General features: G+C 35.5%; 8 protein-coding genes and 1 pseudogene across 8 annotated transcripts in view; 2 read left to right on the top strand and 7 right to left on the bottom strand.

Moving 5' to 3' along the window:
- Positions 1–3,831, bottom strand: part of LOC112036405 (protein IMPAIRED IN BABA-INDUCED STERILITY 1) — a gene marked incomplete at its 3' end in the record, with an annotated part of 6,279 nt that extends 2,448 nt beyond the window's left edge. The window contains exons 1-4 of the mRNA XM_024069205.2: positions 3,032–3,831; positions 2,438–2,722; positions 1,767–2,084; positions 117–344 (exon numbers count right to left, since the gene is read on the bottom strand). Coding sequence (XP_023924973.2) covers positions 117–344; positions 1,767–2,084; positions 2,438–2,722; positions 3,032–3,442 — 1,242 coding nt within the window. The remainder of the gene's footprint in view (positions 1–116; positions 345–1,766; positions 2,085–2,437; positions 2,723–3,031) is intronic.
- Positions 3,832–15,672: 11,841 nt separating this feature from the next.
- On the bottom strand, positions 15,673–25,450 carry LOC111985780 (uncharacterized). Its single transcript, XM_024017429.2, has 3 exons — positions 25,031–25,450; positions 24,145–24,267; positions 15,673–16,048 (listed from the first exon to the last, which is right to left on the bottom strand). Exons 1-3 carry the CDS (start codon positions 25,281–25,283, stop codon positions 15,879–15,881), a joined length of 546 nt encoding a protein of 181 aa, XP_023873197.1. The 5' UTR covers positions 25,284–25,450; the 3' UTR covers positions 15,673–15,878.
- Positions 25,451–29,081: 3,631 nt separating this feature from the next.
- LOC136064404 (eukaryotic translation initiation factor 5A-2-like) lies at positions 29,082–31,391 on the bottom strand. The gene is made up of 5 exons (XM_065766095.1): positions 31,147–31,391; positions 30,196–30,318; positions 30,046–30,102; positions 29,870–29,944; positions 29,082–29,386 (listed from the first exon to the last, which is right to left on the bottom strand). The coding sequence occupies exons 1-5, from the start codon at positions 31,270–31,272 to the stop codon at positions 29,285–29,287; spliced, it is 483 nt and encodes a 160-aa protein (XP_065622167.1). The 5' UTR covers positions 31,273–31,391; the 3' UTR covers positions 29,082–29,284.
- Positions 31,392–35,368: 3,977 nt separating this feature from the next.
- Positions 35,369–38,388, bottom strand: LOC111985778 (uncharacterized protein At5g01610). Its single transcript, XM_024017427.2, has 3 exons — positions 37,916–38,388; positions 36,262–36,316; positions 35,369–36,003 (listed from the first exon to the last, which is right to left on the bottom strand). The coding sequence occupies exons 1-3, from the start codon at positions 38,000–38,002 to the stop codon at positions 35,624–35,626; spliced, it is 522 nt and encodes a 173-aa protein (XP_023873195.1). The 5' UTR covers positions 38,003–38,388; the 3' UTR covers positions 35,369–35,623.
- A 3,067-nt stretch (positions 38,389–41,455) lies between these two features.
- Positions 41,456–47,292, top strand: LOC111985777 (lipoyl synthase 2, mitochondrial). The gene is made up of 4 exons (XM_024017425.2): positions 41,456–41,974; positions 42,679–42,890; positions 45,307–45,686; positions 46,757–47,292. Exons 1-4 carry the CDS (start codon positions 41,571–41,573, stop codon positions 46,874–46,876), a joined length of 1,116 nt encoding a protein of 371 aa, XP_023873193.1. The 5' UTR covers positions 41,456–41,570; the 3' UTR covers positions 46,877–47,292.
- A 9,562-nt stretch (positions 47,293–56,854) lies between these two features.
- LOC111985766 (uncharacterized) lies at positions 56,855–57,667 on the bottom strand. Its single transcript, XM_024017411.1, has one exon. It carries the CDS (start codon positions 57,665–57,667, stop codon positions 56,855–56,857), a length of 813 nt encoding a protein of 270 aa, XP_023873179.1.
- A 69-nt stretch (positions 57,668–57,736) lies between these two features.
- On the bottom strand, positions 57,737–58,264 carry LOC111985765 (uncharacterized). The gene has a single exon (XM_024017410.1). The coding sequence runs from the start codon at positions 58,262–58,264 to the stop codon at positions 57,737–57,739; it is 528 nt and encodes a 175-aa protein (XP_023873178.1).
- An 847-nt stretch (positions 58,265–59,111) lies between these two features.
- On the bottom strand, positions 59,112–59,735 carry LOC111985764 (uncharacterized protein At4g02000). The gene has a single exon (XM_024017409.1). The coding sequence runs from the start codon at positions 59,733–59,735 to the stop codon at positions 59,112–59,114; it is 624 nt and encodes a 207-aa protein (XP_023873177.1).
- A 2,999-nt stretch (positions 59,736–62,734) lies between these two features.
- LOC111985756 (protein WEAK CHLOROPLAST MOVEMENT UNDER BLUE LIGHT 1-like) lies at positions 62,735–70,872 on the top strand (annotated as a pseudogene).
- The last annotated feature ends 603 nt before the right edge of the window (positions 70,873–71,475 follow it).

Below are 71,475 nucleotides of genomic sequence, written 5' to 3'. Positions count from 1 at the left end.
GGATTTAATAGTGTAACCTCACTTCCATGCATACCAAATAAATCTAGGCAGTCTTTTCAACCATCATATCAAATAATTAAAATGAGACAAATAATCATATTACATCGCACAACTACCTCAGATGCAAGAGCAGAGGAGGCTGTCCCTCGCTTGTATGGTTCTACGGAAAGAAGGGTTTCTAGCAGGCTTATGGTGGTTTTTGGTAAATCTTTAAAGGTCTCCCGTAGACAACTATCATAAGGTTGCTGTGGTTTGAATAGAGTTGCATGAGGAAGTTTGGTTCTTTTCCAGTATTCATCAGGTGGGGATCCACAGAGCTTGAAAATTTTGTGTAATTGTTCAACCTGTAAAAGTAAAGCATAGCTATAAGAACATGAGTAGGAAACTTTAAAGTAAATATGTGAACAGCCATCACTCATATAACTTCATTTATACATAATAGCATACTTTTATCAGTCTATATACATCTTTACATACAGCTCCTACACTTTACTTGCTCCATATGGACACATTGGGAACAGCCATATCGAATCATCCCAAATGTGCATGTTTATACCTCAACTATAATTCAAAGCAAACAATTAAAACTTCAAAAAAGGAAATTTCTGTAACTCACTACGTTAAATTATGTTAATTACAGATATAGCTGCCTAAGTGGTGAAAGTTGTAACGTTCATTGGATAAAAATGTTACCAAAACAAAAGGATTTATTATTATTATAAATCGAATAACTACCTACAATAACTTTCTTTAATGATAGAACTTACCCTTTTTCTATTAGGAAACATACCCATGTCTATAGTCAATTATTGGAGACCACTTGGGAGAAAAGGGATTAAAATGTCAATTTGAATGTCTCTGCCGATTTTTGGTTTCAGGCAGTGTTAAATGGCTTCTTACAATTTCAAAGTAGGTAGGAAAAAATGTGACTAATTTTATTCAAAAGTCTAAAAAGAAAGGTCTATTCTGCATGAAAAGTGATGGTAATGCAGTGAAAATAGCATACACAGAGGTGAATACAGATATTTGAGGGTCTCACCTAGGATAACAGACCATATATATTGCTGGGAGAAGATCCTATTGACCAACTGCATTCTCAAGTACCAACAGGAAACAAGAAAATAGCTTGCTAGTGCTGACCAAAGGGGACATGCCTGGTAGCATTCTCAAAAGGAATCTTCTAGTTAAGCTTCAGTAATAAGAGTGTCTTCACAAGCGCTAAAGTATGTCTAACTTCCATGTCATAAAGCACATTCATGGTTTCACCCATAAAGATCTTAAAGAGGCAGGAAGTACAAGATTATAGGGATCAGTTAAAAAGAATGACTTTGAAGGTTAAACAAAGTGCTTGAAAACATTGAAGTATGTCTCACTTTCGTGACATAAACAAAGGGCATTATTTTCAAAACTTTTAGCCAATTTATTTATTTTACTTCTTTTATTTGTTGCAATCAAAAGAGATGCTTGAAAGCACCATTTCCGGTAATATTTCTAACCATTGGAAGACTTTAACCTTGAAGTTGTCTCTAGCCCATCCACACCCTCAGATTGGTTTTACTCTCCCTTGTTTAAATTTTGCCCAGTTTGTGATTGCCATTTCTTGGAGATAAAAATTATCCCAATTCTGATTCAACTAACATAAGTCATTTCAACTGAACCTATACTTTTCCTAATGGTATCCTTATGTTATTGCAATACTCATAAATATTAAGACTCAGATTTGAAAAAAAAAAATGCAAAATGAGTTACTTTATTAAGCTGATTACCTCTGTTCTCCCTTGAAGGATAGGTTTTCCAAGTAATAGTTCTGCAAATACACAGCCAACACTCCAGAGATCCACAGATGCTCCATAATCAGTCGATCCCAGCAGAAGTTCAGGAGGACGGTACCATAAAGTGACAACCCGACTTGTCAGGGGTTGCCTATGCCCAGAACTAGAGAAATTTGCAAGTCCAAAATCAGCCACCTTCAGAATTCCTTCATTATTTACCAAAAGATTTGATCCTTTAATGTCCCGATGCATTACACCCCTTGAGTGACAGTGATCAAGCCCAGATAGCAACTGCTTCATGTAGCATTTAATCTACACAAGAAAATCAACCTCATTTTATTCAGTATACAAGTAAATATAATGATAACACACTATGGGAATATTTGGACACCAAATGAATGGTAAATTATTCCATTTATTTGTTCTTATAACATTTTTCTTATTCTGATTTAGTGAAGGGCTAAATTGAGTTTACTTGTTTTTTTAGCATCATAACAAATTCAGTTCACAATTTAAGCGAATGAGCTTCATTAACATATTCAAATTTATTTAAGGTATTTCTGGTGAATGCTTGATGCAATGTTATATATGTCAGAACTCACAAGCATTCAGTACCGCATGCATTAAATCTTCACATTCAAGAGTTTAAGGCAATCAGGGCAAACCTGTGACTCACTGAACTTGATGTCAGGGCAAGATAAGAGCCCAGTAATATCATGTTCCATGTACTCGAACACAAGGTATATGCTACACGATAATCTGGAAGTAATTAAGCCCTCAAGTTTTACAATGTTTGGATGGTCAAGCCTGCGTAGAATCAAAATTTCTCGTGCCATGAACCTAACACTCTCGGGCTCAAAGTTGTCAAACCGCACCTTCTTCAGAGCAACTATCCTCCCAGTTTCCAGGTCGCGTGCTCGGAACACGCTGCTGTATGTACCCTGTCCGATCTACTCAAGCAGTTGAAAACAAATCAACCAGTCATAATCAAAAACACACAAAATAGCAAGCAGTAAAACAATTCAAATGAAACAGCACCAATCATAGACACCCCAATAAACCCAACATACCCTTCTTCAAAAAAATGACTTCTTTCACAGCATAGATAACATAAGTAACACATTAAAATCATTAGAATCAAAACCCCATTTCAGAAAACTTGGAAAAGTTTTGGCTTATTGTATAAGTTACTCACCATGCATGTCACTTATTTTAAATTTCAAACAAGTAAAATCAAGCTATAAGCTTTTATTGTATACCTTTTCTAATTTTTCATAGGCATCAGGTCGGAGAGGAACCCAGCCGTGAATGGCTTCGCCGGCGACGGCGCTGAGCCAAGCCGGCCACCCAGCTGCCACGTGTTCACCCTCCACATACTTTTGCAAGTTCCCCAATCTAAAGCTCAAGGAGGACTCGTTCCCATTCGAACTCGTTCTGCCTGACTCACCCAACTCGCTCCCACTCTGCCCCAACCCCACCACAACCGACTCACCACCACCATTCTTGAAACTGTTACCACTACTCTTATGACCGGACTTCTTCTTCTTCGCTCCATTGCTCTCTCCCGACCCGACCCGAATCCGACCAGAATTCCCCGCCCCGAAAGCGCCCGAGTGGTCTAAAGCAGCTGGCGTCACGGAAACCGCCTGCTTGGAGCTCACGCAACCCATCTTCCGCGGCTGCCCCCCACACCCACTACAACCACCACAACCACCACCACGGCGACCCAGATAGCATCCCGGGTCGACCCGTCAAATTCTTGAAGTTCAGAAAAAACCCATCTCCGGAAGAAGAAGAAGAAGAAGAAGAATTTGGAAGTGGAAGTGAAGCAAAATGAGGCTTTTTATTTATTTATATATATATATACAGACACTCACTGAGGCATTATTATAGAAAAACATAACCCAAGATTGTAAAAGCTTGTTTTAAGTTTTTGTCTCTCTCTGTGTATTGTGAAAGTTTCTTTGTTCAGTTTGTGCGAGAATTGCGGAAGATAGTGGATAGAGGATTTTAATGCGGCTTTCACACAACAGAATTTTTGCGTAATCAACGGAGGATTATCAACAAGTCTTCTGTTTTTGTTTTTTTATATATCAAAAACAAAAAAGTGTTTTCTTTTTATATAAAAAATAATAATAATAATGGGAAATCTTAGTCTTAAGATAAATGGTACAGTAGATTTTGAAATTGTGTTTTGTTTTTATTAGACTTTTTAGCATGGTATGTATTTTTGCTTTCAAATTAAACTACTTTGTTGTTGTTGTTGCTGTATTTCAATGTTGGGTCGTAGTCTGTAGTCTGTACTTTGAATGCATGAAGTGGCGGAAATGCATGGGAATTTGAGGAAATGGGATTGGCAAATTTGGTTGCGCGTGAGGCGCGTGGGTTTATAAAAGTATTATTAATTTGTGTGACCAATAAAGAGGGTTGTGTTTTGGTTGGGTGGTTGTTGACTAAACCAAGTCTTTGTCTTTCTGTTTTTTTGAAGAAAAAAAAAACAGAGAATAAAAAATTTTGAAACTTTGTTTACATTACGTGGGATTAGGGATTTGTGGAAAGCAACAAGGGAAGGAGAGACTAGAGAGACCCAAATCAATTCTCAGAATGTGAAAGCAACAGCAAAAGAAAACTCAAAATGACTCACTTTTTTCTTCTTCTCCAGACTGTGTTTGGCTTTACTAGCTCCCCATTTCTGACACTTTCCTTTGCTTCATGACTCTTATGGCCCCCGCCATGCATTGAGTTTGATAGGGTCCATTGAAATAATGGAGGGAAAACTGCAAAAGAATCTCTATGCTAATTTCTAAACTTGGTCTTTAAGGACTTTTTCAATCCTTGTGTTGCTGGTGATAATAGACCACAGTGCCAACTATAGCCCATTTAAACAGAAATATCGGGGTGTTTGGGACGTGTTTTTAAACAATAATTTTTAATTTTTAAATAAAATTATACTTATTTAAATAATATTATACGTATTTAATATATATATTTAAAAATTAAAAATTATTATTTAAAATTATGTGTGAAAATATATATAGATAAAAGAAAAGCCTGTTTGATAAAGTGTTTAAATGTATGTACCAAACACTATCTTTCTTTTTCTGGGGTGATGTTGTTGATGCCCATAATTTTTTTTCTTTCTTTCTTAAAAGGAACACTTTTGGATGTTGGGAATTTATTTTGAGTAGAGCTTGCATGTTGATGATGGGAGTAAGTACCCTTTGTCCAGGTAATTGAAGGTGTGGACCTTTGATGTCCCTGATGACTTTTTGTTGCCAACAGTTGTATTTTTTAGTATTTTACTTCATCAGAAAAAATAGTAGATTAAAATCTATAGATGTACTTAAGTGTAATCATATTTTTTTTGGTAATCGGGATTTAATTAAACAGAACTAAAAAATACAAAATTTAGGGTAACAAAAGAGAGAAAGGAGATGCGTACACAGAATACAACTATCACTACTGGGAGATATCTCTTTTGCCAAAATATTCACGCATTAATTTCTTTCACGGTAAATGTGGTGGATGTGAGCTTCCTCAAAATACTGGAGGAAGGGCCTGCAATAAAAAATCAGAGTATCACAAGAGTGAGATGAATAAGATAAGGCATCATGATTTTGCGTCAAGCTCAATGTAGAGTATTCTGATATTCAGATTCTTTACAAGCACATGACCATCAAAGAAACCTCAAAGCTTAGCAGCCACGGAATGTAATCATTTTTTTTTTTTTTGGTTTAATTGGATCTAGTTAATGAGACAGACTCATTATTATGTGAGAAGAGAGAGTACGCAATCAGGTTGAGTTTTTTTATTGTAACCGATCATCTTTTTTAAGTGCAATCACACATTTGTTAATTAAAAAATATTTATTTATTTGTTTTTGTTGTTTTTCAATTGGGCAAGATTTAAGTATAGTACTTAGGTATTATTCTTTAAATTCTTTTATTAAGATTCTGTCATATAAATTTTTTTTTCATAAAAATAAAATATATTTTCTAATTAAATAGTTATGTGACAGAATTTTGAACAATAAAGTTTTGTCTGTCTTGTCCGTCTCTATATACGAGAGCCTTGATTGACACTGTTAACAAAAACCTCCCCTTTTTTTTTTAGTTTTTTTTATTATTACTGCATCAAAGAGGAAATACGAAGACATTTACCAACATAGCCATCCTAGCTAGTAACCTATCAATAGATTGGCACCTTCTAACAAAAACTTTATTTATTTATTTATTTTTAACAACAAAAAAGAAATATGAAGGCATTTACCGATATTATCAACCTAGCTAGCGGCCTAGCAATGGATTGACACCTGTTAACAAAAACTTTATTTATTTATTTATTTTAACATCAAAGTGGAAATATAAATGATTTTTTTAATACAATTTTAATGTATGACGTCTGATTTTTATAATATTTTTTATCATCAGGTCAAAATATTAATCGATTTTTAGTGTAAAAGAGAATTGAACCACAAATCTTTTATTTAACTATTAGAGACTACTAGTTTTTTTTTTTAGAATCATCAAAGGCTACTAGTTGAATTAACTGAAACCCACATAAAATTATTTATCTATATTGCTATCCTAGCTAACAACTTAATAATATCCTAGTACCTGTTAACAAAAACCTTATTTATTTATTTATTTTTAACGTCAAAGAGGAAATATGAAGACATTTATGGACATTGCCATCCTACTATCCTAGCTAGCAGCCTAGCAATATGATATAGACAGTGGTCATATGATATGATATGATGTATCAGAATAAATAATACAATCACCAAAGTTGTATGTACAAAGTTACCCGAAAGACAACTGATTGCAAGCACATAACCTTTTGGACAAATTAATAGGACACAAAACTGAAAAGTTATTATTATTGTTGTTGTTACAAATAATGGGATTTGAGCTATATCGGAATAATTGTGGGCCAAAATTGTTGCAAATTACAATCATATCAAACCACCTACATGAGGTACAGAAATGAATGCAAAGTTGGACTAATTACAAATAGTCTGAAATTGGTTTTGTTTATTGACCTTTAAGTTTAGTTTATCGACCTTAAGACAAGATCAAGTTTGAATTATCCTTAACCAATAATAAGTGGAAAGAACATGGCAAAGTGGATGCGTTTTTGGCAGAGTCCAACCTTCTATGAGAGATTACTTTAGTCCTTTTTTTATTTTTATTTTTGAGGCACAAAGAAAACATTAATTGAACTTTTAATTCATGCCCATTGCAACTTTGCAACCAAGGACATCATTTTTTAGTTTTTTATTAAAACTATTTTTCTTAGAGAAAACATACCCAATCCCCAAGGAATCAAGAGAGGTCATCTTCCTTCCCGTCAGATGTTTTTTTAGAGAGTTTTAGCTTATGAGGTCTGCTCTTAATGATAGCTCTTTATCATCATATTAAGAAATCAATCAGTTTTTAATATAAATGGAGATTGAATTTTAGATCTCTTATTCAAGTATTCAACCATCAGAAATTTTACCAATTGAGTTAACTGAACTTACACAGTCAAATCTCTTGAAAATAAAGGATGAGACTAAATCAAAATCTTTAAATAAAAAAAACAGAGGTCCTACATGCAAACTCCTGAGCCATAGAATTGGCTTCTCTACGGCTCTACCAAAAGGATTTACTGTTGCCATAAAACAACAGATTTTGTTCTTTTTATGTTTTATTTTTTATTTTTTGAGAAGTAGAGAGTATTCGATAGAATTAATAACGTTTAAAGCATCTGCTGCCAAAATAAGTTTGGTGAACCCCTTTTCTTGCAATTATTTCCATTGCAAAAAGTGACACACCTTGGCATCAACAATTACTTTATTGTTAAATCCTAGTAAGGGAGTAATAAACCTTGAATCGTGGGATTCTTAATGTTGAATATTTATTACTCCCTTACTAGCATTTAACAATATAGCAATCCAATCTTCTCAAAAAAAAAAAAAAGTGTGAAAACTTTGAGCTGGGAATCTAAGAAGCCATACGAACTGAACTAATTAAGATTATTTGAGCTAGCAAGAATGAGATGAAGAGGTGGGTTATTGTTCCCAGATCAACATTGTAGATTGAGCATTTTACATCTTCAATTAGGAAGAATTTGAGCCGCTTGTGTATTTTTGATTTCCATACCTTATTTCAAGGATTTAGTGCCCGTTGGCATTGCAATAGGAAGTAGAGTATTACCCATAAACAAAGTTTTCAGACTCGGACTGTTCATTAAACTGTAAAAGAGAGAGGTTCAAGTTTTTGAGGTCGAATCGTAATGACATCATAATTAATTTAATAATTAATTAAAGCCTAAATATAGATATTAAATTTATAAAACTAGCAAAATTGACTAATATATCTATATATGTGAGGGAAATTTAATGATTTTCAAGCATATATTTAATAATTAAATAATAAAGTTAATAAAATAAAATAACAACCATGAAAACATTAAAATTTATGATTAATTTTTGAAATAAAGTTGAATATCTTTGAAGGATTTTAATTATAATTTTTTTTATTCCTTGTAAGAGATGGATAATTTAATTAAGTAGAATAAAATTGTATTAAGTTGTTTTTTTTTAAAAAAAATAATTGCTAGGGGGTTGGACCGCGCAGTTCTTTCATCGGTTCGTGCGGTCCAACTCCAGTTTTAGGGGTTCACAAAATTAACTAAAAATACAGTTCTTTAGGCTTAAAAAATCAGTTTTTATCTCGGTTCCCGGTTTTCACGATCTGACCTCCCAGTCCGGTCCGGTTCTGAAAACTATACCCATAAAAGCTTAGGAATTATAGACACTTCATTTAAGTTGTTATATCTGTGTTATATTTGTATTATATTAGTATCATATCGGTTGTTTTATATTATAATTTTTCAAAAAATGCTTGTGTTATCATGCCGTACGGCCCATACCTGTACCCGTGTCCATGTTCGTACTTCCTAAAATAAAACTTTTGCAATATAGAGTCTTAATTGGAAAGTTCTTTAGCATTTTGAATGTTTGGCAAATTTAAATATGAATAATGCTTTCAAATATTTTGATTAACATGAAAATATCTAGAAAAAAGCTGTCTAGTACAATTTTGGCAATTTCACTGAAAAGCTTTGAGGAGTCGTTGGAATTTTGAGCTATAGCGTTAAAATTTTTAAGTAAGTTGTTCCAACTTTTAATAAAAATAATGAATTGACGTAATTAGATTTTGAGATAAGAGAGCACTAATAATAATTGGTTATTAATTGAATTAATTAGATTTTGAAAATAAAAATACAATGAGTCCTTAGTTCAAACCTTGCCTCTGACAAGTTTTGTAACCTATAAAAGAAAATGAAAATACTAAACATTTTTATTATGTTACATCAACACCAAACTACCACTAAAGAACTACAAAAAAGTTTTTTGGGAATTTTTATTTATTTATAAATTTGATGGTTACAAGTTACAAGTTACAATAACGGGAGAGGGGAGATTCAATTTCTTTTTTTGATATAGGGAGATTCAATTTCTAATTATCTTGAGAAGGGAGAGCACGAAATGTTACTAAACTACAAAACTTTTGGATAAATTTTATGGGACTTAAATGGTCTTAAAATCTCTTTTGATTCTTGCTATCAAACATCATTTTTTCTTGTTTTCAAAAATCACTTCTCTTGTCACAAACTACTTTACAATATTTTTATAAATTATTGATATGATAAATTCTTACTAGTTCTCACTTGGACCTACGATTAGCATTATCTTTTTTTATTTACTAATAACTACCTACCATATTAGCAGTTTGTGAAAATATTTGTAAAATAGTTTATAGTTTGATTTTAACATTTTTCGGGTGCATAACGTGGCCGGGACATTGGTGAGTCCAAAAAGTATAACCAAATTAATCAAACGTCTTAATCTTTCACAACAATACTTTCACATAATTAAATTCCTGCAAAACCTAGCATGTGAATGAAGAGTGAAGATAGAAGAGAGCTTCTACAAGTCAGTTCTGATAGTGCATGGCACAATGGCTTCTAAGGTTTTGAACCAATCCGAAATAATTAAGAAAAAAGGTGAGCAAGAACCATTATAGAAAGTAAAAAGAAAAAGAAAAAGGGCAAAGAAGATTCAAAGTATCAAGCTTGTTCCCATGAAGTGGGGTTGGTGAGGGAATTTTAGGTTTCTTGGGTATTGGGGTTAAGGCTTTGATAGTGTGGTCCTCTCCCAACTAAACTGAAAGGCTTTAGACAAGAGATATAGCAATTGTAAAAGCAAATATGCAAACATAACCAAAGATCCAAATGTGCATATACTAACAAATCTTATAAATGTCAATTTCACTATTATAACTCCTTTTTGATAGTTGTTGCACTTTTGGGTGGATTTGGTACAACATAATAAACTTCCTTTTAGCAATGTCCATGTGAAGCGTGCTACTACAACTGTTACTAATCTCAAGCCATAATTGCTGCCACCCACGATCTTACATGATCTCTTTTTCATGGTTCAAAAGCATTCAATTGCACTCATGCACAATGAAAAACCAGGAAATAAAATAAAACACAAAAATTAAAAACACCCTTTTGTTGCACATATTAGTGTCATGAAGCATCTTTGATCAATAAAAACATCAAAATTCTGGCGAATCAAGATGTTGATCTTGTTAAATTTATTGGGTTGTGAATTAATACTTTCTTAATTAAAGTTGTCTTTTGGTCGATGACAAGGATCTTGAAGGCAAGCATAGTGGGTACTAGTGGACCATAAAACTAACAAAAACATTTAAGATTCAATGAAAAGAGAAAAAAGAAAAAAAAAATTCAAGGTTTATATCAAACGTAGGATGATCTATTTGGTAAATAAAATCATGAATTTAAGCAGGCAAAGAGAGAGGCCTAAAATATATATACATATATTTTCAAAGATGTTTGACAATCTTGGCATAAGATGTGTTCCACAAGGTGCACCAAAAGGCTTCACTTAGCAATGGGTTTTCATTTCATAAATTAATACTTCAATCTAAATCTTTAAATAGAAGAAGACATTAGTAAATATAAGTGTACACAGTGTGTTGTAATATCATTAGGTCAAAGTCAAGACTTGTTCCGAAATCCAATTTCACCAAAACCACAGTACCAAATTAACCCATCAGCAATTAAGAAAGTACCATGGTTTTTTTATTAGGTACTGCTAGAGAGAAGAAAAAGAAGGTGGGGCAGGTCAAAGGTAGGTCTAGGTTTAACTATCCAATCATTGTCCAACAATAATAATCCTTACAATTTGGTGATCACTATTAAGTTTTGTTTAATTTCTATGCTCAGTCGGTAAAAGCATTGATATACCTTTCATGACCATAGTTGGGACTAACTGTACATAATAAATTCTAGCTGAAACCATACCAAACTTATGCACTGCATGTGCCTGCAAACCCAGAACAAAGAAAAATTCTTTCATGAACTACTATTTCCTTATGGTGATTGTTGCAGCACATGCATGCATAAGTTTTATATAGTTTTCACTTAGCTGCTAATGCAGAAATATGATTGAAATATTGGGTAACTGATGCACTATAACTTGATATTGAGTAGTTATATTGGTTTAGGTGCATATGCATAGAGATTCTTCAATACCCAACACTATTATTACTCTTTTTTCTGCTCATAGTGCTTATAAAAATGATTTGCCACCCTCTCCACCAAGAAAAAAGAGAGATTTTCAACCTATCCTTGTCCCCTTACAGTGCTTACAGCCCTGTGGCTATGGTCAACGTACTTAATGGAACATAATTTTGACTTCTGAATAGAATTATGTTTGCCAGCTTTGGGTTATAATTACTACTAAAATATCTTTTAAAAAAGATAACTTGAGGATAGGACAACATCATTATAAAATAGAATTTAAAAAATTAATAATGGGACAGATGATATATGAATATATATATATATATATACACCATAATTCGAGATATAAGTTTTATATAGTTTTCACTTAGCTGCTAATGCAGAAATATGATTGAAATATTGGGTAACTGATGCACTATAACTTGATATTGAGTAGTTATATTGGTTTAGGTGCATATGCATAGAGATTCTTCAATACCCAACACTATTATTACTCTTTTTTCTGCTCATAGTGCTTATAAAAATGATTTGCCACCCTCTCCACCAAGAAAAAAGAGAGATTTTCAACCTATCCTTGTCCCCTTACAGTGCTTACAGCCCTGTGGCTATGGTCAACGTACTTAATGGAACATAATTTTGACTTCTGAATAGAATTATGTTTGCCAGCTTTGGGTTATAATTACTACTAAAATATCTTTTAAAAAAGATAACTTGAGGATAGGACAACATCATTATAAAATAGAATTTAAAAAATTAATAATGGGACAGATGATATATGAATATATATATATATATATATACACCATAATTCGAGATGTATTTGTAAATCAATTAATAGATGTATAACAAAAAAGTGATACAAGTTTGTGTTAATTTTCAGGTTTATCCCATATTGAAAGATTACAAAAGCGTTTATAAAGTAACACAAACACCAACAAAAATAAAGTAATTTGAGAGAATCTATGAACATGTAAAAGTTGTTTTTTACATTAGAAATAACTAATTTGTGTGATAAAGATTAGATAGTGATATTTTATTTTATTAAAATAAGTAAAGATGCATTAGATCATAATATGTGGAAGTTATTTTTCAATGCAGAACTAATTGATTTTAAAATATAGTTCATATGCATTAGATCATAGATCATTGAAGTTATTTTATGATACATATATAACTCGATCGAGATCAAATGGTGATTTTTTTTTAATCAAAATAAGTTAAGATGCACTCGATAATAGACCGTGGAATTATTTTCTAATACATAAATAATCGAGATGAATTCGATCATAAACTATGTAAGTTATTTTATGATACAAAAATAACTGATGTGTGTGATCAAGATCAAATGGAGATGTTTTATTTAATTATTTTATTAAAATAAGTTGGGATGCATTGCATCATTTCTTATGGAAATTATTCTCTGATATAGAAATGATCGTTTATTAAAAGGCTACTGGTTATTATGAAAAATCACACTGTTTAATTAGAAAGGGTGTCAATTCAAATGAGTTATATCTCTTCATTGTCTATAAATTAAGGGTCTGAACCATAGTCAAATACACAATTTCGTTAGAGTTTCTCTTAGATGGAGACTTCATTTTTGTTGTTTGTAGTTGGTGTTTTTGTTGTATCTTAGAGGTGAATTGTTGTTTACTCTTTCTAGTGGGGCGGCAATTATCATCTTAAAAATGTTTTTCTATGCGACTCAAACTCACATTAATTTTCTAATCCTTCTCAATTTCCTCAACCCAAAAATTGTATATCAAACTTAATAAATATCTTATTAGATAAAGACAAATATTACTTTTCTATGACTGATCAATTGTCATCTAGTTAAGTAAATAAATAAATAAATAAATAAAAACTCGATAAATCGAATTAAAAATTTAGCTCATGAAATTTTAAAGAACCAAAGTAATCAAGTATCCAGTATTAATTCTTCTCCCAAAAAAAAAAAAAAAAACCAACAACAACAACAGCAACTAATCCTTGGACATTTATTTTAGGACGTTCTTTGTGATTTTAGCGCTAGAATTCAAAGGTGTATTACATGCTAAACTGTCAACAAATGTTTTTATAGTAATATATCAATAATTCGTAATTGGAAAAAATGCAAAACTGATCATCTAATTTTCAGTCTTTTTTCATTTTAGTCCTTTAACTTTCAGTTTTGTCATTTCAATCCCCTACCTTTCAATTGTTGTCAATTTGGTATTTTGTTAAATTCCAGTTATGTCCTACTGTTAATTAAGCCAAAACGACGTCGTTTTGACTCTTTTTTTTATAAATAAATTTCAGAATTTAAAGAAAATTAATAAAAAAAAAAAAATCGGTCGTTGCTTGGGTACCCTAGTAGTGATCTTCTATGGCGAATGCAGGTACCTTCTTACACTAGCTCTCCTTTCTCCTTCTATATCGATTAATATAGCTTTCTCTACATAAAAGGTATTGATTTTTTTTTTCCCTGTCATACAGTCACAAACTTTCCCCTGTTCACAAGTTCCTACAGGAACACGATTCAGTCAGCATCGGTTTTCATTGATCGATATGATTTAAGGTAGTCATGTGCGTATGTGTGTGGTAGTTCGTTGCGTGGGTTTTGATTTCAGGTAAGGGCCTAAATGTTTTTTTTTTTTTTTTTTTCCAAAATTTATTAAAATAACTGGAGTTTAACGGAGTGCTAAATTGACAAAAATTGAAAGTTAGAGGGCTGAAATGACAAAACTGAAAGTTAGAGGACTTTAATAAAAAAAGACTGAAAGATAGAGAGTCAGTTTTCAATTTTTGCCTTCTTAATTTGTAAATACATAAATTTAAAAAGAAAAATACAATAAGGATTAATAATAAACCATCTAAGTTCTTGGTAATATTAGTTAGATTTAATAAGTTTAGAAAAATATTTGGTTCTAACTATTAATAGAAAGATGACACGTACCGTGCTATGTGTAATGCACATAATTCACTTTTTTTTTTTTTTTGAAGATACTCACTTGATTAGTTGAGTTAAGTGAATCATGATCATTACACATAATAAATATAAATGTCATATTTCTATTGATGGTTGGGAGCTCAAAACTCCGAACATTTTCAAAGCCAAACTCTTATTCGTAAGTTTATATTTAACAAACCACATTAGTTTAGCTTAATGTATTGAAGTGATAACATTAATTTGAATTAAATAAAAAATGAATTAGATTTAAGAATTATCCTTTGAATAAAAGGAAATCAATTAAAGTTTTATCTATAATGAGAGTAAAAAATATTTGGAGAAAAGAAAGAGAACAATTAGGGAAGAAACTTACATATTTTTACTATGATTTGATATGGAAGAATGATCACATAAAAGATGCCACCCACACCCCTAAATGCAATGTGAAAGTTTGAAAGACTATATATTAAACTGTGTAATAAAGTATAAGGGTCTACCTTATTTATAGATAGACAATGTATGTTGTATAAGTAACCTACAATTATGGGCCTAAGCCTATTGAGCTTATATTCTAATATTATTCTAAGTTTCTAACATGAAATTTGCAAAAATGAAGTGTAAAAGAAAAAAAATAAATTGTCTCACTCTCACTTTAGTCTTTTAAGCAGAGTGTAAAAGGAAGCATGTAGATTTCTTTTTTGGTAGTCACGAAAGAATTGAATCACTGATAAAGTCTGAAACACTGAATTTGTATATTCCCTTTTATCTTTATTGCCCCCAACGAGTTTCGAGCCCAAACACACCCCATGGGTGGAGTCAAGCTCAAATGTGCCAATTAACGAAGGGGTCGTTAGTAAAAAAAGGGTTGATTACTATTTGGTATATTTGAAAACTCAAGTCACAAATTATGAATTAATAACAAGCTAATATTTATACACACTTTTTTATTTTTTGGGATCAAGAAACTAGGACAAGTGTGAGTGCACCTTTTAAAGAGCTTAACCTGCCAAAAAAAAAAAAAAAAATGTTCTTATCTAATCTTATCTTCATGTTTGGTGTTAAACTCAAGTCATGTAAGTTTTAATATTAATTAAATTAAATTCACTTTTGAAGAATTCTCATCAATAAATCAAGGATAATCCTATATAATATATATATATTTTTTATTATCATCATATTCTATACAAAATTATGTACTATGTTACTGTATTGTCACTTTTCATTGCTTTTATCTTTATTAATTTAGTTTATACATTACCAAATTATCTTTAACAAGTATCCCTTATCTCTTTATTACTAAAAGCCAACCCTCTGTCTTAACATTCTCATTCATCTATTTTAACATTCTCATTTTATGGACTTCAAATTCAAGAATAATATTATAGAAGATACCCCATTGAGCAGGGATCTATTTGAAAATGTTTAGAAAATGGCCAAGATGGTACAAATGTTCCAATTTCAATTGACACAATGCCAACAAAATGTCTCTCAAATGTCAACATGATTGGTATAGTTGTGAACGTGAAACCCAGCAGATAACCCCTTTGACGTCTTTATCAGAGTACTATCACCAGATTTTATGTCGTTTGCTGTAATGATTCATCATTATAGGGCAATTTACAGGCAGCCAAGTGGTCCTTTGACTTGTATTGGCCAAGCATTTCGGCAACAGTTCTACAACGGCATTGGTTTCCAGGGCGGATCACATCCCCATAAACAGCCATTTCAATTATATCTAGCTCCTTATCTGCAAGTTGGAAAAATTTGTGATTATTGAATGAAAACACGACCTACTGATACATAAGAAACAAAAGAAAATGATAAGAAAACAATGTACACTCAGTAGGTAAGAAAGCAGTCATTCCACTAAAAATAATTTTGTTTAAGCTGATAATTGCCATTTTTTGGTAAGAGAAAGGGGAGATTGAAATTATCAATGCACCTGATATACTGCACCTTCCTTTCATATAAAGGTAGACCCATTTTTCATTGAATGCAAGCTTTTCACCAACGAAGGAATCTGAGGTTCAGCCCCACCTTAGGCAATGAGAGCCCTAAGCCCACTATGGGTTGGGGAACTCACGGTCATTTCAAAAACTTCAAAATGTGGTGAAGTGTTTTTCATCCCCAAGCCTATGTTCCTCATGGAAACAAGAATTGATATATGAGGTGAATCGGACTAGGTTTACATCAAGCTTGCTTGGTGAAGCCTGACTGCCTAAAGGCTATGGAGGTGGCCTGCCTTTGGAGTGGGGCTCCAAAGTGAATGTGGAAGTGCAGAGTTACTCGAGACATCATGTTGATGCACAGGTACAAGTGATGATGACCCAGGTGGTTGACAAGGTTCTATGGTCATCCCAGAGGTGAAGAAGAATTGTGAAAGTTGGGATCTCCTTCGCTCATTGCATCACCAAGTTGATATGCAGTGGCTCTACGCTTGAGACAAATTGATGGAAGTAATTTGGGGTGGGTGGCAGATGGCAAGTTTCATGACAGCTCTAGGTGATTGTTTACTTAAAGACAGTTTCTGGGGCTCAATTCATCTGTAATAGTCAATGCAGTGGTACAGAACTAGTGAGAAAGCACTTGGACCAGGAAGTGGCTAATGTGAGTTGACCTCAGCGTTTTCTGCATGCTACAGTCCAACATCTTTGTATGACAACCTTAGATCATCATGCACTTTTCATTGACATCAAGGGCTATAATGGTTTCCATGGTTTAAGGTAGAGGCAAGAGCTGGACGACACACCTGGAGTGTGAGGAGATTATTGCTCAGGCCTGGAGATCAGAGTTTCAAGGGGCCAAGATGTATGTGGTGTGTTAAAAGATTAAGCGCTGCTGCCAAGTGCTGATAGAATGGACCAAGCCATTGGGGAGACGCTAGTGAATCAGGTGAGGGAGAAGCAATGAGTTCTAGGAGCAGTTAGAAAACACAGATGCCTCTCCCGAAATGTCTGAGCAAATCAAACAACTTTGAACGGAAATTGATACTTGACTTGATGGTGAAGAATTACATCGGAAGCAATGATCCAAGGTGCCTTGATTACATGAAGTGGACAAAAAAAGCATGTTGTTCCATGTTAAAGTAATGCAGAGACAAATGTAGAAATAGGATTACGGGCTGAAGGACGACCAAGGGACATGTCGTGAGCCATTTGAACAATGGGAAGGAGCTAATATGTTGGAGGCAATACCTTCTGTCATTGTCAAATATATACTTGAAAATGTAGCTCTGTCTTAGCATTAATAAAAATAATTTGTTTTATTTAACCAAAAAATCAAATGAAGAGCAATAATAAATGTGTTAAAGGATTCACAAAAGTGATTGGTACAATCATCACTTAATCCCATGTATCTATCTAGTCTATTTAATTGACATCCCTGAATCCCATGTTTTTTTTTTTTTGATAAGTAACATAAGAATGTTATTAATAATAGAAAAAGTGCCAAACCGAGTACATTAGGGATGTACTATGGGGGCACAAATCAGGCAACAAAAGTACAGCAATCAAGAAAAATAGGAAAGGAAGAACAAGAAAAATGAGAAAAGACCACACTCCATTCAAAGAGAGTGTGCAAATAAAAAGACTTAATCTCTAACAAAGAACGTTCACAACCCTCAAAGTTTCTAGCATTTCTTTCACGCCAAATGCACCAAATCAAGCAAGGAGGCACTAATTTCCAAACATCAATGTGACGATGTCATGCAAACTTTCCTTGCCAAGCCTCAAACAACTCAAGAATAGTATGAGATATAACCCATTGAATACCAAACAAGCAGAAAACCAAAGACCACAACTCCCAAGCTATGGAGCAATGAAGTAGAAGATGATCCACCGACTCTCCACAACTCTTACACATATAGCACCAGTCAATCACTATCACACGTCTTTTACGAAGGTTGTTTGTTGTTAAGATCTTACCAAAGGAAGCAGACCAAGAAAAGAAAGCCACCCTTGGAGGAACCTTCGAGAAAGCCACCCTTGGAGGAACCTTCGAGTACCATATCATTCTCCATGGGAAGGAAACATGATTAGGAGGATAGAAAGAGCTATAATATCCTTTAACCTCAAAACCTCTATTCCTTGCAGGCTTCCAACAAACCCTATCTGGGCCAAACCCCTACACAGTCAAAGAATAGACCAACCCCATAAACCGATCAAAAGCTTCTTCTTCCCAATCTTGTGGTAGACGACGAAATTGCACATTCTAGTGAAACCTCCCAGTAGACCAACCCATAACTTCAGCCACCGAGGAATCCTTTGACCTACTAATACAATAAAGCTCCGGAAAGGTCTCTTGGAAAGTACAATCCCCGCACCACACATGCTTCCAAAATTTTACTCTAGTACCATCCCCCACATCATATACAAGGAGTTTAGAGAAGTTCAACCAGCCACTTCTAACGTATCTCCATAGGCTAACCCAATAAGGACTTGTCACATTTTTCGTACACCAACCACCCCAAATATTCCCATATTTTGCCTCTATAACCCTCCTCCATAAAGCATTAGTCTCCATGCCATACCTCCACATCCATTTTCCTAGCAAGGCAAAATTAAAGCTTCCTAACCGTCTTATACCTAACCCCACAACCTGCAAAGGCTTACAGACCTTGGCCCAATTAACTAAATGTATTTTAGGTTCACCACCAATCCCATTCCATAGAAAATCTCTCTGTAATTTCTCCATATGCTTTGCCACCTTATCCGGTAAAGGAAGAAGGGAAAGAAAGTATGTAGGTAAAGACAAGAGTGAGCTTTTAATGAGTGTCACCTTACCCCCTTCAGATAAATACATTCTCTTCCAACCTGCTAATCTCCTTTCCATCCTTTCTAGGATAAGATTCCAAACAGATAAATCCTTAAACTTTGCACCTAATGGAAGACCCAAATATTTCAAGGGCAGAGAAGACTGCCCACACCCCAACAGACCAATCAGAGCCTCCAAATTGTGCACCCCACCAACAAGTACCAACTCAGATTTCCCCAAATTAATACAAAACCCTGACACCTCCTCAAATCTAGCAAGAATTGCTGTTAAATTAGCAATCTGAGAAGAATCAGCATAACAAAAAATTAGTGTTTCATCTGCAAATAAAAGGTGAGACACCATCACTGATAGACCAGTCGTACTAGCCACAGCAAAGCCTGAGAATTGCCTAACGGAGGCAGCCACATCCAACATATGACTTAATGTCTCCATCACAATATCAAACAACAATGGAGATAATGGATCCCCTTGCCGAAACCCCCTAGTACTTCCAAAGAAATCAAATGGGCTACCATTGATCAGAATGGAAAACTTTACAGTTGAAATGCAATACCTTATCAATTTTCTCCATTTCTCTGAGAAACCACAACGTTGAGGCATATACATTAAAAAATCCCAACTCACATGATCATACGCCTTCTCCACATCCAATTTACACAACACACCTGGAACTCTTGACTTCAATCTACTATCAATACATTCAGAAGCAATCAATATGGAATCCAAAATCTATCTACCCTTCACAAAAGCATTTTGTAAATCCGAAATAAGCTCATGTGCCACCCTACGAAGCCGATTAGCCAACACTTTAGAAATAATCTTATAAATCCCACCAACTAAGCTAATAGGCCAAAAGTCTTTGACCTTCACAACATCCAGTTTCTTGGGAGCAAGAAACGAAGCATTAAAACTCTTCTCAAACACCGCCTAAGTATGAAAATTATGGAATACAACAATTACTTCTGTTTTCAAAACACACTAGCAAGACTGGAAGAATGCCATGGAAAAACCATTCGGGCCAGGAGCCTTATCACCATTAAAATCATTGATCACCCCAAACACTTCTTCCTCCTCAAAAGGCCTATCTAGCCAATTGGCATCTTCCACCGAGATACTAGAAAAGTCCACATCATCTAAGATAATTCTATGAGCCACATCCTCAAAATAAAGCTGTCTATAAAACTGAGAGATACAGTCTGCTATAGTTGCCGGGTCCGAAGATAAGTCTCCATCCAGCATAAGCTTATCAATAGAATTAACCCTCTTGTGCGAGTTAGCTGTACGGTGGAAAAACTTAGTATTCCTGTCTCCTTCCCTAACATAGAGAACTCTAGATTTCTACCTCCAACATATTTCTTCCAACAGAGTAACTTTTTCTAACTCATCACGAATTCTTCCCACTTCTACCGTTTCCTCCGCTGACAATCCCCAACTCTCCTCCATATTCTCTAGAACACTCAAGTCCTTCTACAATTTTTTAATCCAATCTTCAACATGACCAAACACCTCCACATTCCATCTTTTCAAATCATTTTTTAGGAGCTTTAATTTATTGGCTAGAATAAAACTCGGTGCACCAGGAAATTGATAGGAATCCCACCAAGACCAAACCCTATCCACAAAACCCTCATCCTTAAGCCACATATTCTTAAGTCTAAACGGCATACTCCCTCTCTGAAAAGATCCACTCTCAAGGACAATTGGAAAATGATCCAAGCACAACCTAGACATCCATCTTTGAGAAACTGTTAGAAACTTATCCTCCTAATCTGCAGAAAACAAGAATCTGTCTAGCCTAGTCTTCGAAGCAACTTCTCTAGAATTTGACTAAGTAAAAGTACCCCTTTGCAATGGCAGATCAATGAGACCCTGTTCCGAAATAAAAATGGAATACTCCCGCATAGCAGCAGTGAAAGAATTAGACCCCAATCATTCGGAAGGGAACTTAACCACATTAAAGTCACTACCCATACACCATGGGACACTCCACCAACTATTCAAGCCACAGAGTTCCTCCCATAAAAACCTCATGTCTCGGTGTAAATTAGGACCATAAACACCAATAAACACCGAAAAAAACTAATCTAACACACTTGTAAACTTACAAAAAATCCAAAATATCCCCACTGCTTCTTCCATTTTATTCACTACCCGAGTGTCCCACATCACTAACACCCCTCTAGAGGCTCCACAAGAACCTAAGTAAGACCAGTCAACATGTTGGCCATCTCACAAGCTACAAATCACTGCTCTATTAATCAGCCCCATTTTGGTTTCTTGAAGACAAACCACATCTAGCCCCCATTTCCTAATCAAATTTCTAACCTTGAGCCCTTTATCCTGCTCATTCAACCCTCTAACGTTTCAAGAAATAATCTTCACACTCATTGATAAGGCACAATAGCCCACTTAGTACTTGCACTCCTTGCTTTATTTGGATCATACTCAACATTCAAGGATGACAACAAGTTCTTCAACTCCTGCTGACGTTTCTGGCCTAACTTGACCAACTTCGTCTAATCACCCACCCCAAGTTTTTGTTTATATTTCTTTTTGGCCTCTATAGCTAATAACAATCCTGTAATCTGCTCCTCAGAACCTTCCAATGAAGTGCTCAAAAATTTCTTAAAAGCCTTTATCTGATTGGTTACCCATTGTGATAGCTGACAGTTATCAACACTCACCTTACACCCAACCTCCTTCACTTGACTAGATACCACCTTCAAAGGACCTCCAGTGGCCAAAGGTACCACAACTTATGGCTTATCACCTATCTCCCAAGACCTCAACCTTTCATCAAATTCCCACATCTCCTTCTTTAACCAAGGAACCACAGATGAAAACTCAACGAGCCCCTCACCCTCATCTACCCAACTAACCCTCTGCCCTTCATTAATAATAGAATCATTACCTGGTACACACTCTCCCTCCATGCTTGAGCAGACCGACATGCAATCTAGAGATTGATACAGTGACAGTGGAAGCACTAATTGCCGTCTATCACGCAATTGTAGCATCCAGTCTTTGGAATTAGCCCAAGACTTATCCAAATCTTCAACCAATTCCCTAATAGTGGGGCTAGGTAGATGAACTCCCTCAAAATCAGAATCATTATTTATAGTGGTTGATCCTTCCGAACCCACAAAATCCTCTTCCCCATCTTCCGTTGCCACTTGAGAAGTCAAAGACACCAACGCCGACACCATCGGGTCACTATAGGTTGTTATCGATTCACTGGATGCCTGGACCATGTTTAATGGTCTCTAAACCCAAGCCTTGCTTATTGACAAGCTTGATCAAGCTCCCACATACACTCTTAAAATCCTTTAGATTAAGATAATGAGATTGAAATTAGACTTGCAATAGTACATCCCAAATAATAGACTAATTTTATTAATCAAAAGCAAATCTAAGAAGCAATCTTCAAACCCTTCCAAAATAATACCTAAAGCAAGGCCGGAACATAAGTTAGATACTTTTCTACATCCTGCAACTAACACCCAAATCCTTTAAAACTTTTAGAGACCACTAAGACATTGGACCATCATATATCTGAAAGTGTTTCATAACCTATATTCTTATATTTCCATGTATTTCCATTTATCCATCTTAGCATTCTCATTTCAAGTACACTTAAATTTATGAATATGTTGCTTCTTTACAACCTAGCATTCAATATCATAGAGCAAAACTAGTCTTATAGTGAAATTTCCCTTTAACTTAATAGGTATTCTATGATCACACAATACTCCTGATTTGCTTCTCCACATCATCCATCTTTCTCTTATCCTATGCTATGATTCACATCCTTTTTAATCTCTCAATCTTTTTGAATTATTGATCCAAGATATTAAAAACAATCCCTCTTTTGAATCTCATGACCATCAAGTCTTACAGTCCTCCTTTCATCTGTGTTTCTCCTTTTACTAACCTTACATTCTATATACTGTGTTTTAGTCCTACTTGATTGACAACCTTTAGATTCAAAGTGTCTAGCCAAAATTCTAACTTAACATTAACTCTATGTCTAGTTTCATTCACTAAAACTATATCATCTGCAAAAAACATACACCAAGCGACTCTCTTAAATCGATTTAGTGAGCTTATCCATCACTAGTGCAAATAGACATCAAGGAACAACGCTAAAGTAATGTATAGATGAATCATACTGAGAACATTTAAAAATAGTTTATTGACATGTATGCATCTGAAGTATGTTTCATCAAAATGAACAATGAAACAGAAATAAATAAAGAAAATTCACTATTTTATGAACTTATTTAACCTAATATGTAACAAGACAGCGGTTCCATTACTAATCCAGAATGAAACCTGAAACCATGTAGGTCTCACAACAATGATGAACAGATATACGATGAACAGATGTGGGTTTGATACTGTCACTATAACTATCTCTTAGGACATCCAAGGGATAGATCACTTGACAGCCATTTGAAAAGGGTAACAAATAACTCATGGCTAAAACTCAAATATATTAGTGATGCAGTGAAAAAAGCATGTAGACTTGAATTCTATGCTTGAACAACAGCACATTGATTTGCTGCCATATACTAGTTGTCAAATTATGGATGTAGGCAAGGAACAAACCTTCCCCCCATCCTGGCTAAAACTCAAATATATTAGTGATGCAGTGAAAAAAGTATGTAGACTTGAATTCTATGCTTGAACAACAGCACATTGATTTGCTGCCATATACTAGTTGTCAAATTATGGATGTAGGCAAGGAACAAACCTTCCCCCCATCCCCTTTTGTAAAGTCAAGTGACAAACACAAGATATTCGCCAACTGGCCAACTCAACAAACAGCAATCAAAGCATACCATGTTGATGACTCTCTGAACCTAAACTGTAGCGTTTCTATGAATCCAAAAGTAAAACATCATTCCCCTAACATGGAGAGTTATTAAATGAGACAATACTTCGAGGAAAACAGAATCATCGTTGAGAATTTTTTTTTTTTTTTTGATAGGTAACTAGAAGGTATAAATCAATGAAGAAGGACGTTCATTTCAAATTTTGGGTCAAGAATAGAGAATGGTGCAAACATACCGGTAAACTTGACATCACAGGAGTAACCTTTCAATTGAGTTGGATCTACATTGTCTTTGTCTGATTTATATCTGTTCACCCTTGTTTGAAGTATCTGACAATTATGATATGTAGATTCACCGCCTGCAACACAACCCAAATCACAAATGCTCAATTTCAAACTGATAAACAGTCCAAAATCTATGTCCTGCTTAAAATTGAAGGAAAAAAAAATCAAGGCTTTAAATACATTGCTAGTTCCTAAAGTTTAGCACATGAGTGATTCTAGTTTCTAAAGTTAAAAGTAATCGGTTTAGTCCCTTAGATGACATGGCAAAACTAAAAATTGATTCGTTATTACTCTAGAGAGACTAAAAGCAACCACTTTAAGTTTTGTAGAGACTAACTTGTAAAAACTACCCCTTTAAGGTTGCGTTTAGCATTGGCTTAAAAAGCTAGATTTTTTTACTATTTAGTTTATTTTTGCTATTATTCATGAGCCCTATTGTACTTTTTAGTATTATTTATAGGTCCCACGGTATTATTTCTTCAGCTACTTACTCCCGGCAAAATGTTTTTCAATTTCAGCTTAAACAAGCTCTTACCAAGTTTCTTAAAAAATAAACGTGATCATTTTAAACTTAGAAACTAAAATCCTATGATACACGGACACAGACATAGGTACGGGTATAGTTCGAGTAATTTTTGAAAATTATAACCATTACGACACGGGTACAACAAATGAAGTGTCCGTGCATTCTAACTAAAATAAAATGGCTTTACGAGCTAAAGTGTAAGAACCTTGAGTTATGCATACAGAAGTTTGACACTTACAAAGAATGAATGAAATATAGAATTGCAGAAACAATGAAATGTATAAGAGAGAGAGAGAGAGAGAGGGGGGGACCTTTGGAGAAGGGGACAATGTGGTCGTATTCAAAGCAGAGGCAGCCTTGGCAGTTGCAGAAGCGCTTGCAGACGACGTTATCGGCGGCGTCCTTGCGCCACCTTTCTGGGTGTCTTCCTGGGACTATCCCTGCATTTGCCCAGCACTTGTTCTTCGCCTTTGAGTCAAAGAACCGAGGCCTCTCCTCACCATTACTGTTTTTACTATGACCACGAGAACGATGAGGTGATGAAGACGAAGAAGAAGTACTCATTTTGGGCTCTCACCCCCGCTCTCTGGTTTTGCTTAGCACTTTGCTTGGAGAGAAAGATACGGGAGCGAGCGAGAGAGAGAGAGAGAGAGAGAGAGAGAGAAGGATCAAGAAAGGTCTATCATCTGCTTGTCATAATGTCCCAACCAGTAAATTCGTCTCCTTTTACTTTAAAAGTCGTACGGGGCAAGCAATAGCCAATGACAATAGATTTTTTTTTTTTTTTTAAGCGCGCGTTTGGACAAGCAGAAAATTTCAGTTTATTTATCATTTTAGCTTATTTTTACTATTATTTATGAGTCTTATTATATTTTTTTAGTATTATTTATAAGTCTCAGTATACTATTTAGTTAACTTTTATTTTTATTTATAGTATTTTTATCAAAAAATTTTCAATTTCAGCTAAATCAGTTGTTCCTAAACAAACGCTAAGAGTGATGTAGATCTACAAAATTTTTATAGAATTAATATTTTCATTATAAATTATATATAGTTTTTTTTAGAACCTATAAATTTAAGCTTATATAGTAGTTGTTATAAATTATTATAAATTATATATAGTAATTGTTATTGGTTCTAATTTAAGCTTATCATAGTTGGGTTACACGTAGCAATTTTATAATACTTCATGAGTATTATGAAATTTAAGCTTATCATTTAAATTATTTTTTTACACCTACTAATGAAAAAAAAAAAAAAACTAGAGGGATAATTAGTACATAAAATAGTAATCCTATTCCTAGTGAAATGGAAAAAATTTAAAAAAAAAAATTTATATTTTTGTAATAGGGCATGAGTTACCCCATCTCTCAAAAAATCATTGATCTAATAATAATTAACAATCATAAATAAACACCATAAATTTCAAATCTTATATTATATTATATATTACTGGAGATTTATGTTTGTTACCTGGAATATTTTTCACATCATACTTGTTGAGAAGAAACCTTCATGCCAAGAAAGTAATGCAGCGGGTGAAAGAGACAAATGAAATGGGTTGCCAAGCTCCTCGATGAAATCGAATTAAGGAGAAAAATCATTCCCGGTGAGAATGTTGTCGTCAATGTATAAAAGAAGGATGAGGCAACGACCATGATGTCGACGAACAAAGATGGAAGTGAGCAACAAAACTTTGTCAAAGCCCAAGGGTTAACAATTTAATGTGGATTAAAACCACTTAACTTTTTTTTTTTTGGAAACTGGACTGGATATTATTCAATTAATTAGAAACAGATGAGTTCAAATACAAAGCCTCAAGGCTTGGGGGAGGTTGTTCCTCCAGCCAAACATATTCCTCACTTACATTTTTAGCAAACCGGGCCAAAGAATGAGCCACCCCGTTAGCACTGCGTCTAACACAACTGGCTGAAAGCTTACGAAACTTCAACGCCAAGTAGCGAGCATCCTCATAAATATTTCCCAGCATGGATTTGTCTGGCTTGGCTGCTGTCAAACCCTTTATCACAGTGGTGTTATCTCCCTCCGCAATCACCTCTTGGAAACCTGTCTCCACAGCAAACTCCAAGGCTCTTCGACACGCCAAAACCTCTACTTCTTCGCTACTGGCAACCATAGGTCCCTTAGCACACAGCGCTGCCATCACTGCCCCAAAATTATTCCTTATTACAGCACCAAAGCCCAATGCTTCCAGATCTGAAAAAACTGCCGCATCAAAATTTAGCTTAAACATATTCCCTGAAGGTGGACACCACGACTACACATTCTCTCGAGTTGTATGGATAGCCAGTTGAACTCGTGATTCTTTAAATTCATCAAGTGAGTCAAAAGCTCGAGAATTCAGTCTTGAAGGATCTTGAGCTTTCCCTCCAAGCCACACTTTGTTTCTTTGGTTCCATATTAACCAACAATGGACCCAAAAAAGCGCTAGCTCTTTTTCCAATATTCTTAGGATTAATTCTTCAACCAGCTGCATAAAATCCCTGTGTTCCGTGCCCACTTTCTACAACCTACGTGGACCACCTGCCCACACGGCTTGTGCAGCCTCGCACTCCTATAGCACACGAAGAACAGATTCTGGTGCTTGGTTACAACGTTCACAAAATGCATCCAAGACCACTTTCCTATGAAATAAATTCTCACGTGTAGGCAGAATGTTTTGGCAAGCTTTCCATGCAAACACTCGAATTTTATTTGGTACTTTCATCTTCCAAACTTTCGCCCAAACATTAGATCCTCCCACCACTTTTGAGCTCTCTCCCAAGTCCTTTTCTTGCTTTAGAATTAATTGGGCTATGTGGTACCGGATCTCACCGTATACTCCCCAGTTTTAGTATGGAGCCAGATCATAGTATCTAGAACCAATCTATGGCTCAATGGAATGTGTAGAATTGCTTCTGCATCCTCTCGATGAAATACATTCACAATAAGCTCCTGGTCCCAAGCTTTAACCTACCAATCACTGAGCTCGGACACTCTCCATTCCCACTCCTCCACATGTGGTGAATGGATAACTTTGTGTGTAGGATGGTTAGGAATCCAGCTATCCATAGTTACCCGAATAGATGACCCATTGCCCACCCTCCAACAGCCACCTTTCCTTAGGATTGGTTGAGTTGCTAGTAAGCTCTTCCAAACATAAGAACTATTTGGGACATTTGTAGCTTCAAGGAATGTACCATGCGGGAATGTACCAAACGTAAAAATCACTTAACTTTTTAAATGCAACTTGTAATAGTTTTTTTTTTTTTTCCTATTTTATTAAAATATTCTTGTTTTAAACTTGGTATATTTTTATAGAAATGGGGCAAGTCAAACCTGATCCATTTCCATTATCCTTTCATTTCTCTTTTCTTCTCCCATAGCTCTTCACACATCAAGAGCTCCATCAACACAAGAAGTCATCACCAACCCACGCCTAAATGCAATTGACCAAGTACTTTGTAGCTCAATGGTATTGATTGCTTTCCGCTACAAAGGTATTGATAGCTTTCCTTTATAAGAAAAATAAAAGTTTGAATCTTTATAAGAAAAATAAAGGTTTGAAATTTTGAATCTTCTTCGCCATTGTTGTAGTCCAAAAACCCATCCAACCAATGAGGGTGGAAACTACCAAAACACGAAATAACAAACTAACACTAAACTACAATACATGCTGATTTTGCGCCAGCACTATAACTCAAGTTAAAGCCTAGTCCATTACCAACGTTCTAGGGAAAGACGAAAGACTATTTGAGAGGATTTCTCCACTTCTCATTCGTTGCAATATTACTTTCTGCGAGCTGTTTACGCATATATTTTTTTTTCTCTAACATCACAAAATTTTTATTACTTAAACCGAAATCCTTATCGTATATTTCAATCTATATAGAATTATAATACTTTATATTATTCTCTGCAATAAACAAGCCAGAACGTGAGATCAAAGACGCCCACTTTCTGACACTCCTTATTTATGGGCATGAAGGTTATATAATCAGACTGAAAGTCTGAAACCACAATAACAGGGTCTCAGAGACCATGCGTCTTCCAATATTTCATCAATCTTCAGATTGTAAACACAATAAACCAAAATTCAAGAGTTTGGTGTAAAGAACCTGATAGCACTTAACAGGCAGTTATGTTTTATTATCTAAATCCCAACACAATTTGCTCCACCATGCTTAGAAAACATCAAGCATGCCAGTTTCTGCACCAATTTCTACAATCACATCTCATTAACCTTTCAAGGAATGCATTCTTTTCTGCGTGTAAGCACCACTCAAATCTTTCTTTTCTTTTTTTTCTTTTTTTTCTCCCATCAATGCAGACTGAAAGCAACATAATTGAAAAAAGCAAATCTAGACGATGAAAACAAGTCTTTGAAAGACAAACATAACATAACAAGAAAATGTTATATAACTTCGTTTTCCAGACCCGCATAACTCCATCCGCACAACCACCAAGTATACCCCGCTGTGTCTTAAGAAAAGCAAGCTATAAAGGCTCACAAAAATATTTCAACTAAAGTTTCCAACAACAGTTTCTGAATTATTATAAAGAAACTACTTGGGGCCAATGTCCTTCAGAGCACAAATCTGCTCCTCTCCCATTGCAGACATCACAGAGACAACCAGGTCCTTGCCTTCAGCAAATCCATCCTTGATCTGCACACAAGGATTAATGACGTATTCAGCTATCCGAATTTTTTTTAAAAAGGAAAAAGGAAAGACAGAATACAAGTTGTACACGTAGAAAATCATTAAGAAAAACTACAATTTCTATGGACCAAAAACATAACCAAAGGTTGGGTAAATTTTAGGTATAGTTCAGTGTTCTCCAATTGAATTCAAACATGTGGTTGCATTGAATGTAATTATCATTGGAAAAGATAAGATTATTTGTGTTTCATTGGGAACCTAAAATACTAGAACTAGGTTTTACCCCCAAAGGTTCCAGAGAAGAAATGCACCCAAGTTAAGTCATCAAAACAGGAAACAAGTGGAGCGAAGTAACATATTGTAGCAAAGATTAAGGCCCATATATTCCGCAACACAGAAAGATGATCTAAAAGCAAAAGAGTAGAGCCTCATGAGAACTTCAGGTTCAAACTTTGACCCAAAAAAAAAAAAATGCAACTAGAAACCAACCTGGGTCAGCAAATTGTCATCAGTTGGGAGCTTCAGATCATCCTTGGTGTTCCCATTTTCAGTCAGCAAACTCACCTAAAAAAAAAATGCAATCAAACCAGTCAGAAACCAACATTCATATGAAAAATTGACTCAAGCACAGGAATAATGAAAAGAGACATAAAAATTGAACATACAAATCCATCCTCAGAGATATCAATCAGCTGGTAGTCAGTACGGTTGACATGAGGAACCTGCGTAACACACCCCACAAATACTGAAAACTTATAACAATTAAAGAAGCATAACCAATAGAGAGAAGAATAACAAAACAAATAAAAACATACATCACAGTTATGGGAAGATGGCACAATATCTTCAAGTTTCTTGGCAGTGAAAATGTCAATTCCAACAAAGTGGCACTTAGCATGACCGTGCTTGCCAGTCTTGGAGGTGGAAACTTCAACAACCTTTCACAACAAACAATCATGATATACATCAGTTCATGAAACCATAACTATAAAATCATCAAACCCCAACATAAATAGCAAGACCACACCACCAAAATCTACTTCCACATTAACTTAACTACAACAACAATCATGCCTTAGCCCAAAATATTTGCAAACAGCTATAGATCATCAACATACTAGTCAGATCGGCCACTCCCACTAGTATTCTTTTCTCCCCTTATCTATCAAAACTCATCATGCCTTGGTCCTAAAATCCTGGGATTCGATAAAAATCCTCGACATACTAATCCGAAAAAATCATATTACTCAACTCCATGTATCTAGACACCATCAAGGTTCTCATTTACATGATAAAAGCAACAATCTAAAAAACAAAATTTGCAACAGTACCCAGATCAATAAACCAATATGGAACATCAAATGGAAATGGGCAACAACTATGGATCTTAAGTACGCATCATTCAACTACATCACTCAACTAAAAAACCCAGATAGCAAATCAAACAAAACATTCAGAATTATTCAACTACATCATTCAACTAAAAAAACCCAGATAGCAAATCAAACAAAACATTCAGAATTATTCAATTGTTCAAAGTTTGTTCATTTCTAAGCCCCATAAACAAATAAAAATAGTCAAAAAGAATATTCCTAAAAACCCTTTTGCTTTTTGGGTCAGATCCGAATCATCTAAAGCTTAAAAAAAAAAAAAAAAACCAAAAAATCAGAACCAACAAAAAGTACAGATCTAAGCCAAAAAAACAAAAACCCAGAATCAAAAATAGATTTTTATCTTAGAAACAGAGCTAAAAAAAAAGATTGAACCTTGCAAGGACGGTTCTTGATGACGATGTAGCCATTCTTGCGAATAGTACCAGCTTGCTGAGGGTAAGTCTTGGAGGCTCCGGCATCGGCCTTGGACTCGAAGTGGTGCTCCTCACTGTCCGACATGTCGTTTTTTTTTGGTGGGTTTGCTCTGTTTGACTCGGCTTCTCTGAACTCAGTGGCTTGGATTTGTGAGTTGAGTGACCGATCCCGGAGGCGGAGAGGAAGAGGAAGAGAATTTATATAATAGAGAAGAGAAACCCAATTGTGTCACGGTGCTTATTCTAGGGTTTCGTGGTGGGCCCAGAAATGGTTTGGACCGTTGGATCTCTGTGTTTTTGGATAATATAGAGAGGCGTTTGTTTTACGCAAGTGTTTTTTCTTTTTTCTTTTTTTTTTAATGGGCTTTTGGGCTTTTGGGTGTGTTACTTCGCTGTGGAGGTTGGTGGGTGACTGATGTGTTGGATTGGTCCATGAGGCCCAACAGCCAATGAGAATCAATGCTAGAGGCATTTCCATTTTTGGTTGTTTTTTTTTTTTTTTGATACAAAATAGAATTCCACTCTAATATAATTTAAATGTATATGTGTGTGAAGCTTTTATCTAGAGACTTGAACTCCGGCTCTTACCCTTCACACCTGACAAATATTTATACTTGTGGAGTGATCATTGCACTAATGATTTGATTGTTTTTCAAATCATTCAAAATGGGGAGAGATTAGAGTAGAGGAAGATAATTAGAATGTAATAAATTTTTAGCATATTTGTTTTGGTTGCCTTTCATTTTCTACTCTCCTTTCATCTCCTTCCATTCTAAATATATTTTAATGGCATAAAATTTAAATATATATTGTGAAATGTATATAAAGTTATACAAGTGAGGAAATTAAGTTGCTTATGAAATTCATTCTATTATTGAGGTAGCAATTTGCTTTGGAATTGTCAGATGTGGGAATGACAAAAATGTCACGATCTATCTTAATTGATAGATCACTTTATTATGCATGTTAAAATACCCCAAACCTATCATGCTCATAACCTACCTCACTTTCGTTTGTGCAAGTTGTCCCTACCTTAGGGTAGGAATATGGTGGATATAATACACTAATAACCCAACATCATCCTGATCCAATAACATCCCCACCAAAAGAGGTGGATATTACATTATTACTCAAGGGTTAGAAAAGACCATACTCATTTTTTGCAATCTCGCTTTCATAGAAAAGGAAAAAATTTGAGCCATCGTTATGTCATCTAAAATGAAATGATATCTTTATTCTAATGATTGAGGCTTTTTTTTTTTTTTTTTGTCAAAATTTTTGGTACATGCATTGCCATTAAAGTTTCAAGAATAATAGTTTCTCAAAAAAAAAAAAAAAAAAAAGTTCTAAGAATAACTGGAAATATAAAAAATATAAATAAAAACTACATTAAATAACAGTTCAAATTTTTATAGCAAAAAAAAAAAAAAACTTGTGTTTTAATTTTTTATATATAAATTTTTTTTAGAATCTAATTTATATGTGGATAAATCAATTTGAAAATAAAAAAGAAAGTGGCCCAATTTTGTAGGCAATGTTTTAGTGGGAATTAAAATTGTATTTTTACCGAATTATTCTTTAGTTTTGTCTCTATTTAAACATAGGAGGTGTAGGGATATTTTTGAACAAGAAAAAAAAAAAAAAAAAAAAGGATCCCAAATAAGAGAAACCCTTTAAATAATAGTATAGATAGATAAAAGTTTTGAATAACCCTCTAATACAAAATGGAATCTTTATCTAAATTATTAAGGAGATTGTGTCTCAAAGAGCTACACCGTGTAATCCTTTAAATTCCACGAAAGTTTAATAACTTTTTTAACTCCTTTAAATTCCACAAGAGTTTTGAATAACCTCTCACACGAAATTGACTATATGTAATTTTATTTTATTTTGGGAGCAAAGTACGCAATGTGTTTTAACTTTTAAGCATTTGGTTTGGGGTTGGGAATTAAGGAGCAACCAAAGGTGTAATGGGAGTGTTTGAGTCAGCTCAGTTTTGTAGTCTAAGCTCTACCCCCTCCACATGTATTAGGCAAGCCCACCATTTTTTTTTTAGCAGATGAGTTTTTCATACCAATATGTATACCATATACCTAAGTTTTTAAGAGCAAAACTTAGACATTGTATCATAGGAATCTTATTTAAATTAAAACACCTGATTGCATTGACCAATAGAGTACAAACAATATTATTTTTTCAATGAGAATTAAATTCAATGCAAGTTGCATTATGCAACTATGCATTCAAATTTAATTAGGAAACCTATGTAGTGCACCTAGGGTACTGTTCTGTACCTAAGTGTTAATCTTTAAGAGCATCAGCATCCGGCATGCCATATGCCATATGGAGGCTGCATTTAGCATTTTTGCCCCAAATCTCCCCAACATCTGGATTGCTAAAAGCCAAATATTGTAAAAAAATTTAGAATTGTGCTACAGTACTATTCTACTTTTAGAATTATACTTTAGCACAATTCTAAACTTAAATACTATTATTTAATTCTCTCTCCCTCCTATTTTTATTAAATAATGATATCACTCTTTTTTCTTCTCTCGTCCTTCTCTCTTCAGACCCAAAACCCATAGCTTTTGTGCTTTGTCTGCTCTCTTTCTTGGTGCATATCGGTTGGCTGACGGCTGCGATCGAGTGTGGTGGTTGATCGGTGCGGATTGGTTGATCGAGTGTGGCGGTGTAGGTTTGGGTTCGGCGTGGTGGTTGATCGAGTGTGGTGGTGGTGTGGTGGTTGATTGGTGCGGTGGTGGTGTGGTGGTTGATCGGTGCGGATTGGTTGGTTTGGTGGTGGTGTGGTGATTGATGATGGTGGAGCCGTGGAGGTGGGGTTGCCGTGGGTGGTGATTGATGATGGTGGAGCCGAGTCGTGGAGGTGGGGACCGTGGGTTGTTGTTTTCTTTTTTCTTTTTTTGGTGGTGTTGATGGTCGGAGAGGGTGGTGTTGATGGCCTGGGTTTTGTTTTTGTTTTTTTGTTTTTTTGGTGTTGATGGTAGATTATGAGTTGCTGGTGGTGGTGGTGTCAGGTGTTGATGGTAGATTATGAGTTGCTGGTGGTGGTGGTGTCAGGTGTTGATGGTAGATTATGAGTTGCTGGTGGTGGTTGTGTGGGTTTGCGTTCGGCGTGGTGGTTGATCGAGTGTGGTGGTGGTGTGGTGGTTGATCGGTGCGGTGGTGGCGTGGTGGTTGATCGGTGCGGATTGGTTGGTTTGGTGGTGGTGTGGTGATTGATGATGGTGGAGCCGTGGAGGTGGGGTTGCCGTGGGTGGTGATTGATGATGGTGGAGCCGAGTCGTGGAGGTGGGGACCGTGGGTTGTTGTTTTCTTTTTTCTTTTTTTGGTGGTGTTGATGGTCGGAGAGGGTGGTGTTGATGGCCTGGGTTTTGTTTTTGTTTTTTGTGGTGGTTGATCGGTGCGGATTGGTTGGTTTGGTGGTGGTGTGGTGATTGATGATGGTGGAGCCGTGGAGGTGGGGTTGCCGTGGGTGGTGATTGATGATGGTGGAGCCGAGTCGTGGAGGTGGGGACCGTGGGTTGTTGTTTTCTTTTTTCTTTTTTTGGTGGTGTTGATGGTCGGAGAGGGTGGTGTTGATGGCCTGGGTTTTGTTTTTGTTTTTGTTTTTTTTTGGTGTTGATGGTAGATTATGAGTTGCTGGTGGTGGTGGTGTTAGGTGTTGATGGTAGATTATGAGTTGCTGGTGGTGGTTGTGTGTAGTGCAGTGGTGGTGGGCTTGTGGTGATGGTGGTTTCAGTAAATGTTGCGGTTGTCTAACAGAAAGAATGAGAGAGAGAGAGTAAATAAAAATGTGTAGTATTGTAAATGAGGATGATTGTGGGATATATTATTTTATTGGGTAGAAATATTATTTTAATAAGTAGAATAGGAAAATGAAAGTTGGGATGCTGGAGGTATTGTAAAATGGTAAGGTATAATTGATAAAGTTACTTTTTGAAATGGTAAAATAAAATTAGATATAGAAACCGGATGCGGATGCTCTAATAACATAATTTAGACATCGAATGTTTTTAGAGCTTAATAACAATCCAAATGACAAGCTCGTTAGAGAACAAGTTCAGCTCAATTAGGTTTTTTTAGTAAAACCAGAAAGGTTATCAATCAAACAATTTGCATCAAACAACACAACCGAAAGATTGACAATGTCACAAAACCAATACCAAAGAATTCCACATAAATTGCCATTTAATCTTCATGTTTCTCCAGCTATTAACATATTAATAAAAATGAGTTTATCAAATGATTAAATTCACAAACAGTAGGAGCAACACAACCGAAAGATTGACAATGTCACAAAACCAATACCAAAGAATTCCACATAAATTACCACTTAATCTTCATGTTTCTCCAGCTATTAACATATGAATAAAAATGAGTTTATCAAATGATTAAATTCACAAACAGTGGGAGCCTCAAAATTCTTCTACTTTAACAGCATCACGAGTCATTTCATAGGCATCTTTGGGCCTTGATTTCTTCACACCAGCTGTGAACCATACTTTATCAGATTTGTAGCTTTCGACAGCCACACTGGTAACCTTGACCCAAACCAGAACCTTTGCCTTCATTCCATCTATTCCAGTGAGCTTTCCCCTTGATAATGTCCCTTTAACACGAGTGGCATACCTTACAATGGACGAGTCTTTGAAGCTCACCTCACATGCAGAGGGCAAATACACTATGAGCTTGGACCTTGATTCATCAAATTCATAACATGTTATGTTTCGAGGGAAGAGACCAGGAGGAAGGTTGTACTCTCGGAGAAGATCTGGCAAGGCTTTCGATGGCTTACCTGTAAGAAGGGTAAGCTTTATTTAATCTCTGAGAACATATTTGTGATGTAAATAATCTTAATACACTATGGCATCTTGTCCAGGTGTTAACCAATTATGTAGGGCCTTGATATCCTACATTTGTTTGAGTAATACCAAGTGTTAACCAAGTATTCATTTCATGTTAACCAAGTGACAGAAAATTATTATGGAGCAGAAGTAACTGCAAAGTATGTACACGTCATTAGGGCAATCACACCAATACATAGTAATCTTACCTTTCAGCTTGTTGAACACCCATTTTGCCTTCTCTTCAACAGTATTAGAAAGAGACTGATATTCAAAACAGCACAATTAGTTTAAAGTTGATATAGGAGTCATCTACATGTCACATCACCAAATAAATAGCAAAAAAATGTCATTTGCTTTCATTTTAGATATGCTCATACTTAAAATTAGATGGTAAATTTGAGGGTAGATTTGTCTCTTCAATGAAGCTGCCATTGCCAGATAATTTCCGCAGTTTTAGTTCACCTATTATGTAGAATATTCTGCTTCATTTGTCTCATAAAGGCACTGTCACGTGAATATATACCAAACTTTTGCAGAAATGGACTACAAAACCTTTTATATACAACCCAATGATGGAGCAAAAAATCTTTATGTACAACAAATTCAATATGCGAAGATTAATTCTTTATTTTAGAAATTTTTTGGATGCATATCAAAAGGAAGTATAACACTTTAAAAAATATGCATGTGATGATGAAAATTTTCACATGGCACCATGTGTGCTGTTTTGGATAGCAAATCTCAGGGCTGTAAGAGGGAAGGAAGCTAGGAAGCCTCCAATGCTTGGTACCTTGATTGATTTACTTTCTCTGTGTGTGTATATATATATATATATATTAATAGTTTAATACCTTCTTTATTGTCTACAAGAAGTCTTTCATAATTTCATTTATTTATTAAAAAAAAAAAAAGATTTCTAAGGAAAGAAGTATAGTTTCTTGGTTAATAAGCTTAATTATAGCATTAGCCATCCTCCTCCTCATATAATATTGGTAGGAAAGTTAAGATGAATACAATGATTTTGCAGAAAAATGAATGTTTCTCAAAAACAATAATCATAGCAATAAAAGATCAATATAGAGATATGGAATGGAATGTTATATGTAGAGTTTTGAGTATTGTCTTTATAACTGAGAAATTGAAGGACCTAAAAGTGGCAAAACGAGGAATGTGTATAAAAGAGTATCATTGAGATCATCAAAATTCACACTGCATAAACAAATTAGTAATGCATTACTCTGTTATTGAAAAATGTGATCTCTTTCTTTATTTTGATCCAAATTATTGATTCACCATTTTAAAAAAGAAAAAAATGGGAACCGACTAGAATTGTTTCTTTCTTTTCTTTTAAAATCACCAATAAGCTAATTAGCTAAACATTAAGCAGGATATGAATCGAGATAAAAGAAACTGTGGCAAGTGATGTTTCAATTATATTAAATGACATCCATTTTTTTGACTTCTTTTAAAATTTCAAAAAATCTTTTCAGCCTTTTTGGGTAGAAACTAGAAACATTCCAAAGATTGTTGTATCTCAGAAATATCAAACTATGCATTCAAGAAATTAACAAAGATTTCACCAAATAGGAATCAAGTGCGAGCACTAATCCAAATGAAAACAAAGAATTTCCCTTCAATCTTAATCTCATTCCACCAAACCATGTGATGTTTAGTTAGATCTTACAAATTATCAAGTGGGTACCTTGTATCAAGCAGCATTATGCATATAAAGATACAAAAAACCAGCCAAGAAAAGAAAAATATTGAGAAGAACGCAAATGAGTGATTAGTGAAACAGAATATAAAGAAGAATTAAAAGATAGAGCCAAAGAAAATGTGGAGAATTCAGGTGGAACATACAGAGAGGTCTTCAGTGATGTTGGAGATCTCTGCCTTGGCTTTCTTGGAAATCCAAAAGCTCCCAACTTTTGTCAGAGCTTTCTCCATTTCTGTCTCTCCCTTCCCAGTCCTCTCCTCTCTCAGTCTCACACTGATGAAAGAAGAAGAAGCTGAAGTAGTTTCTTCACCAAAAACTCTCTCTCTATCTGAGACACAGGATGCGTCACAAGTAACAACTCACAAGACGGCACGGCACAAAGCCGTGCCCACAAACGTAAAATAAAGATTATAAAGAAAATGAAGAGGAGGTAAATAAATTTGAAATTTTGAATGAGAATTAAAGTGTATAGTAAGAAAAATTATGTAAGATAGAAAATTAGGAATTATATGATTTATATTTATGATTTATCACAGTGTTTTTTTTTTATTTTTTTATTTTTGAGAAACCAAACTGGGTCTGGGAGTAGCCTGGATCACCGTGTGCCAGTGTTTTGTAGTTTAACTGAATGACACAATTTTTTTTTTTTTTTTTAAGTTTAGTAATAAATACACTCACCCCAAACAATTTAATAATAAATAAAAAAAAAAATTCAAACTTCCAATAATTTCTGTGGATAATAATTAATACAGCAAGTCATACTGTCACAAGTGCTTAAGTGGTTGTTTCTAATTTGCTCTAAAATTTTTTTTAAAAAAAAGGTGGTTGTTTGAATTTTGATGCTTTAAAGACAATTAAGCTACTAAGGCCCTGTTTGGTTGTGCATTTTAAACAACATTTTTTAGTTTTTAAACAGCATTTCACGTATTTCAACACACTTTTTCACCCCCACGTATTTCAAAAAACAATAAACAACAATTTTCAAACTACTCTACCAAACACCCCCTAAACATGCTTAAAGTATTTTGCAAGATAACACAGACAAGGACAGCACACTTAAACATACTAGCTTCCATAACGACATTCTATCTCATTAGCAACACACACACATATTTATATATATATATATATATATATATTTTGAGAGAATTTCAACTTTCAACTTATCACGTCCGCTCTTAATAATAGTTCTTTATTATCAGACTAAGACATCAATTAGTTTTTGGTATAGGCAGGAATTGAACTCAAGATCTCTTATTCAATCATAAAAAATTTTACTAATTAAGTTAACTGGAACTTACGTTTTAGCAACATATATAACAATAGAAGAATGACAGGGTGTCTTATGAATTTTCATGAAATTGCTACTCTTTTTATGCCATAGAGGTGACATTTATTAGGATCAATTTTTTTTTTCTTCCGCATAATTTTTAAAGTTTTATTTTTTTAAGTACAATATAATTAAACCCATGGCCCTCCTAGCTTTTCCAATTTCCCATTAGTATGGGTGCTACAATTAGAATTTTACAAAATATAATTGATTGGCCCCCTCTCAAATTTCAGAATTTGATCCCTTAAAATTTAAAATTTGGACCTTAAGCATTCATAAGTAGTCTCTCCAAATTTTCAAGTAGTCCTAAAAATCTCAAAAATATTAATTAGCGTCAAAAAACCCTCAAAAAATTGAATTGATACAAAATAGACCCCCAAGCAAATTACCATCAGGATAGCCCATTTTGTAGCCCATCATGGCCTTCCAAGTACCAAAAAAAAAAAAAAAAAAACCAAAATTCTCCTTTTTAATACATTCCAAATCACCAAAGATCAATTTTTTATAAAAAAAAACCCAAAACAAATCTAAATTACTGTGTGTGTGTTGCACCTAACCCATCACGCCACCAATCACCTCGCCGTGAATCTATGGTCGTCCATCGACTCCAAGCTCTGTCACAGTACCACTGGTATCTCTCTCTCTTACTCGATGTTTAACTTGTGAACACCAATTAATATACTACTAAAGACTAAACTGGTGTAGTCGGTTTACTACTTTTGTACTGTGCTATACAACTCTGTATGTTGTACTTTTGAGTTTCATTCGTGGGTTTGACAATCTCAATAATATATAAAAAAAAAAAAAAATCATGAGTGAATGTGTTATTGAAAGTGAATATTATATAATATATATAAATATATATAATAGTGTCATGTATTGTATTAATGTATTTATATTTGGTTTTGAAATTTTTTGCTTAATTTTTTAATTGAATTATTTTATTTTATATATATAACTTAATTGTTTGTTTATCTCACTATACATAGTAGTTTATGCTTGATTATTCATATTAGTGTAGTGTATTGACGATTGATATGGGATCATCCTAGTTTACAAGATGGAAAATAAGATTTTGAGTAATTTTTTTAACTATATATATATTGCTAAAAATTTAGCTTTGAATCAATTATAAATGATTTTAATAAAAAAAATATAGATCACAATTTTGTCGAGTTAAAATTATTTATGAAATAATTTGTTTTACTTAAGAACTTTATTGTATTTACTCTTTAACTTGGCCCCTTGGAAAATATTTATAGCTCCGCTATTGATTAATCCTATAATTTATTTTTATCTTACTTGACGAGGAAAATTATGACATGTCACCTCGTCTAGAGATTAGTTTAATAATCTAGCCAAAGTGGCAGCTTGGGTTATCGAAGTGGTAGGTGGACAGGGCATGAAAAACTCCAATCATTAGGTATTTAATAAAAAATAAACATATCTTCGCTGAGAATGTCATGGAAGATATTAAACATCTTATTAATGGTCTAGAGTGGGTATCTATTTCTCACACAAGGCGTAGTGGTAATAAGGTGGCTCATGTGTTAGCGCAACATGCCAGAATTAGTATTGAAGATTTGTATTGGATAGAGGATTTCCCTCCTCCAGTCATTGAACAATTGTATCAAGATGCTTACCTTTTATAAATGAATGAATGCTGTTTCTCTCTCTCAAAAAAAAAAAAAAAGGAATAGGATTAAAATTCTTCATAATTACATTTTCTTTTTATATTTTTTGTAATTACAAATTTTTAAAACGATAAAAAATTAATAGTTATATCATCAATCAAATGTTTAAATTTTAAGTTTTTATAGTTTAAAATGATACATAAAAAATAATTTTATTATAAAATACATACAATTTAACATTTAGATTTTCAAAATATATAACTATGTTAATTTTTTTAGTGGGAGTTATAGTCATTGATTACAATCAAGTTTATAGTCTAATTTTCTTCTTAAAAAAAAAATTATAGTCTAATTTTCTTCTTAAAAAAAATTATAGTCTAATTTTGTCTTTAAAATTACACATAATTGATCATCTGCATAACAAATTAGAAGAAAATAGTTCCAAATATGGTTTTGAGCTAAACCTTATTATTATTATTATTATTTTTAAGTAAATCAAGCAAAACTACAATTGCTATTTTTTTTTTGAAGCGGGAGTTTCAACTTATAGCATGTCCGCTTTTGATAGTTGCCCTAACAATCCATCAATTAAATTTAAAAAATTGGTACATAAATTAAATAATTTAAAACTAGGAAAAAAAAAAAAAAAAAAAACCTCCCAACATGTAAAAAAAAGGTTGAAAAAGAAAAAGAAAATGGAGAGACAACAATCAACGTTCAACAACCACCACTAGTCAAAACACCAAACCCAATCTCCATATCTCCCTCTCTCTCATACACACAAACACACAGCGAGAGAGACACTTTACACACACACACACACACAGAGAAACAATGCAATGGAGGTGGAGAGCCCTAAGCACCATAACCAGAACTTTTTCCTCCTCCTCAACTTCCACAACAACAACAACAGCGCCGCCACCTTCTGAATTCCCCAAAACCCTGGAGGGTCTTCGGGCCCGCCTGGCCCGAGAATCTCCGACCCTATCGGAATTCGCGTACTCCGTCGAAGTCGGCACCAAGAAGAACCCTCTGCCCAAGCCCAAGTGGATGAAGGAGGCCGTTCCCGGTGGCGAAAAGTACGTTCAAATCAAGAAGAAGCTCCGTGAACTCAAGCTCCACACCGTCTGCGAAGAGGCCAGGTGTCCTAACCTCGGCGAATGCTGGTCCGGCGGCGAAACTGGCACCGCCACCGCCACCATCATGATCCTCGGCGATACCTGCACTCGCGGTTGCCGGTATAAAAACAAATTATGCATTTCATGATTTTATCATTGTCTAAGCTTTCATGATTTTTAGTTCTGTAAATAGAATTTGATTTGCAATGCCAATATCTAATTTGAACATTATTCAGCGCACTTTTTTTTTTTTTTCAAAAAAAAAAAAAAATCAATATCAAATAATTAGAATTCTTGTTATGATTAAAAGTAAAAGAGCCCAGTAGAATTCTATAGTAATCTCATTACAATAATGGGTTTCAGTTATTAGCTTAATCGGTAAAATCCCTTGTTATCGAATAAGAGATTTGGGTTCGAACTTTGGACCCTAAATATAAAATAAATGGAAGGGTAAATTGTCTATTTAGTCCCTAACCTTTTGGTATTGTGTCAATTTGGTCTCTGGTGGATGGAAAATGGTCACTCTTATTATTAAGGGCTGGGATCATTTTGACATAATACCAAAAGATTAAGGACCAAATTGATGCATTTGAGTGGTCAAGAACCAAATTGACACAACGTAAATGTTAGGGACCAAATACATAACGGATGGGTAAAATGTGACTTTTACCCATCCAAGTTGTTTCCTGCTTCTTATTTCTTTTGTTTTAATAAAGTTGGGTATGTTTGTGGAATCGATTCTGTAAGTTTGTGAAGAGGGATGGATGGATGGGTGTATAGTATACTTTGTTTGATATTGTAATTCAAATTGTTAATTTTCTCAGGTTTTGTAATGTGAAGACGTCGCGTACACCTCCACCGCCTGACCCGAATGAACCGGGGAATGTGGCGGAGGCAATTGCTTCGTGGGGTTTGGACTATGTGGTGATTACAAGTGTGGACCGGGATGATTTGCCTGATCAGGGGAGTGGCCATTTTACTGAGACGGTGCAGAAGTTGAAGGCACTGAAGCCAAATATGCTGATAGAAGCCTTGGGTATGAATGAGCTTTTGGTTTTTTATTTTTTATTTTTAACTGTGAGAATTAATGAATGTGTATATAGATGTCAGAATAATTGAAAGGTTTGCAAGTATAGCTAATTGTTATTGAGAAAAGCAATAGATTGCTTGGAATTTAACCATAAACATAGGCCAGTGGACACTACAACTAATGCTGCACATGCGGAAAATGTGTTGCTTTTCTATTATTGCAATTGAAATCCATTTTCTTGGATTGCCAGAATTGGCATTTGATTTAGTGACCCTTTAAGCTCTGTTTGTTGGGTCTTTTCAAATGAAGCTTCAGCTTTTAAAAAGCGGAAGCTGCCTGCATCTTTTTTTGTAAAGCAGAGATTATTTATTTCACCAAGTTTGTGGAGTGGCTTTTGAGAAATGCTGCTCAAAGCAACTTAGCTTGTTATAGTTTTAAAACCTGCAGCCCTGGATTGGGTGATTAAGCCTTTTGTTATGATCTGTAAATAGTGCAGCTCTGTATGTTACAGACAGATCCAAACAATGGCCCCTACATACTTCTTTTATAATTAATTGTAAACTTTACCTAGACTATGGATTGGATGGTTGAACTTGGATGCATTGTTATACATGATAAGGGTTTGCTTATTTATAGAAAGTTGGATTACGTTGTATGACTCTTGATGTTAACATTTCTGGGTCTTCTATATGTGTCTTGGTTCTTTCTGTCATGTTGCTTGCACTTTTTTGGATTGTGCGAATCCTGATTTTGAAAATGTGGTTCATATGCCATGCAAGCCCTTTAATTCGCTGGTTGTGTAATCTCTATTGGTGGTGCTGGAGATTCAACTAGTTGAGCTGAATAGTTTTTGTTTTAGAGAGAGGCATTTGGATACTTTATTTTTATGGGACTTACTGTAAAGTTCTCCTAGACAGTGGAATGCATGGTTAAACATGATTTAAATCTGCTTATATATAGGAAATTGGAATGCTTTACCATGACTCTTGTGTTCATTTATGTCTATAGCTGTTTTAGAAGCATCTTTGTTCTTTCTGTGATGTTGCTTGCACTATTTTGATTGTGCAGTTCCTTGGAAAAGTCATAGATAGCTTGGGATTTAATTGCAATTGTAGCTAGGCTAGTAAACACCATGGCTAATGCTGCACAAGTTGGCAATGTGTTTCCCATTTTCTGTTATTCCTGTTGGAGTCATAACAAGAGGGATAAAACAAACCTCTAGTAGTTTGGTGTGCTTTGAGTAAGCACCAAGCAAGATAAAACAAACTTCTAGGTTTTTAGCACATAGGGTTGGCTGGAGTCAGCACCTAACCATTGGAAAATTTCAAGAGATAGTTTATTCATCATTCAAACTGTAATCTATAAGACTGTCTTCATATCTAGGAGTGTGTTATTGTGCTTATATAGACTATTAGGACTAAGCCTAATTCTAATTGAAATAGGAACACCCGAATTTTAATTTATTTGGGAAATCCCAATTATTGAATTAAAAAAACAACCTTGACTCTAGGAATTAAATAAAATACGAATTTATATAATTTACTAATAATACCTAAATTAAAATACATTTGACTTCGAAATTTAAATAAAACTGGAACTAAAAAAATATTGGACAAAGTTTAGTTACAAAGGCTACAACCTTACTTAATATCTTTTTATTTGAGGTGAATTTTGACAAATCCACCATTGGATTACATCTTTTTCTTATATCCTTCATGTTTGCAAAATTTCTAGAAAATTAAAAATCAATAACTATGTCACCAATAAATTGTTTACATTGCAAGTTTTTGTAGTTTAAAATTATGTATAAAATATAAGCTTATAGATTATATAGTAAATAATATCCGATTGACATAAAATTTGACATGTGTATTAAGTACGTAAAAAACATACAATTCAATGGTTAGATTTTCAAAATATGTAGTAATATTTATTTTATTGAGTAAAGTTGTAGCCTTAGGCTATAACCAATTTTGTAGCTAAACTTTGTCTATAAATATTTCTTTACCTTTCCTTAATCGGTTGCTTACACTATTTTCGATTGTGCAACTCCTGATTTTTCAAAATTTGGTTCATCAGCCACCCAAGCCCTTTAATTGGCTGTTTGTATAATCTTTTTTTGGTGGTTCTGGAAGTTTGACTAGTTGAGCTGAATAATTTTTACGTTGGAATTTTTTATAGGGAAGCTCATGTACACTACTGGCAGTTTTAGAGCAAGGCATTTGAATACTTGTTTTGGAACTTATTATACACCTAAACTGGGGAATGCATGGTTAAGTTTGGATCCAAATGTATACATGATTTGATTCTGCTTATATGTAGGAAGTTGGATTACTTCACAAGGACTCTTTGATTTATGCCCATAGATGGTTTGGATCAGTCTTTGTTCTTTCTGTAATGTTGCACTATTTTGATTCTGCAGTTCCTGATTTTCGAGGAGATGCTGGCTGCGTAGAGAAAGTGGCGAAATCAGGATTAGATGTCTTTGCTCATAATATTGAAACGGTTGAAGAGCTTCAGAGTTCTGTGCGTGATAACCGTGCTACTTTCAAGCAGTCTTTAGATGTTCTAGTGATGGCCAAGGACTATGCTCCTGCTGGAACACTTACCAAAACTTCAATAATGTTAGGCTGTGGAGAAACACCCGAGCAAGTTGTCAGAACTATGGAGAAGGTGAGAGCAGCAGGTGTGGATGTGATGACATTTGGTCAATATATGAGACCGTCAAAGCGCCATATGCCAGTGTCTGAATACATTACACCTGAGGCTTTTGAGAAGTATCAAACTCTTGGCATGGAAATGGTATGCTTGAATATTATATGTTTTGATTATGGCACATTAATTAATTCTATTTTTACATGCATGGCTTGTTTGATCAAGTTTATTGTAGTTTGGGCAGATGATCTGTCTTGGGCTATGTATGTGGGTGTGTATGTGTGTATTCTATGTTCATTCTTTGCATGCTAGTGACTATGATTGGTAGTGCTACAGCATTTGCTCCCTCTCTCATTCTTCAATCCCCCTCCCTCTCTCAGTCCCCTTCCTGCAACATGATGGTAATAATAGTACTCTATTAGGAACTTTTATATATTTCCAATTTGGACTTTCTCAATATTCACTTAGAATTACCTGATTGTAGTACCCTTTAATTGTGATGGTGTGTTCTCCTCTTTAACTTTACTGTGCTTACTTGGGAAGTCATTCTACATGTAAAATATATATTTATACTTCCTCCTATGGAGGAGAGTGCCTTTAGTGACCAATCATTTTCTCTTCCTAATTTTTTGTTTTTTATTTATGCTTTAGGGTACTAGTATAATAATGCAGCAGATTGAACATTATTGGATTATCAATTTGGTTTTATGCTAGGGAGGTCTATCATAGAAGTATTTTTCTTACTTAGATGTCTAATGGAGAAATATAAAGATGTATGATAGAGGAGCTAGGGAGGTAATTTGGTGGACTTTATTAAAGAAATGAGTTCCTCTAATATATATTATGGTGATTAAGGATATGTAATGATGGAATTGTAACTAGTGTGAGAACAAGTGGAGGTATCTTACATCTTGCTCAATCAAAACAAATACGGAAGAACATTCAAATGTTAGGATTCCAAAATCACAGTGGAACAACAATGAGTCAATGAGATATTTGCTTTCTTGCCTATCCCTGGTTAATGTGATACATTGTTTTGAATAATGTACTTTACTTTGTATTAAACATATGCTGATTGTCAGTTGATCATGTCAAATGTAAATTAATCATTCTCTCTCTCTCTCTCTCTCTACATGCATAAAGTTGACAATAAGTATTTTTTTTCTCAATGTGAGTGCATGCATAATTATTATCAGTTGTGTGCTTTGGATGGACAGGGATTTCGATATGTTGCATCTGGTCCTATGGTTAGATCTTCATATAAAGCAGGTGAATTCTACATCAAATCCATGATTGAATCAGATCGGGCTGCTTCTTCACAGCTTCCTGTTTGTTGATGAGTATTTTTTTCCCTCTGCCATATAATATCATAAAATCATCACTTACTGTGTATTGTTTAAGTGATAATTACTTGGGCTTAAGGTCAATCGGCTTTAGTTCTTTTTTAAAGTAGCTAGAACCTTATAACTCAATTAGCACCTCCTGGTGTTTTTAACAGAGACATTTAAGGTTCAATTCTCTCCTCCCCCACTGTAACTATAAAAAAAAAAAAAAAAAAAAATGTACTTTTCCAAAGTGAAATATGGTTAGGATGAAAATAGAAAAGAAGGCTATTCCTCTTGGGTGCCAAATTCATTATGGTATAAGATAAGCTTGAAATTGTGTGGACACCAGTTACTCTGTAATCCTAACTTGGTCATGTACATCCAATTCGTTGTAATTATTCAATTTTGTTCTGCTGCTCTTTCTTTGATGATAACCCTTTTTTTTTTTTTTTCTTCTTCTTCTTTAAGTTGCTGAATATCTACTATAGTGCAAGCACTAATTATTAATCATATCCATGCTTCATTTTTGGTTTTTGAAAACCTCCTTTGCCAATTAGGAACATACAAATATGCTGAAGATCTCAGTCCATTTCCTTGTCTTCTCTATAGAAAATTGAAAATTTCCATGATGTACAATTCAATAGTTTCTAGATTTCTGCTCTCACTGACATTGTCTTAAATTATTTATACTTGCATTTGGGTCTACTTGATTTGAAATGGAATGCCAAAAGTGTATCAGCAGATTCAGCACTGCCGGTGGCAGTGTCTAATAGCTTAAGGCTTTGTCAGGGGGACATGGTGCAGTAGCAGGGTGTGCAATGAAGGTAGGAATTTCCTCGCCAGGCATCAAAATCGATACGCTTTTGGCATTACATTGTCATCCGCACAGCTTAATTAACAGAACTAATCACAAATATGGAGGCAATGCAACGAAAAATATGGAAGTATGAGTAAACAAATATAATTAAACCACAAAATGATGTGGAAAAGAGCTATATAGCTTCTCTTTTACTCATCCACTAAATGGACCAAAGCAAAAAATGTGTTTATTTTTAGGATCAAGTCAACAGCCAACGGTCCACATTATTCAGATTCGGTGAGGATTTTGTGGAAAGAAAGGAGAACAAAAACTAAAAAATTCTATAGCAATGATTGATCACCCTTGACACCACTAATAAGTAGGGTGATGAAATTGGTTGCAATCCCATGTCACATGACTACTACAAATTCTACTACCACAAATAATGCCGGCCTTGAATGACTGATTAATTACACTGCAAGAATGAAAACAGTGATACAATATTATAGAGGATACACTTGGAGCCTTGGATTATGCGTTTGGTACCTCTGCAATATCTACCAAGTAAAGTGAGTAATTGATTGGTCAAACACTAAGCTTATTAGAAAATGTTCGATCTGAGTATGACCATCACTTAAAACAAACAGCATATGCAAGTCCTGTGACATTCTATTATGGTAAATGATGAAAGGTTTATAAAGCATGGAAGTGTAATGGTTGGGAAAAAAAAAAAATCTAATGCAGCCATTGGAATAATTGCTTAACAAGTATTATACACCTTTAATTGTAGAACGCTAATACCTAATCTGTGGATTTCATAACTGTTTCCATAAAAATCATGGATTTCTTGCAGCATCCCTGTGTGTCAGTGTCATGCTGATACTGCAAAATTGGCTAACTAAGCCAAGATGAAATGGATATGTATCCATTTGAACCAGGAGATTAGAGTTGGCAGGCCTTTCCTAGGTTTAGAAAATGGCGGACACTGGGCACGATCTGTAAGTTTCCAAAATAATATATAATCTTCTTAGCACATATTGGGGGGAATCCTATAGCGTGTGATGAAAAATGCCAATAGTGTGCTTGTATCTAAGCAAGAAGCCAAGCGTAATCTTGTGTCTAGACTTTAGACATAATGGATAGATGTATTCTTGGAAGAAATTCTTTAGTAGAAATGAAATATTAAAGTTATTATCAATTTTATTTTGCTACAAAAGACTTACAAGCTTATGTCACAATAAATATCTGAATTATTAAATTTTTTTGTTGTTGTGAAGAGAGATTTCTATACATGCTACAAAATACTACCACAACTGCTTCGAAAGTACAAAAACTACTCAGGTCAGCCACCATTTGAAACATAATGGATTTCATGAATGTTACCCTATATTGTGGCAAGATTTCAAAACTAAAACATGAAAAAAATTTCACATGATAATGAGGGATTCAAAATTTAGCTGTTTGCATTCAAAACTAAAAAGATGGTCTGAAGAATTAGGTTGTCAACATACATGGTAGCAAGGGAGTGAATACCGTACCGGAGGCTGTACTGGTTTGGCCAGCGGTACGATATATTTCGGATACCGGTCAATACTGGTATGCCGTTTCGAGTTTACCACTATTTTTTATATTTATAAATAATATATATATATATATGTATGTATGTATGTATATATGTATGTGTGTGTGTATATATATATATATTATAATAAATATAAAAGTTTAGCATAAAACATTTCCTCAATTCAAAAGTAATTATTCATGGTTTTAGACTTTAGTATCAATTAAAAGAAAAAAAAAAAAAAAAACACAATATAAAAAATAGAAAGCTTAAAAGTTACTATTGCATACTAAGAAAACAAATAATACTAATAGGTTAATGCAACTAAGTTACCATTCTGCTCTAACAAAAATTCAAAAATTACAAAACTTAAAAAAAAAAAAAAACTTTTTTCTATACCGGCCGGTATTGCCCGAAATTGGCTGGTACGGCCGGTATTTTTTCCGGTACGAAACAGGGGGGTTATATGTACCAGTTTGCTTGCCGGTACGGTATATTCCGATAGTACCGGCCAGTACGGTACGGAATTGACTCCCTTGCATGGTGGACAAAGATACTCCTATCGGCAAAATTTCATCTCTCACTACCGGAGGACAACTTCATTTTTCTCTTGTTCTTGGACTTCACAACATCTAGACATGGCAAAACGGGTGGGTCGGGTCGGGTTCAGGTCGGGTCAAATGGGTTGCGGGTCATAAACGAGTCATTTTAAGCGGGTTAAAATCGGGTTCGGGTCAATCGGGTTGCGGGTCGGGTCGGGTTGACCCGTATTTTTCACATGATTTTTTTTTTAATAAAGAAAACAACATGTATCTGTCATTTGGAAAGTTATGCAACAAATTACTTGATGTAAAATGCATTATTTTGAATTCACCACTTATATCAAGAATGAACTCAGTTAAACTTATTAATACTTATTCAATAATTTTAAAATTATACAAATCCTAACATTACTATCTAAAACAAAATAACACAAAGATAAGTAAAATAAATACTCAAGCTTTATTTCTACACAATATCAACATTTCAAAATATAAAATAAAATTACAAATGACTTATTGGATAACTCATTTGATAAAGAATAAAAATATATAAGAAATTTACAATCTTGAAAATTAATTTTATAATCTATTATCAGTTGTGGTTGACACTCTATTTCAATTTGAGATATACTTTAAAATTTGATTGCTTACTTATTTATACATGGTCTCTTTTATGAATATCATATTATTGTTAAGTAACACACACTCTAGGAAATATCATAATTTATTTTGAAAAACTGTTTATTTTGGACATAAATTATTAAAAAATAGGTCTAAGTATTCATAATTTATGCTAATTTGATACTTTAGTTTCACTATTTTCACACTTGTGAATGTTTCTCACATGTCTACAATTTTAAATCTATGTTTTCAATTCTATTATAACCAGATTATCTTGGCATGTACTTTGCTATTTGATATCTAAAAATCTTTACTCATTATAGAATGTTCAACCATTTATCTTTCAATTAATTTGCATGTAGTTATGTAAATATATCAATTATTTCCTTAAAGTTCACAATAAACAATTAAACCAATATTGTCTTAGTTTTACTATTTTTTACCAAAAAAAAAAAAAAAAATTTAAATGGTTCGGGTTCGGGTTGGGTTACGGGTTGGGTCAGGTTAACCCGCAAAAAACACGGGTCGGGTCACAGGTCAACCTGTTTTTACTTAGGTCAAAAAAATTGGGTTCGGTCGGGTATTTTTCGGGTTGGGTCAGAAAATTCTGACTCGTTTTGCCATGTCTGCATCCTTTAAATTTTTCTCTCTGTAGACAGGGAAAATTCCTGACCTATTACAAGCTGAGACGACACACTACCAAGTCCACAAAATACAGCCAATTACAAAGCGCCACGTATTGCTGCTAGGTTTTGCTATCACTACTCAGAAACCAACAGAAATTTGCTAAGTGTCATGCAAAAACCAATCACACATCAGCACGTGTAAGCGATGACATAATCAGTCTCGCACGTGTAAGCAATGACATAATCAACCTCGCACGTGTAAGCGATGACATAAGCGGACCAATCAGATTGTGACATGTGTCACCAATCAGACTTCGCCACGTGTTGCTCACCCGCCTCCAAACTCCTATAAATAGAAGCCTTCCTAAGGCATTTTAGGGAGATCTGGGAGAAAGAGGACACCAAGCCATCTGAAGCACAAGCAGCATCAGAGAAGACATCTTGAGTTTAGAAGTCCAGAAGCTCTATTGGAATTAAGCCCCAAAGCCTCCAGTAACTTCAAGAACTTCAACCTTCAAATACGAAGAACATTTGAAGCAGAATCATCCAAACTATCTACCTAGATCTCAAAGTCCATTGGAATCAAACTCAAAAGCCTCTAGAAACCCAACAAACCACAAATCAGTGAAGCTATACGGATTCAAGCCTCTAAAGCCCCGAAGAACTTCCACCACAAATCTTCGAAGACAAAGAACACACGAAGAACACATGAAGAACACGAAGAACATGAAGAAGAAAGGATTTTTAACAAGCTCATAGCTAGAGAATCATTGTAATTCTGTTTCAAAGATCTTCGATCCATTCTTCAACCAAATTGAAGGAAATCTTGTGTTCAAATCAAAATCACATTACCACAATTCCAATCAACAAAACTTTCAAGGAGATTGAATCAGAAGATCACTCTTTTGTAATCACAAAGAATTGTACCACACAATCATTAATACAAAATTCGCATTTGTGAAACTATTTTACTTGTTTGACTCATTTCGAACCAAGAAATTTAGTTGTCCACACTCTCCATTTGTCCGCAACACAATTTCTAACGCCTCAATATTTGAGGAAGATACATTAAAATCTTTAGGTGATTCCACTGGCTTGGCTTCACCTGACATATTTTCTCCCTTTGAGTCCTGTTCTTTCCTACTTGGCATTGTTATTCCACGTGAAGCTAGAGAGGCTTGCAGGAAATCTGAATTAATGCCTGCAGAGTAAGGGTCCCAACTTGAGGGGCCTCCTATGAAGTTCTTAGCATCTCCACCTATTTTGTTAGTCTGCTGTTGTTCAGATGATTTGGCTTCACATTCTATGTCCATACTTTGATCAGCCACGCTCTTTTCAGATGTTAGATTTGATCTCTCATTGTCACCCTTCTGGGGAACAGGTTTGTTTTGGTTCTTCCTTATATTAACACCAACTCCACTGATGTCCAAAGCAACCGAAGAAGGTTGGCGCTTTATCTTCTGTAATGCTCTTTCTTTGTTGTATGATTCAACTGCATTTTTTATTTTGGTAGTGATATCTGTAAGAAATAGAAACTAGCAGCGGAATATAACTAATCAGTTTTTTTGGCATACCTCTCTTGGCCTAAACCGATGATCACACAGGAGCTTTGAGATTGTTCTACGTTGTCTAGAGCCAGCCTCCACATAGACTAGTTGTTCAAACACGTTCTAAATTCTAGTTTGTATAATCCATAAACCAAAAAAACGTTTTTTCGACGGTGTTGCACACTACTAGAGTGATGCAAACATAACTCACAACCTAAGAGCCTCACAACACTCTGTAAACACTATGAGAAAATGTAGAATTCGTTCATGCCTCAATGGGTACCATTCTTGGTGCTTATATACACACCATTCCATTAATATTGAGTGGGATAGTGGACTTAGTGGGGTAGTGTAACGGTCTAACACCATTACTCCATAACTCCTAGATGTTACAATCTAAGGCAAATAGAGGGACATGCTTACATTGGGTGTCTGTCCATATTCTTTTAGTTTCTAACAATATCATAAGCCTTTTGACTAGCAATTCGCAAACATTGCATAATTACACTCTGCAAAACACCCTCACCCCCAGCTTTTTGAATAGCACAGATATCATTATTTGCATTAAGTGTGGCAGTCATTCATCCCCCCATAACAGCCTCTTCATAGTGGGTTGGGTCTACGACCACAGTGCTCTCATTACTGAAAAAGGCAAAGGTTACTGCTATAGGGAGGTAATGTATTATCAAAGGAAGTGGCTCCCGAACCTCAGGTGGGTGCACTATCACTTGCTGACCATGTTCTCCTCCTAACGAACACTCTGGCCTCCGAAATGTCAAGAGAGTAGCCAAAGCAGCAATATTGGCAGCATAAACAAGGTTTCCCCCATTATCAAGAATGTGACATTAGTTTATAACTTTTACACTAAGAATCATTACAAATGGTCTCTTAGAAAACACTCGAGTGATAGGCTCAATGAACTTGAAGAACATACTGTAACCATAGAGCTCTCAAGTTCGTACCATCATATTATATTGGTCCATGGGCTTTTAGGCATGTGTCATGGAATCAAGAAATTGAATTTGCCTAAAGAGACAAGTTTGAAACTTTTTGAAAAAATGACGGCTGGTATTGGTGTGGGAGGAGTGAAAGACACTTAAGAAGTGTGGGGTGGTGAATGTGAGGAATTTAAATTAATGTTGTTGACAAGGCAAACAAGAACTATATATTAATGATTTGAGAAATAATATTTAGATTAATCGAGAAACTACAATTTAAAAAGAGATCAGAAATTTGAACTCATCTTCATTCTTCACATGAAAAATGAAACGTACCTAATAGCCTAATACTCAGCTAGAACTCTTTTTAACAGTGAACTAGTGACGGGGCGGGTCAAATACATTTAAGCATGGTCCCCAATCCCCATTGTTAGCAGATAAACAATTCTGAATCTTACAATGAATCATGTTCATGTCTGGGTCAAAAGCTACGGATGATTAATATTTTCCTTCCTATTGGAAAACCATGTGAGCCTCAAATCAGCATTACAGCTATGTGACCAGCAAAGGCATCTTCAATTTATTTTGGTATCATTTTGAGTACTAGCAAACGCAATCACAAATTAGATGGATGAGCGATACTACCGATTGAAATGGAAATTTTAGTGGAATTTGAATAAAAAAACTTTTTTTTTTTTGGTAAACTGGCAATTCAATTAAAACAAAAGACTAGAGAACAGAGGCAACAACAGTGCCAAACTTGTTCGTGTACATACCACGTTTATCTGCCTCAATAAGAGGCAGCAAGTCCATAGGCGGACTAGAAAAAGAAACAAAGTTTACAGGTTGAAGAAGGCCTATTCTAGACAGCTTGTCGGCGCACATGTTGGCTTCATGAAAGATATGTCTAATCTGGCACTGAGGAAGGCGAGCAACTAGCAGCAAACAATCATCAAACAGAGGGGAGAGTATAGTATTGGCATAAACAGGGTTGTTGAGAGTAGCAACTATTGCACTAGCATCCAACTCAACAATGACAGATTGAAGGTTCATATGATGACAAAGTTGAAGACCATCCCTGAGCGCCCAAACCTCAGCTATGAAGCTGTTGGTATTCCCAATATATCTCGAAAACCCCCCAATCCAGTTCCCTTGATCATCCCTTATCAAACCTCCACAACCTACAGCGTTCAGAGAGTCAGAAGCCGACCCATCTATGTTTAACTTCACCCAACCTGTATCTGGCTTTTCCCATTTGATCTGGCTAATCATTCTATTTTGGTTCCTTTTAAACCGACTGATGCATAAAGCATATTCCTGGCTTACATGATGATGCTCTTAGGCAGCTGCGGGTTTGCTCCTTTGCCCTTGAAGACCATTTGGTTGCGTTGATGCCAAATAAGCCAGATGGTAAAGGGAAACAAAACATTCCAAAGGGGGTGATTCGAGGAAGACCTCCGCTTTGACTTAACGTTGGTGCTTAGCCATTCATTGATTCCTTGAGAGAAGAAGGTAGAATCGTTGTTTTGAACCCCAAGTTGGTACCATGTTGGTTTAACCATATTGCAATCTCGGAGAGCATGGATAATGGATTCATTTGCTACGTGACACATCGGGCAGGATCCATTTAACTGCATACCTCTTACTACCAAGCACTCTTTCACACCTATAGCCTGATGTAAGCATTTCCACATGAACATTTGGATTTTTGGAAGGGTACAAATTTTCCAAATCTAGGTGCCATCAAAGGTGTTAGTGTCCTGGATGTTTGAAGCTAAGAGGTAGGCACTCCTAGCATCAAAAACTCCCTTAGGGGAGAATTTCCAAGCTAGTTTATCCCCACTTCTTACAACAATAGGAGTAGGAATAGCTTGGATAGTGGCCTAAATTTCCGGAGGGAGCTCGAATGGAATAGTGGGCCAATCCCAACCATTAGTAGAGTGCACATCACTGATTTTGAGTTTCTTGGTCTCATGGGGAAGTGGGCCTTGTATGAGATTCCTCAACGGACCAAGATCTGACCAGCAATCATGCCAAAAATTCAGTTTACTGTTATAGCCAGGCACCCATTTCACTCCCTTTTTAAACACCTCTTCCCCTTTCCTCAGCCCTTTCAACGTGGGGGAGCAAGCAAGTCTAGTTGCATTCCTGGAATTAATTCTTTGCCTAGTGCAATACTTTAACTTTAGGACTTTAGACCAAGGTGCATTGCCTTCCATATGCAGCCTCCAATTAAGCTTGGCCAGGAAGGCCGTATTTCTGCCTTTGGCTGTTTGAAGCCCCAATCCTCCTAGATTTTTTGGTTTAGTGACTTTGCTCCAATTAATCCAATGCATTTTCTTAGCTTGATCCGTGGAGCCCCAAAGAAAATTCCTATTCACCTGGTCTAAACAATCTAGGATCTTACTTGGCAACAAGTTACTTTGCATCACATATGCAGGAATAGTGGAGGAAGAGGATTGAATGAGCACCATTCTACCCGCCATGGATAAGAGGTTTGCTTTCCAGCCCGCGAGTTTTTTCTTAACTCTATCTAGGATAAAGAAAAAGTCTTGCCTACGGCTACCTGGATGCTTGGGCGGAAATCCCAAATACTTGCCCAAATTTGAGGTTAGGGTAAATCCGAGAAAATTGGACAAAGCTTCTCTTTGGTCTGAATCTACATTTGGGGAGAAATAAACCCTGGATTTCGCTACACTAATAGTCTGACTTGACTTTGCACAAAAATCATCAAGAACTTCCTTGATAGCTAGAAAATTTTTTGGTTTGGCATGAGCAAAGAGGACTAAATCGTCCGCAGAGAAGAGATGAGAGAAAGGCATCCCATTCCTGGAAGTTTTGACTGGGTTCCAGCTCTTATCCACACATTTCAACTCAATCAAATGGCTCAAATACTCCATGCATATGATAAAAATGTAAGGAGAGTGGGGGTCCCTTTGCCTGATGCCTCTCGATGGCCGGCATGACTCAAGAAAGCCCCCATTAAAGAGAAGGGAGGAGGAGAACGAAGAAATGCAGCTCATGATTAACTCAATCAAACTACTAGGGAAATTTAAGCTAAGAAGCATTTCTCGGATAAAACCCCATTCAATCTTGTCGTATGCTTTTTCAAGGTCAATCTTGATGGCCATGAGGCCATTTTTCCCTTTGGTTCTACCAATAGTGTGGACTAACTCTTGGACAATGATGAAATTATCAACCCCTCTTCTGCCTGGAACAAATGCAGCTTGAAGGGGGGATATTAATCTCTCCAAATGAGGTCTGATCCGGGCCATAATAATTTTAGTGATGATCTTATAGACCGAGTTACACAAGCTGATGGGTCTGTAGTTAGCAATGATTTCAAGGCCTTGCACTTAGGGAATAAGTACAATGTGAGTTTTGTTAAGGTAATCTGGGATTTTCCTGTCAGAAAAAGCTTTTAACACTTCATCCTTGATTGAGTCTCCCACAGTAAGCCAAAAGCGTTGGAAAAATCCTGCATGGAGGCCATCTGGACTTGGCGCCTTATAAGGTTTCATAGACCATAGAGCACTCTTAATCTCCTTAGTGCTTACCCTCTCTTCAAGGGAGGATTTCACCTCATCAGTGAGTTGAGCATTACACTGATACCCCAAATTTGATACCCGGTTACCACTTTCATGCGAGGTGGTATACAACTTCTCAAACCCGCTTCTAAAATACTCCATCACCTCCCTTTCTTCGGTCAACCAATTCCCCAAATCATCCATTACTACTGCAATGTGATTTCTGTTCCTTCTTGCAATAGTAGATACATGATAGAAGGATGTATTGCGATCACCCTGAACCATGCAGTTAATTCTAGATTTTAGGGCCCACAGATCACGTTCCTGATCAAGAAGTAGTTCAAGATCCTGATGGAGTTGCTTTTCTAAATTGTTAAGCTCATTGTTTGGGTAGGCAGCTAGCGCTTTCTGAACTCCGTAAATTCTAGCAATAACTCTCCTTTTCTTATGGTGAACATTCCTAAAGTGAGTTTTGTTCCACACCGACGCATCCCTGGAGAAAGTGTTAATGCACTCTACCAAATCTCTGCCCCCGTTCCAGGCCCGAGACACCACACTGGGAAAGGAAATATTAGAGAGCCAGAACTCTTCGAACTTAAACGGTCTAGGAAGGGGAGTGGACCTATTAGGAAGAGTCTCCATAAGAACTGGACAATGGTCCGAGTGGCATCTAGGCAGGTGTGTGACTTTTGCATCAGGGAACAGCAAACACTAGTTCGGGTTCATGAAGAATCTATCAATCCTCTCAAGGATAAGATTATTAAGGTCTTTTTTGTTTGACCACGTGTATCTCGGCCCCGAGAACCCCATATCAACCATATTACAATTATCAAGACAGTCCTTGAAGGCCAACGAACGATTAACATGAACTCCTCTGCCCCCATACTTATCCTCTTCAATCAAAGGTTCATTGAAATCACTAGCCATAATCCAGGGCTTATTATGTAGTTCGGCTACCTTAGATAGATTATCCCATAATATACGCCTTTCCTCACTCCTAAGACTAGCATAGATTGCAGATAAAATCCATGTAAGGTTAGAGGGGCATACCTTAACTTCGACATGAATTTCCTGCTCTGTGTTGGCTAAAGCTTCCACTTCCACTCTGTTCGAGTTCCACAGTAGCCAAAGACCTCCAGCGTACCTTATCATTTCAGTGTGAATGGTCCCATCAAAAGGGAGCCTGTCTATATTCTCTTTAGCTCTAACACCACCAAGCTTAGTCTCCATAATTACCATAATGGCAGGGTCATGATTTTGAACCAAATCACTAATATGACTTTGAAAATTGGGCTTCAGAGCGCCCCTACTGTTCCAAATGATGATCTTTATATGGAATGATGGACGGTTGTGGGTATTCGTCAATAGGAGGATTTTGCTTCACCCCTTCCTTGGAAACCATTCTGTCCTCTTCCCCAATTTCATCCTCCGACCCATTCCTGAAGAAAGAACCAGATGAAGTTCCCACACCTCCAGCTTTAAAATCCAAGCTTTCCTCACCTTTAAGATGAACCACCGCATCGTGCACATGATCCATGCCTTGATCTCGACATTGAACACCTGAGGAATTTCGGCCCTCTTCCCAGCCATTGTTGGTGCCCAGTTCGTCTTCATAAGAAGCCATGAACTTGAAGAAGGCACATGGGGATGCCTCGGATCCATGGGTGACGCTATTAGAAGCATTGGTAGAGAGGGAAGTGAGTTTAGTAGCTAACCCTTGTAATGGGTCTTTGACAACGCAAACAAGGAGATTTCCAGTAGAAGCGTTCCTGGCAATTTTCTTTTTGCCTCTCACTGAGTGAGAATTTTTCTTTATGTTAATGACCAAATTGGGTAATGGGCCATGTTTGCCAACAAAGGTGGCATCGGGCTTGCCTTCAATGTCTAGATTCATGTTTGGGCCGAAGCCCAACGACGTGCTGCTTGGTGTCCCTCTATTCGAATTGAAGCCCATCTTTGAGTGTTTAGGCCGCATATTTTTGAACGGGATTTGGTTAGCAGACTTCTCATCTGATTTGGTGGTCCCCCCTAGGTTGGGATTTTGTTTTTTTCCCTTGTAGCTCACTTTTTTCCTTGTCACAACCATCTAGGGTCTGTACTGACTTGGAGCCTCCTCCACTACACTCGTACCAGATGTGGATTTGTCAGACAAGGTACTGGGCAAATCAGTACGAAGTTCCTCATGCCCATTGCATGATCCATCGTTCTCTACCGGAGAAGCCTCCGCCGTGTCCACCGAAACCTTGTTCTTGCGAACTGTGTATGGGCAAGCTTCCTTCAAATGGCCCACCCTCCCACAGGAAAAACAGAGCTTTTGAATTCCTTCGTAGTTCACAGCCTGCTCGAACTGCCTGATGAGGATGGTATCGATCAAGGGCTTGTTGATATCTATTTGAATGCACATCCTCGCATACTTACCCCTAGCTTCCATGGCAGTATGCGTATCTATCCTGAGCACCTTCCCAATGGAACCCCCGATCTCTCTCAGGATTTCCGCCTCATAAAGTTCAATGGGCAGCTCGTAGAGACGAATCCATACAGCAACCAGAGAAATGTTAGCTGAAGAAGGCTTGAAGAACGATTCCCATGGCCTTATGGATAGGAAGTGGTCCCCCAAAAACCAAGGTCCGCGTCTTAGAACAGAGTTTAAATCTTCCTTGGAGAAGAAACGAACTAGGAAGAATCCGTGGTTGAGGTCCACAACGTCCATTCTACCTTCAGGTTTCTAGACTTGATTCAGTTTACTCTGCATGTAGGCGAAACTAACTGACTGCCCCACCAACTTAACAATGATGGCCTTACACCAATGCTCTCGTAAGCGTTTCTTGGTGTCCTTCAAAAGCTTGATGGCCACCAATCCTGCACGGAGTTCATTGATATCTTCCTTATCATTTTTTGAGTCATTATCGGTGTCTATATGGTTCGTAAAATCAAAAGCCTGGGCAAAAGCTCCAGGAATTTCGCCCATTAGTTTGTCCCTGAATGACGCACTAGACTGGTTCCAATGGTTGTGGTTATTTTGTGAAGTAGAGCCATCGCTGTGTCCCTTATTAAACTCGGCATGGTGGCTGTCTTTCACTTTTTTGTTGCTCCTAGCCAACTCTGCTTCTTCTTCCCTAGAGAGCGTTTGAGGCTTCATGGAGAGCATTTTGTATGAGCGAATTTTATTGGAGTAATATATCATTCATAACGTACATAAAAAGACATAACTAGTAGTACTATTGCATCTCAAAAGTAAGGGGAAAAAAAAAGATTTTTAAATGAAAAAAAATGAAAATATAAATATAATTTAATTAATATTTAAAAATAAGACAAGGGCCAAGGCCCAAAATGTGTTGAAGTGGCCCCTAGAATAGGCCCTATTATTGTGAACTGCAAATTTGAGTGGGATTTAAAATAATTCTGTTTGAAGTTGAATTAAGGGAATTGATAGAAACGACACTATTTAGAATTTAAAACTTTTTATTTTATATTTAAAATACTCAATCCATATGAAACATTTTCAAGTGTAACCATATTTTGCATGAAAGTCATTTAACATGCCAATATCATGCTTTATATTTCATGTTTTTTGGCATGATCATCATTGTATTAGTACAAAGAAATTAGTTCAATTGAGGCTAAAGTTGTTAGCAACACACAAATATTAAATTGATGATTTTACAAAGAAATATTCAACGAATACCACTATTGAGATATTGATGAGAAAGTATATTAACCATAAGGAGGAAAATAATGATGTATTATCTAATTTATGTTTGTATTTCTCATTTTATTGTGAATGTGAGATTGGGATGGAAGCCCACTTTTTTCTTACACATTGTATAAACACTTGTTAATTGTTGTGTTTAAGAAATAAAATAATTATGCTTTTAATAAAAAAAGGATCCAATATTCCAATTTCATTAGGATGAAGCATCAAAATAACAAGATAAATTTAAAAACTTCAAATTTTAAATAATTCCCAAAATCCAAAATAAATTTAAACTAAAAAATTAAGAATATATATTCTATAATATTAATAGTGTGAATCGGGCCAAGTTATCCTTATTGAAATTTTTGTCAATTCAAATTTGACCCAATCCAAGCTTTTGGAAAAAATATAGAACACAATCTTTACCTAAGTCAATTTACTAAAAAAAAAAAAAAAAAAACTTTACCTAACTCACCAACCCATGAATAAGTAACTAGAGAAATCAAGTTGTTTTTTTTTTTTTTTTTTTTTTTTTTTCTTCCTTTATTAGTTTGGATGGAGTTTGTTCCACCAAACATTTTACAAATTTGTTAACTACTGATTTATTAGTTATTTGAATAATACCATATTGTTCTTTTTCTTAAAAAAAAAAAAAACCAGGTTGGGTTTACAATTTTACATGCCTTGTTGGGTCTTTCGTTTGAAACAAGAAACTTTGATAGAAACCCCGCCCAAAAAAAGACATAAAACAAACCGAACAAAACAAAAGAATGTGCACCAACAAGTACTAGAATTTGGCTGTTGTCGATCAGTACAAGGTACAGGTAACAGGGCCCCATTGATCGTTAGTAACTAATAGTTACCATCAAAGTTCAAACCTTGGCTCTTCGACTATGACAAAACTCACCTCCTTGATTCCTCCAAACACCCAAAAAACTCAAAGCTACAACTTCTCTACTTCACACAACCAAATGTTTCATCAGAGTATCACAAGCTTCTCTCTTTTTCTCTGCTTCCTAATCCTTTGTTTTTCGACTTCCTGAAAATTAAGGTGCAAAAATAAAAACCATATGTAACATGGTTTCATAGGATTTGATACGATTCAAAATTTTTAATTTTCATGTTATAATCTTCATCTTATAAGGTTTGTGTTTACACCTTTGTGCTATTTTGTGTATTATCTTTATAGTGTTTGAACTTGGTCAATCTTTAATTTACTTATGGTTTTGTTATAAAAGTTTTACTTATGTGCAAAACCCAAGTCACTTGTTGATTACTTTAAGGAATTATTATAGTTTTTATGTGACATTTTAGGACCCTAAAATCAAATCTATGTTAGAATTGTACCAAAGCCAACACTGGACAACACCCATATTTAAAACTAGGATTTAATGGTTATGACATGAATTATTTTTAAATAATATTTTTGTTCATCTGGGTCTGTTTGGATACAGCTTATTGTTGCTGAAAACACTATAGCAAAATAATTTTTAAATGTGTAAATAGTACTGTGGGACCCATTTTTAATATTTTTTAATGCATGAACAGTGCTGCTACAGTGCGTAAACAATAAACAGTGATAGATGTCTCATGCATAGTGATTTTACTGTTCATGCGTTGAAAAAAAAAAAAAAAAAAAGTACCGAAACGTGAAATAGGAAAACCCAACGCCACATTCAGTGAGAAAAAGTGCTATCCAAACCGGCACCTAGAGAAGGAGAAGAAATACATAATTCAAATAATATTGCTAGATACCTATCAGTTCCACGTGGTTAGGACTAAGGACAGACATGTGAGATTTTAAAATGAAGCTTTCCAATTCAAATAATAGGTTGGAAGTGGCAAACAATTCTCTAGTTAGTTCTGTCTCAGTGTACTCTTTATAGTTTATACCTTGCTCTATGCATGCGTGTGTTAAGACATACCATGTGAGTATGTTAATTGTGATTCACATCCACTACAGATTGCTTTTTGGAAATTTTCAGGGAACTACTAGTTTTTTCAATATATTTAACATGAGTGAGGTTGATACCAAACCAATTGAACCAGTCCAAGTTGCTCTCTTCTTGTTTGGTGACAAAGACGAACAGAGGAAATCCCGGCCTACCAGCAGTGATGTAAGATCAATATGTTCTGAAGTGTATAATAATTGAATATATTGGGTGCTGAACTGATCATAAGTTCAGTGGTACAAATTTAAGTTTGATTTAAAAAAAAAAAATTAACTGGATAAAACTCTTTTCTTTAACTAAATCCATAATACATGTACTAATGTTCTTGTAAGTGTATTATATATATGTATCATTGCCTTATGGTAAAGTTTTTGGGATCTGAGTTTGCCACTGTATGCGGTTGCCTTATCTTTGTTATACCTGCACATTGACGTGAGTTTCCTTAGGTCCATTGTAGTGGTGAGTCATTTAGTTTATATAGTATACATCTTTGATACTTATGGATATTGTATATTTAGTCATGCTGAAACACTACATGGAGTAGATCAACACTGAGATTGACTTATTGTATTATTACATACTATTTGATAGAGATTTACAGCATGACATACTAAATGGCGAAATCAATTTCTTGCCCGTGCAATATACATGTCCTATGAGCTGATTTATCATTTATTCAAGGTTCATGAATCATGATCACTTCTTTTGTTTCATCATTCTTTACAGAAGGAGCGTGAGAATGAGAAAGAGCTTGAAGGCTTATCAAAGGATTTGGCCAACTACAAGGTGCAACTGGATGCAAAGGATGCTGCCTATTAAAATGTCTACTGCCCATGCTACAACATACAATTAGATAGTTTAGACTAGCATGACATTGTTGAATATATTGTAAATATCTAGTCTTATAGATATTTGTCACATAGAATATCTTGCAGATGTTATCTTGTAGATATTAGTTTAGTAGTTTTATACTTAGTTAGGCTACTTGTCATTTGTATTGGCTGATTGTATAGCTTGACTTGGTCCTCTGTTTCTGCTATATAAAAGGAACAGAGTCAGTTATTTTAAGATATAAGAAATCATTCACACAGAAGCTCTAGAAGATTCACTTTCTCTTTGCATGCTTTCCTTCATGTCTCTGCATGCTTTCCTCCATTGTTGATCCTTCTTCGAGCTTGGATTCTTGATTTCAACATGGTATCAGAGCGAACTAGATCAAAGTCTTCATTCTTGGTACACTTCGTATTTGTTAGTTCAATTCCTCATTCAATTCTTTCTCTTCTTTGTGCATTTTTTTAGATTGAGTAGAAATTTCTTTGTATTTTCTCTTGATTTGCACACAATTTTCTTTCCCATATGTTTTGATTTTCTTTGCAATTCTTAGCAAATTAAAATCAGAAATTAGGGTTTCAATAATTGAATTTCACTTGGATCTTGAATTGATCGTTGAAAATTCAATTCTCGATTCTTATAATAGAGACTTAGGGTTTTTGTGATTGAATTCATAGTCTAAATCTTCAATTCTTCAAAGATTTACATATAATTATTGGTTCAATTCTCATTCTGAGAATCTTGAATCTTTCGTTACTTTTCTTATAGAATTCTGGGATTTTTGAGGCCTTCGTTGTTGTTCTTATTGAATTCTGATTTAGAATTCATCGTTATTAGCTATGGAGTATTTGTTCCTGGCCTTGTTTGTAGTTCAATTCTTGATCTTTGATCTGAAGAAATGAGTGATAGCACTCCAAGAACCACAGCCACATTTCCAACCATTCAGCCATGGGAGAACTCTTCTAGCCCATATTTCTTGTCAAATATTGACAATCCTGGTGTATCATTAGTTGTACAACATCTCACTGAGGAGAACTACAGCTGGAGTAGGGTTGTTCTCATAGCTTTGGATGCCAAGTCCAAAATAGGTTTCATTGATGGTTTTTTGTTGAAGCCTCAATCTGTGGATCGTCCTCTTTACACTGCTTGGTGCAAATGCAACAGCACTGTTCTAGCCTGGCTATTTAATTTTGTGTCTAAGGATCTTCAACCAAGTGTGGTTTATTTCAAAATAGCTAAGGAAGTTTGGTTGGACTTGCAACACAGATTCTCTCAAGGCAATGGACCATGCATCTTTGAGTTAAGACAATAAATTTGCTCCTTAGCACAAGAAGATTTGAGCATCAGTAGCTATTACACCAAGTTTAAGTCACTATGGCAAGAACTTTCAGATTATAGGACTTGCTCCTGTGGTCATTAGGCTGAAGATTGTGTTATGTCTTTTTTGATGGGGCTTAATGAAACTTATACCATAGTTAGAGGGCATATTCTACTGATGGATCCCATTCCTCCCATCGGCAAGGTGTTTTCTCTCTTGATTCAAGATGAGAAACAAAGAAAGGTTGGCAAGAAGAATACAATTAAGTCTTCTGCTCTAGCAGTCAAGACTAATGGTTTTGGTAGGTCATTCAACAAAGCTAAGTCTGGCAGGCCACAATGCACTCATTGTGGTGTTTTAGGCCATGTTGTTGACAAGTGCTACAAGCTTCACGGATACCACCCTGATTACAAGTTCAAAAACAAGGCTCCACAAGCCGCTTCCTTTGCCAATAATGTTGTAACAGCTAATGCTTCTCTTGATGAAAGTGTCAACTTAACCTGATCAGAGTATCAACAATTACCTAGCTTGCTGAATTCTTACAGTCAATTTGGTACACAAGCAACACCAAGAGGAGGTTTTGACACACACCAAGTTGCCAACATCATCACTCAGCCTACTCAGTCTTCCTTTGCTCTTCAGGGACATGAGGTTTCAGATATTTGGTTAGCTCCTTCTTTAGAATATTATGTTTTTTCTTCTAGTATAGTCAAAACTCACATTAGTTCGAGTGACTAGATTTTAGATAGCGGTGCTATAGACCATATGATTCATTTCATCAAATTCTTTACTTCCATTACCTCTATAGTTCACATCTTTGTTAGATTGCCCAATGGTGACATGGCTAAGGTTTCGTATATTGGAACTGTTCAAGTTTCTCCCACTTTGTTGTTAGAAAATGTGCTTTGCATTCCCACATTCTCTTTCAATTTAATCTCCATTAGTAAATTGACTCAATCCTCTTCTTGTTGTTGCATCTTCCTCTCACAATTTTGTCTTATTCAGGACTTATAGCACTGGAAGATGATTGGGTTGGGTAAAAAGCAAGGTGGGCTCTACACATTACAAAGAAGTCAGTCTACTGCTTCATTACCTGAATCCGTGTCTACTATACTTGCTAAACTTTCAAAACTTTCTTCATTTTGTTTCAATTCTTGTACATCTGATGTTGACAACACTAACCTATGGCATTGTAGGTTAGGTCACCCTTCCCCACAAAGATTAGTCTTGTTACATTCTCTTGTACCAGATGTCATTAATTGCATATCAATAAAACTTTTGACTGTTTTGTTTGTCCTCTAGCCAAGCAAAAAAGGTTGCCTTTTCCTGCATCTATTTCTTTTTCTTCTTCTTGTTTTGATCTGATTCATGCTGACATTTGGGGCCCCTATTCTACTTCTTCTTTAAATGGCTCCAAGTATTTCCTTTCTTTGGTAGATGATCATAATAGGTGTACTTGGGTCTACTTAATGAAACACAAGTCTAAGACTTCATGCTTAATTCAAACCTTTTATAATATGATTTTTACACAATTAAAGGTTCCTATTAAGATGCTTAGATCTAATAATGGACCTGAGTTTGCTCTTTTTATGCTTCTAAAGGCATCATACATCAGCTTAGTTGTGTGGAAACACCACAGCAAAACTCAGTAGTTCAAAGAAAGCATCAGCATCTTCTTGCTATTGCTAGAGCTTTGAGATTTCAAGCTAATCTTCCTTTGAAGTTTTGAGGTGATTGTGTTCTCACTGCAACTTACCTGATTAATAGCATTCCTAGTCCTATTTTGCATGATCTCATTCCATTTCAAATATTGCTAGGTAAGCCTCCTTTATATATTCATCTTAAATCTTTTGGATGCATTTGTTATGCTTCTACCTTGGCAAGAGGCAGGACCAAATTTGATCCCAAGGCTAAGGCTTGTATTTTTCTTGGTTATCCTTTTGGTACCAAAGGATACAAGCTTTATGATTTGGCTTCTAGGACTTGTTTTGTCTCTAGGGATGTTGTCTTCAAAGAGTCCTGTTTTCCTTTTAAACATTGGACTTCTAAATCCAACCCCATTCCTTCTTTAACACCCTCTGATTCAATCTTTCCATCCCAATTTGTTCTGCCTGAATCTAGTTCATCACTTGTTTCTGCAGAATCTTTCACTCTTCCTGTTTCTGCAGAATTCACTCCTGCTTTTACCACAGACATTGCAACCCCTCCTGATGAATTTTCAGATCTTGTGTCTCTTCCTTCTACCTTAGAGCAACCTCATTCCGATCCTACTTTACCTGTGCTTCCCACTTCTGTTTCTCCTTATTTACCTCAGCCTCAAAGAAAGTCTTCTAGACCTCACAAAGCACTCTCTTATCTCCTTGATTATCATTGCAGTCTAGCTTCTTCACATGTGTTGGCTTCAACTTCAATTACTCAACCTCTTGATTCTAGTCCTTCTTCTCCTTCAGGTATTCTCTACCCCATTTCATCCACTTTGACTTATGATAAAATTTCTACCTGTCATAGAGCTTTTGCCATTTACCTTTCTGTTTCTGAGGAGCCTGATTCTTATGCTGAAGCCATCTTGGATCCTAAATGGCAAGAGGCAATGCAAGCTGAGTTTGATACTCTTAAGGCTAACAACATTTAGGTTATGTGTCCCCTTCCTCCTAGTAAGGTTCCCATTGGGTGTAAATGGGTTTACAAAGTGAAGTTGAAAGCTGATGGTTCTGTGAAGAGGTATAAGGCTTGTTTGGTGGCTAAGGGGTTTACTCAAACTGAGGGCATTGATTTTTTTAAGACATTTTCTCCTATGGTTAAGTTTGTCACAGTCAGGACCTTACTTGCTCTTGCTACAATACTTGGTTGGCATTTGACATAGCTTGATGTTAATAATGCTTTCCTCCATGGTGATCTTCATGAGGAGGTCTACATGCATCCACCACCTGGTTTTGGCAACAAGGGGGAGGTTTGTAAATTGCTCAAGTCATTGTATGGACTTAAACAAGCTAGCAGACAATGGTTTGCTAAATTGTCTACCACAATTGTTGATCATGGGTTTGTACAATCCAAATCCGACTATTCAGTCTTCACTAGAGTTCAGGGATGCTCTATCATTATCATTTTGGTATATGTTGATGACATCTTGATTGCAAGCAATGATGTGGATGCAGTGAATTCTTTCAAACAGTTTTTGGATAGTAAGTTCAAGCTTAAGGATCTTGGTACATTGAAGTATTTCCTTGGACTTGAGGTGGCTAGGACTACAAAAGGTATCTCTCTATGTCAGAGAAAATATACCGTGGATCTTCTTACTGATATAGGTTTGTTGGCTACTAAACTTGCAAGCACACCTATGGAGCCATCTGCAAAATTCAGCAACTCTGTTGGTCAATTCGTTTCAGATGTGTCACAGTATAGAAGACTAATTGGCAAACTTCTTTACTTAACTTTGACTAGACCTGACATATGCTATTCAGTGCATAAATTGAGCCAATTTCTTAGCTCTCCTAAAGTCCCTTATTTACAAGCAGTATATAGAATCATCAAATACTTGAAGAAAACACCAGGGCAGGGCTTGTTTCTCTCTGCAGATTCAAGTATACAACTGAAGGCTTACTGTGATGCTGACTGGGCAGCTTGCATTGATACAAGAAGATCTGTTTTAGGTTTTTGTGTTTTTCTAGGGGATTCTCTAATTTCCTGGAAATGCAAGAAATAGCAAGTTGTCTCAAGATCCTCAACCGAGTCTGAGTATAGAGCTATGGCCATAGTAACTAGTGAAATTGTATGGATAGTTGCTTTGTTCAAAACCTTTGGGGTGCATTATAGACAAGCTACTTACCTGTATTGTGATAGCAAAGCTGCTCTGTACATTGCTGCCAATCCGATATATCATGAAAGAACAAAGCATGTGGAAGTAGATTGTCATTTCATTAGAGAGAAAATCCAAGATGGTGTTATCAAGACTTTCCACATTCCAACAAAGCACCAGATAGCAGATTGCTTCACTAAAGCTCTTGGACAAAGGTAGTTCTTTTATCTTCTTTCCAAGATGAACTTGATGAATATATACGGTTCATCTTGAGGGGGAGTATTAAAATGTCTACTGCCCATGCTACAATGTACAACTAGATAGTTTAGACTAGCATGACATTGTTGAATATATTGTAAATATCTAGTCTTATAGATATTTGTCACATAGAATATCTTGTAGATATTAGTTTAGTAGTTTTATACTTAGTTAGTTAGGCCACTTGTCATTTGTATTGGCTGATTGTATAGCTTGACTTGGTCCTCTGTTTATGCTATATAAAAAGAACAGAGTCAGTTATTTTAAGATATATGAAATTATTCACACAGAAGCTCTAGAAGATTCACTTTCTCTCTGCATGCTTTCCTTCACGTCTCTGCATGCTTTCCTCCATTGTTGATCCTTCTTCGAGCTTGGATTCTTGATTTCAACACTGTCTACAAGCAAGCCCTTCTAAAGCTGGATTACTACCAGAAAACAGCTGACGAACTTTCCAACCTGCTCAAAATCTGAGAGACTCAGAGAGAATTGTGCATTGATGAATGTAGAGAGGGTAAAACTCGGATAAATGAACTTGAATCTAAGGTGAAGGAGATGGGTGATCAATTGGTAGAAACTGCAAAGATCCGAGAGCAACTTTCACATGTTCTGAGTGAGTTGAAGGCCACACAATCAGAGCTGCTTAGCATGGAAACAGAACTTTCTGTTGCCAGAGATTCTAACCTTAAGGCCATGACTAGAGCAGAACTGATGGAAACTACTTCCAACACGGAAAAGGAAAAGACGGAAGAGCTTCTAAAACGCATCTCAGATCTCAGTGAAGATATTGCTAAATCAAAGCTTGCTGCTATTGAAGCAGAGAAAGAGAAGCTAGTGGTATTGTCTGAGAAAGATGCTGAGATAGAGTTAGCCAGGGTAGCAGCAGTTCAAGCACAAGATCAGTTGGAAGATATCAGAAAAAAAATTGAAATGATGTAGGAATTGGAGATACAGCTTATGGCCAAGTGTATAACTATTGACACACTTCAGCTGGAAATTAAGCAATCAAGTCAATTACTTAGGTCATCTGACAAATCTGCTTCCGATATCATAAACAGTTTGAATCAGCTTCAAGTAGATTTGGAAGTCAAGGAAAGAAGGAGCTTGGATCAATTAATTTACATCGAGACATTAGAAATGGAACTAAATTGGTTGAAACTAGATTGTAATAATTCAAAAGAAGAAGTAGTCTGCTTGAGCCTTGTTATTGAAACACTCACCAATGAAGTTCAGAAGGTAAAGGCTGAGAAGGATGAGATTAAGCGAAGAAAGACTGAAGCACTGATTGAGATAGCATTGCTAAAAGCCGAGCTTCATAAAAGGAAGTCCAAAATTGCAGTAGCAAAGGCAGTAGAAGAAAGAGCCAAGAGTGTTAAATCTGGTCTGTATCTTGCAGTTCAACAGTTAGCTGTAGAAGCACATGAAGCAAAGGAGGAAAATATTAGGTTGAAGCAAGGAGCAGATGAGGCAGCTGAAGAAACTGAGAACTCTGAACTTGTTAGATCTCAATCTGAGAACCCTTTGCAGGATGTAGAGGCTTCCCAAGCTGAGGAGTTAAAAATAGAAGATGAAGAAAAGATGCATAAGGATGATGATCATATAACAATTTCATTTGAAGAATATGAGTCCCTTATCAGAAAGTCAGAGAAAGTTGATCACTTTCATGAGTCACTAGGGGAAGATTTTAGCAAGTTGAGCACACCTAAAAATAAGCATGAACTGGAAACTTTGAAGAAAGAGTTGGAAATTGCAACTGCGAAAATTGGGGAGTTCAGGAATTGAGCAGAACAGGCTGTTAGCAGGGCTGAGTTGGCTGAGAAAGCTAAAGTTGCAATTGAAGAACAGCTATGGAAATGGAGAGAGCAAAAGCAAAGGAGAAAGGCTACTCTAGCTGCACTCAGGGAGGAATCTGCTTGTAGAAAATTTGACCCTCAATATGAGAAACTACCTACTACAACCTATCAGCCTTTGGGCAAGGTTCTCAACATGAAATTTTAGTGTGAGAAGTTCTATGAAACTTCAGTTTGATTAACTTTATGTCAAAGGTGTGAACTATTTCTAGGACAAAGACTGATTCTAATATGAATCAAAACCTTGTATTTTGATCATAGTTCAATAATTCTTTATCTCTGGTGCAGTAATTGCTACAAGTATGCCCTTATGAAAATCAGAATTCTATTTATTAGGAACCAACCAAGCAAAACAATTCTCCTTTTTTGTTGTTGTTGATAATCAACAATTATATATTCTTGATATGTGATGAGAATGTAACTAATGTACTATTTTTAAAATGGGATTTCAATAATTTAACATTAGAATGTAACGTAACATTACGCGAATCAAACGTCCCCTTCATATTAAAAATTAAAATTCTTCACAAACCAAATTACCAAAATATTTTTTTATTAGTGTTAGATCATTCAACCTGAACATTATTAAATTCACACTCAATGTGAAATCCAACCAGCTAAAAGCTATAAAAGTTCATACTTAATCAATGTGCAATTGTCAAGACTCAAGAGTCTTGTAGCTTAATTGGTTGGCACCTCTTGGTGTTTTCAATGGAGATATCTAGTATTCAAATCTCCTCTTCATTATAAC

Source organism: Quercus suber, unplaced genomic scaffold (genome assembly GCF_002906115.3).
Source record: "Quercus suber isolate HL8 unplaced genomic scaffold, Cork oak 2.0 scaffold_24, whole genome shotgun sequence".
Classification (NCBI taxonomy): Eukaryota; Viridiplantae; Streptophyta; class Magnoliopsida; order Fagales; family Fagaceae; genus Quercus; species Quercus suber.
The sequence above is the reverse complement of the archived record's forward strand: the minus strand, read 5'-3'. Positions and strand labels throughout refer to the sequence as shown.

Bases quoted from the DNA above. Each gene is read 5' to 3' on its own strand.
- LOC111985766 (XM_024017411.1), bottom strand. From the start codon at position 57,667: ATGGAGACTCTTCCTAATAGGTCCACTCCCCTTCCTAGACCGTTTAAG.
- LOC111985780 (XM_024017429.2), bottom strand. From the start codon at position 25,283: ATGAGTACTTCTTCTTCGTCTTCATCACCTCATCGTTCTCGTGGTCAT. The intron at 24,268-25,030 runs GTCCCCCCCTCT...GTTGTGTTGCAG, and splicing joins CATTGTCCCCTTCTCCAAAG to GCGGTGAATCTACATATCAT. The intron at 16,049-24,144 runs GTATGTTTGCAC...TCCAACTTGCAG, and splicing joins CTGTGATGTCAAGTTTACCG to ATAAGGAGCTAGATATAATT.
- LOC111985777 (XM_024017425.2), top strand. From the start codon at position 41,571: ATGCAATGGAGGTGGAGAGCCCTAAGCACCATAACCAGAACTTTTTCC. The intron at 42,891-45,306 runs GTATGAATGAGC...TTGATTCTGCAG, and splicing joins TATGCTGATAGAAGCCTTGG to TTCCTGATTTTCGAGGAGAT. The intron at 45,687-46,756 runs GTATGCTTGAAT...TTGGATGGACAG, and splicing joins AAACTCTTGGCATGGAAATG to GGATTTCGATATGTTGCATC.
- LOC111985764 (XM_024017409.1), bottom strand. From the start codon at position 59,735: ATGGACGTTGTGGACCTCAACCACGGATTCTTCCTAGTTCGTTTCTTC.
- LOC111985765 (XM_024017410.1), bottom strand. From the start codon at position 58,264: ATGGTAATTATGGAGACTAAGCTTGGTGGTGTTAGAGCTAAAGAGAAT.
- LOC136064404 (XM_065766095.1), bottom strand. From the start codon at position 31,272: ATGTCGGACAGTGAGGAGCACCACTTCGAGTCCAAGGCCGATGCCGGA. The intron at 30,103-30,195 runs GTATGTTTTTAT...TGTGTTACGCAG, and splicing joins CATCTTCCCATAACTGTGAT to GTTCCTCATGTCAACCGTAC. The intron at 29,945-30,045 runs GTATGTTCAATT...TTTTTTTTTTAG, and splicing joins ATATCTCTGAGGATGGATTT to GTGAGTTTGCTGACTGAAAA.
- LOC111985778 (XM_024017427.2), bottom strand. From the start codon at position 38,002: ATGGAGAAAGCTCTGACAAAAGTTGGGAGCTTTTGGATTTCCAAGAAA. The intron at 36,317-37,915 runs GTATGTTCCACC...TTTGAATATCAG, and splicing joins ACATCACTGAAGACCTCTCT to TCTCTTTCTAATACTGTTGA. The intron at 36,004-36,261 runs GTAAGATTACTA...CCCTTCTTACAG, and splicing joins GGTGTTCAACAAGCTGAAAG to GTAAGCCATCGAAAGCCTTG.